Genomic DNA, 72,089 nt, shown 5'->3' with positions numbered 1-72,089 from the left:
ACTGTTAGGGTTAGGGTTATGGGGCTAGGGTTAGGGGCTAGTGTCGGGCGTCTGGCCAGACTTCCAGGGTTTGAAGGGGGCAGTTTGAAGCAGCTTATGCGCGAGAGAGAGACCCCGTCCTGGGCTAGCTGTTGGGTGTGTGTGTTCCTGGAAGTCTGGCCAGACTTCCAGGGTTTGAAGGGGGCAGTTTGAGACATAGTGCCCCTCCTGTGCCAGACTTTATCCGCTTTTCACTACATGAAATGAAACGAAACAACAGACTTTCTTCCTCAAATTTATTAGCAAAAATGTAAGAAATACACCCTTTAAAAACAAGCAACCATTGAACAATTTCGTTACTTTTATAACAAGTATAAAGCATCAGCCAGCTGTCCTCCCCTGGGTTAGTGTCATGCGTCAGGACGCAGCGCATGGCCGAGACGTAGCGCCTGCCCTGCGCTAGCTGTTAGGTGTGGCTGTGTGTTCGTGGCTCAGAGAGAGAGAGAGCTGTGGTCTCTGGCCAGACTTCCAGGGTTTGAAGGGGGCAGTTTGAAGCAGCTTATGCCCGAGAGAGAGACCCCGTCCTGGGCTAGCTGTTAGGTGTGTGTGTTCCTGGAAGTCTGGCCAGACTTCCAGGGTTTGAAGGGGGCAGTTTGAAGCAGCTTATGCGCGAGAGAGAGACCCCGTCCTGGGCTAGCTGTTGGGTGTGTGTGTTCCTGGAAGTCTGGCCAGACTTCCAGGGTTTGAAGGGGGCAGTTTGAGACATAGTGCCCCTCCTGTGCCAGACTTTATCCGCTTTTCACTACATGAAATGAAACGAAACAACAGACTTTCTTCCTCAAATTTATTAGCAAAAATGTAAGAAATACACCCTTTAAAAACAAGCAACCATTGAACAATTTCGTTACTTTTATAACAAGTATAAAGCATCAGCCAGCTGTCCTCCCCTGGGTTAGTGTCATGCGTCAGGACGCAGCGCATGGCCGAGACGTAGCGCCTGCCCTGCGCTAGCTGTTAGGTGTGGCTGTGTGTTCGTGGCTGAGAGAGAGAGAGAGCTGTGGTCTCTGGCCAGACTTCCAGGGTTTGAAGGGGGCAGTTTGAAGCAGCTTATGCCCAAGAGAGAGACCCCGTCCTGGGCTAGCTGTTACGTGTGTGTGTTCCTGGAAGTCTGGCCAGACTTCCAGGGTTTGAAGGGGGCAGTTTGAAGCAGCTTATGCCCGAGAGAGAGACCCCGTCCTGGGCTAGCTGTTAGGTGTGTGTTCCTGGAAGTCTGGCCAGACTTCCAGGGTTTGAAGGGGGCAGTTTGAGACAGAGTGCCCCTCCTGTGCCAGACTTTATCCGCTTTTCACTACATGAAATGAAACGAAACAACAGACTTTCTTCCTCAAATTTATTAGCAAAAATGTAAGAAATACACCCTTTAAAAACAAGCAACCATTGAACAATTTCGTTACTTTTATAACAAGTATAAAGCTAGGGTTAGGGTTACGGTCGCCTTTTGGCCGATTGACTCGAAATTGATCACGAATGTCTTCGATGCCGGCGGATGGAAGGAAAAGCAGTTTTTATTGGATTTTAGCGGAATTTGTATTTTTGGTGAATATTTTAAAGAAAAGTGGCCTTTTAAATGAAAAAGCTCGGCCGATTTCTTCAATAGCTTCCAGGTCGTTTTACCGATTGACTCGAAATCGCTCCTAAACGTGGTCCTGTACTGGCTGAACGAGACACAGCAGTCCCCATTGGATTCGGGTGGAATTTGTATTTTTGGTGAATATTTTAGTGAAAGGGGTGCATTTTTCATGAAAACCTCGGCCGATTTTTTCAATAGCTTCCAGGTCTTAGGACCGATTGACTCGAAATTTCTCCCACACGTGGTCCTGTGCTGGCTGAACGAGACACAGCAGGCCCCGTTGGATTCGGACGGAATTTGTATTTTTGGTGAATATTTTAGTGAAAGGGGGCCATTTGTCATGAGGCTGTCTTAAGGCTACTGTTAGGGTTAGGGTTATGGGGCTAGGGTTAGGGTTACGGTCGCCTTTTGGCCGATTGACTCGAAATTGATCACGAATGTCGTCGATGCCGGCGGAAGGAAGGAAAAGCAGTTTTTATTGGATTTTAGCGGAATTTGTATTTTTGGTGAATATTTGAAAGAAAAGTGGCCTTTTAAATGAAAAAGCTCGGACGATTTCTTCAATAGCTTCCAGGTCGTTTTACCGATTGACTCGAAATCGCTCCCAAACGTGGTCCTGTACTGGCTGAACGAGACACAGCAGTCCCCGTTGGATTCGGACGGAATTTGTATTTTTGGTGAATATTTTAGTGAAAGGGGTACATTTTTCATGAAAACCTCGGCCGATTTTTTCAATAGCTTCCAGGTCTTTGGACCGATTGACTCGAAATTTCTCCCAAACGTGGTCCTCTACTGGCTGAACGAGACACAGCAGTCCCCGTTGGATTCGGACGGAATTTGTATTTTTGGTGAATATTTTAAAGAAAAGTGGCCTTTTAAATGAAAAAGCTCGGCCGATTTCTTCAATAGCTTCCAGGTCGTTTTACCGATTGACTCGAAATCGCTCCCAAACGTGGTCCTGTACTGGCTGAACGAGACACAGCAGTCCCCATTGGATTCGGGCGGAATTTGTATTTTTGGTGAATATTTTAGTGAAGGGGGTGCATTTTTCCTGAAAACCTCGGCCGATTTTTTCAATAGCTTCCAGGTCATTGGACCGATTGACTCGAAATTTCTCCCAAACGTGGTCCTGTACTGGCTGAACGAGACACAGCAGTCCCCGTTGGATTCGGACGGAATTTGTATTTTTGGTGAATATTTTAGTGAAAGGGGGCCATTTGTCATGAGGCTGTCTGAAGGCTACTGTTAGGGTTAGGGTTATGGGGCTAGGGTTAGGGTTACGGTCGCCTTTTGGCCGATTGACTCGAAATTGATCACGAATGTCGTCGATGCCGGCGGAAGGAAGGAAAAGCAGTTTTTATTGGATTTTAGTGGAATTTGTATTTTTGGTGAATATTTTAAAGAAAAGTGGCCTTTTAAATGAAAAAGCTCGGCCGATTTCTTCAATAGCTTCCAGGTCGTTTTACCGATTGACTCGAAATCGCTCCCAAACGCGGTCCTGTACTGGCTGAACGAGACACAGCAGTCCCCATTGGATTCGGGTGGAATTTGTATTTTTGGTGAATATTTTAGTGAAGGGGGTGCATTTTTCATGAAAACCTCGGCCGATTTTTTCAATAGCTTCCAGGTCTTTGGACCAATTGACTCGAAATTTCTCCCACACGTGGTCCTGTGCTGGCTGAACGAGACACAGCAGGCCCCGTTGGATTCGGACGGAATTTGTATTTTTGGTGAATATTTTAGTGAAAGGGGGCCATTTGTCATGAGGCTGTCTTAAGGCTACTGTTAGGGTTAGGGTTATGGGGCTAGGGTTAGGGTTACGGTCGCCTTTTGGCCGATTGACTCGAAATTGATCACGAATGTCGTCGATGCCGGCGGAAGGAAGGAAAAGCAGTTTTTATTGGATTTTAGCGGAATTTGTATTTTTGGTGAATATTTGAAAGAAAAGTGGCCTTTTAAATGAAAAAGCTCGGCCGATTTCTTCAATAGCTTCCAGGTCGTTTTACCGATTGACTCGAAATCGCTCCCAAACGTGGTCCTGTACTGGCTGAACGAGACACAGCAGTCCCCGTTGGATTCGGACGGAATTTGTATTTTTGGTGAATATTTTAGTGAAAGGGGTACATTTTTCATGAAAACCTCGGCCGATTTTTTCAATAGCTTCCAGGTCTTTTGACCGATTGACTCGAAATTTCTCCCAAACGTGGTCCTCTACTGGCTGAACGAGACACAGCAGTCCCCGTTGGATTCGGACGGAATTTGTATTTTTGGTGAATATTTTAAAGAAAAGTGGCCTTTTAAATGAAAAAGCTCGGCCGATTTCTTCAATAGCTTCCAGGTCGTTTTACCGATTGACTCGAAATCGCTCCCAAACGTGGTCCTGTACTGGCTGAACGAGACACAGCAGTCCCCATTGGATTCGGGCGGAATTTGTATTTTTGGTGAATATTTTAGTGAAGGGGGTGCATTTTTCCTGAAAACCTCGGCCGATTTTTTGAATAGCTTCCAGGTCATTGGACCGATTGACTCGAAATTTCTCCCAAACGTGGTCCTGTACTGGCTGAACGAGACACAGCAGTCCCCGTTGGATTCGGACGGAATTTGTATTTTTGGTGAATATTTTAGTGAAAGGGGGCCATTTGTCATGAGGCTGTCTTAAGGCTACTGTTTGGGTTAGGGTTATGGGGCTAGGGTTAGGGTTACGGTCGCCTTTTGGCCGATTGACTCGAAATTGATCACGAATGTCGTCGATGCCGGCGGAAGGAAGGAAAAGCAGTTTTTATTGGATTTTAGCGGAATTTGTATTTTTGGTGAATATTTTAAAGAAAAGTGGCCTTTTAAATGAAAAAGCTCGGCCGATTTCTTCAATAGCTTCCAGGTCGTTTTACCGATTGACTCGAAATCGCTCCCAAACGCGGTCCTGTACTGGCTGAACGAGACACAGCAGTCCCCATTGGATTCGGGTGGAATTTGTATTTTTGGTGAATATTTTAGTGAAAGGGGTGCCTTTTTCATGAAAACCTCGGCCGATTTTTTCAATAGCTTCCAGGTCTTTGGACCGATTGACTCGAAATCTCTCCCAAACGTGGTCCTGTACTGGCTGAACGAGACACAGCAGTCCCCGTTGGATTCGGACGGAATTTGTATTTTTGGTGAATATTTTAGTGAAAGGGGGCCATTTGTCATGAGGCTGTCTTAAGGCTACTGTTAGGGTTAGGGTTATGGGGCTAGGGTTAGGGGCTAGTGTCGGGCGTCTGGCCAGACTTCCAGGGTTTGAAGGGGGCAGTTTGAAGCAGCTTATGCGCGAGAGAGAGACCCCGTCCTGGGCTAGCTGTTGGGTGTGTGTGTTCCTGGAAGTCTGGCTAGACTTCCAGGGTTTGAAGGGGGCAGTTTGAGACATAGTGCCCCTCCTGTGCCAGACTTTATCCGCTTTTCACTACATGAAATGAAACGAAACAACAGACTTTCTTCCTCAAATTTATTAGCAAAAATGTAAGAAATACACCCTTTAAAAACAAGCAACCATTGAACAATTTCGTTACTTTTATAACAAGTATAAAGCATCAGCCAGCTGTCCTCCCCTGGGTTAGTGTCATGCGTCAGGACGCAGCGCATGGCCGAGACGTAGCGCCTGCCCTGCGCTAGCTGTTAGGTGTGGCTGTGTGTTCGTGGCTCAGAGAGAGAGAGAGCTGTGGTCTCTGGCCAGACTTCCAGGGTTTGAAGGGGGCAGTTTGAAGCAGCTTATGCCCGAGAGAGAGACCCCGTCCTGGGCTAGCTGTTAGGTGTGTGTGTTCCTGGAAGTCTGGCCAGACTTCCAGGGTTTGAAGGGGGCAGTTTGAAGCAGCTTATGCGCGAGAGAGAGACCCCGTCCTGGGCTAGCTGTTGGGTGTGTGTGTTCCTGGAAGTCTGGCCAGACTTCCAGGGTTTGAAGGGGGCAGTTTGAGACATAGTGCCCCTCCTGTGCCAGACTTTATCCGCTTTTCACTACATGAAATGAAACGAAACAACAGACTTTCTTCCTCAAATTTATTAGCAAAAATGTAAGAAATACACCCTTTAAAAACAAGCAACCATTGAACAATTTCGTTACTTTTATAACAAGTATAAAGCATCAGCCAGCTGTCCTCCCCTGGGTTAGTGTCATGCGTCAGGACGCAGCGCATGGCCGAGACGTAGCGCCTGCCCTGCGCTAGCTGTTAGGTGTGGCTGTGTGTTCGTGGCTGAGAGAGAGAGAGAGCTGTGGTCTCTGGCCAGACTTCCAGGGTTTGAAGGGGGCAGTTTGAAGCAGCTTATGCCCAAGAGAGAGACCCCGTCCTGGGCTAGCTGTTACGTGTGTGTGTTCCTGGAAGTCTGGCCAGACTTCCAGGGTTTGAAGGGGGCAGTTTGAAGCAGCTTATGCCCGAGAGAGAGACCCCGTCCTGGGCTAGCTGTTAGGTGTGTGTGTTCCTGGAAGTCTGGCCAGACTTCCAGGGTTTGAAGGGGGCAGTTTGAGACAGAGTGCCCCTCCTGTGCCAGACTTTATCCGCTTTTCACTACATGAAATGAAACGAAACAACAGACTTTCTTCCTCAAATTTATTAGCAAAAATGTAAGAAATACACCCTTTAAAAACAAGCAACCATTGAACAATTTCGTTACTTTTATAACAAGTATAAAGCTAGGGTTAGGGTTACGGTCGCCTTTTGGCCGATTGACTCGAAATTGATCACGAATGTCTTCGATGCCGGCGGATGGAAGGAAAAGCAGTTTTTATTGGATTTTAGCGGAATTTGTATTTTTGGTGAATATTTTAAAGAAAAGTGGCCTTTTAAATGAAAAAGCTCGGCCGATTTCTTCAATAGCTTCCAGGTCGTTTTACCGATTGACTCGAAATCGCTCCTAAACGTGGTCCTGTACTGGCTGAACGAGACACAGCAGTCCCCATTGGATTCGGGTGGAATTTGTATTTTTGGTGAATATTTTAATGAAAGGGGTGCATTTTTCATGAAAACCTCGGCCGATTTTTTCAATAGCTTCCAGGTCTTAGGACCGATTGACTCGAAATTTCTCCCAAACGTGGTCCTGTACTGGCTGAACGAGACACAGCAGTCCCCGTTGGATTCGGACGGAATTTGTATTTTTGGTGAATATTTTAGTGAAAGGGGGCCATTTGTCATGAGGCTGTCTTAAGGCTACTGTTAGGGTTAGGGTTATGGGGCTAGGGTTAGGGTAACGGTCGCCTTTTGGCCGATTGACTCGAAATTGATCACGAATGTCGTCGATGCCGGCGGAAGGAAGGAAAAGCCGTTTTTATTGGATTTTAGCGGAATTTGTATTTTTGGTGAATATTTTAAGGAAAAGTGGCCTTTTAAATGAAAAAGCTCGGCCGATTTCTTCAATAGCTTCCAGGTCGTTTTACCGATTGACTCGAAATCGCTCCCAAACGTGGTCCTGTACTGGCTGAACGAGACACAGCAGGCCCCATTGGATTCGGGTGGAATTTGTATTTTTGGTGAATATTTTAGTGAAGGGGGTGCATTTTTCATGAAAACCTCGGCCGATTTTTTCAATAGCTTCCAGGTCTTTGGACCGATTGACTCGAAATTTCTCCCAAACGTGGTCCTCTACTGGCTGAACGAGACACAGCAGTCCCCGTTGGATTCGGACGGAATTTGTATTTTTGGTGAATATTTTAAAGAAAAGTGGCCTTTTAAATGAAAAAGCTCGGCCGATTTCTTCAATAGCTTCCAGGTCGTTTTACCGATTGACTCGAAATCGCTCCCAAACGTGGTCCTGTACTGGCTGAACGAGACACAGCAGTCCCCATTGGATTCGGGCGGAATTTGTATTTTTGGTGAATATTTTAGTGAAGGGGGTGCATTTTTCCTGAAAACCTCGGCCGATTTTTTCAATAGCTTCCAGGTCATTGGACCGATTGACTCGAAATTTCTCCCAAACGTGGTCCTGTACTGGCTGAACGAGACACAGCAGTCCCCATTGGATTCGGGTGGAATTTGTATTTTTGGTGAATATTTTAGTGAAGGGGGTGCATTTTTCATGAAAACCTCGGCCGATTTTTTCAATAGCTTCCAGGTCTTTGGACCAATTGACTCGAAATTTCTCCCACACGTGGTCCTGTGCTGGCTGAACGAGACACAGCAGGCCCCGTTGGATTCGGACGGAATTTGTATTTTTGGTGAATATTTTAGTGAAAGGGGGCCATTTGTCATGAGGCTGTCTTAAGGCTACTGTTAGGGTTAGGGTTATGGGGCTAGGGTTAGGGTTACGGTCGCCTTTTGGCCGATTGACTCGAAATTGATCACGAATGTCGTCGATGCCGGCGGAAGGAAGGAAAAGCAGTTTTTATTGGATTTTAGCGGAATTTGTATTTTTGGTGAATATTTGAAAGAAAAGTGGCCTTTTAAATGAAAAAGCTCGGCCGATTTCTTCAATAGCTTCCAGGTCGTTTTACCGATTGACTCGAAATCGCTCCCAAACGTGGTCCTGTACTGGCTGAACGAGACACAGCAGTCCCCGTTGGATTCGGACGGAATTTGTATTTTTGGTGAATATTTTAGTGAAAGGGGTACATTTTTCATGAAAACCTCGGCCGATTTTTTCAATAGCTTCCAGGTCTTTGGACCGATTGACTCGAAATTTCTCCCAAACGTGGTCCTGTACTGGCTGAACGAGACACAGCATTCCCCGTTGGATTCGGACGGAATCTGTATTTTTGGTGAATATTTTAAAGAAAAGTGGCCTTTTAAATGAAAAAGCTCGGCCGATTTCTTCAATAGCTTCCAGGTCGTTTTACCGATTGACTCGAAATCGCTCCCAAACGTGGTCCTGTACTGGCTGAACGAGACACAGCAGTCCCCATTGGATTCGGGTGGAATTTGTATTTTTGGTGAATATTTTAGTGAAAGGGGTACATTTTTCATGAAAACCTCGGCCGATTTTTTCAATAGCTTCCAGGTCTTTGGACCGATTGACTCGAAATTTCTCCCAAACGTGGTCCTGTACTGGCTGAACGAGACACAGCAGTCCCCGTTGGATTCAGACGGAATCTGTATTTTTGGTGAATATTTTAGTGAAAGGGGGCCATTTGTCATGAGGCTGTCTTAAGGCTACTGTTAGGGTTAGGGTTAGGGTTATGGGGCTAGGGTTAGGGTTACGGTCGCCTTTTGGCCGATTGACTCGAAATTGATCACGAATGTCTTCGATGCCGGCGGAAGGAAGGAAAAGCAGTTTTTATTGGATTTTAGCGGAATTTGTATTTTTGGTGAATATTTTAAAGAAAAGTGGCCTTTTAAATGAAAAAGCTCGGCCGATTTCTTCAATAGCTTCCAGGTCGTTTTACCGATTGACTCGAAATCGCTCCCAAACGTGGTCCTGTACTGGCTGAACGAGACACAGCAGTCCCCATTGGATTCGGGTGGAATTTGTATTTTTGGTGAATATTTTAGTGAAAGGGGTAAATTTTTCATGAAAACCTCGGCCGATTTTTTCAATAGCTTCCAGGTCTTTGGACCGATTGACTCGAAATTTCTCCCAAACGTGGTCCTGTACTGGCTGAACGAGACACAGCAGTCCCCGTTGGATTCGGACGGAATTTGTATTTTTGGTGAATATTTTAGTGAAAGGGGGCCATTTGTCATGAGGCTGTCTTAAGGCTACTGTTTGGGTTAGGGTTATGGGGCTAGGGTTAGGGTTACGGTCGCCTTTAGGCCGATTGACTTGAAATTGATCACGAATGTCGTCGATGCCGGCGGAAGGAAGGAAAAGCAGTTTTTATTGGATTTTTGCGGAATTTGTATTTTTGGTGAATATTTTAAAGAAAAGTGGCCTTTTAAATGAAAAAGCTCGGCCGATTTCTTCAATAGCTTCCAGGTCGTTTTACCGATTGACTCGAAATTTCTCCCAAACGTGGTCCTGTACTGGCTGAACGAGACACAGCAGTCCCCGTTGGATTCGGACGGAATTTGTATTTTTGGTGAATATTTTAGTGAAAGGGGGCCATTTGTCATGAGGCTGTCTTAAGGCTACTGTTTGGGTTAGGGTTATGGGGCTAGGGTTAGGGTTACGGTCGCCTTTTGGCCGATTGACTTGAAATTGATCACGAATGTCGTCGATGCCGGCGGAAGGAAGGAAAAGCAGTTTTTATTGGATTTTAGTGGAATTTGTATTTTTGGTGAATATTTTAAAGAAAAGTGGCCTTTTTAATGAAAAAGCTCGGCCGATTTCTTCAATAGCTTCCAGGTCGTTTTACCGATTGACTCGAAATCGCTCCCAAACGTGGTCCTGTACTGGCTGAACGAGACACAGCAGTCCCCATTGGATTCGGGTGGAATTTGTATTTTTGGTGAATATTTTAGTGAAAGGGGTACATTTTTCATGAAAACCTCGGCCGATTTTTTCAATAGCTTCCAGGTCTTTGGACCGATTGACTCGAAATTTCTCCCAAACGTGGTCCTGTACTGGCTGAACGAGACACAGCAGTCCCCGTTGGATTCGGACGGAATTTGTATTTTTGGTGAATATTTTAGTGAAAGGGGGCCATTTGTCATGAGGCTGTCTTAAGGCTACTGTTTGGGTTAGGGTTATGGGGCTAGGGTTAGGGTTACGGTCGCCTTTTGGCCAATTGACTCGAAATTGGTCACGAATGTCGTTGATGCCGGCGGAAGGAAGGAAAAGCAGTTTTTATTGGATTTTAGTGGAATTTGTATTTTTGGTGAATATTTTAAAGAAAAGTGGCCTTTTAAATGAAAAAGCTCGGCCGATTTCTTCAATAGCTTCCAGGTCGTTTTACCGATTGACTCGAAATCGCTCCCAAACGTGGTCCTGTACTGGCTGAACGAGACACAGCAGTCCCCATTGCATTCGGGTGGAATTTGTATTTTTGGTGAATATTTTAGTGAAAGGGGTACATTTTTCATGAAAACCTCGGCCGATTTTTTCAATAGCTTCCAGGTCTTTGGACCGATTGACTCGAAATTTCTCCCAAACGTGGTCCTGTACTGGCTGAACGAGACACAGCAGTCCCCGTTGGATTTGGACGGAATTTGTATTTTTGGTGAATATTTTAAAGAAAAGTGGCCTTTTAAATGAAAAAGCTCGGCCGATTTCTTCAATAGCTTCCAGGTCGTTTTACCGATTGACTCGAAATCGCTCCCAAACGTGGTCCTGTACTGGCTGAACGAGACACAGCAGTCCCCATTGGATTCGGGTGGAATTTGTATTTTTGGTGAATATTTTAGTGAAAGGGGTGCATTTTTCATGAAAACCTCGGCCGATTTTTTCAAAAGCTTCCAGGTCTTTGGACCGATTGACTCGAAATTTCTCCCAAACGTGGTCCTGTACTGGCTGAACGAGACACAGCAGTCCCCGTTGGATTCGGACGGAATTTGTATTTTTGGTGAATATTTTAGTGAAAGGGGGCCATTTGTCATGAGGCTGTCTTAAGGCTACTGTTTGGGTTAGGGTTATGGGGCTAGGGTTAGGGTTACGGTCGCCTTTTGGCCAATTGACTCGAAATTGGTCACGAATGTCGTTGATGCCGGCGGAAGGAAGGAAAAGCAGTTTTTATTGGATTTTAGTGGAATTTGTATTTTTGGTGAATATTTTAAAGAAAAGTGGCCTTTTAAATGAAAAAGCTCGGCCGATTTCTTCAATAGCTTCCAGGTCGTTTTACCGATTGACTCGAAATCGCTCCCAAACGTGGTCCTGTACTGGCTGAACGAGACACAGCAGTCCCCATTGCATTCGGGTGGAATTTGTATTTTTGGTGAATATTTTAGTGAAAGGGGTACATTTTTCATGAAAACCTCGGCCGATTTTTTCAATAGCTTCCAGGTCTTTGGACCGATTGACTCGAAATTTCTCCCAAACGTGGTCCTGTACTGGCTGAACGAGACACAGCAGTCCCCGTTGGATTTGGACGGAATTTGTATTTTTGGTGAATATTTTAAAGAAAAGTGGCCTTTTAAATGAAAAAGCTCGGCCGATTTCTTCAATAGCTTCCAGGTCGTTTTACCGATTGACTCGAAATCGCTCCCAAACGTGGTCCTGTACTGGCTGAACGAGACACAGCAGTCCCCATTGGATTCGGGTGGAATTTGTATTTTTGGTGAATATTTTAGTGAAAGGGGTGCATTTTTCATGAAAACCTCGGCCGATTTTTTCAAAAGCTTCCAGGTCTTTGGACCGATTGACTCGAAATTTCTCCCAAACGTGGTCCTGTACTGGCTGAACGAGACACAGCAGTCCCCGTTGGATTCAGACGGAATCTGTATTTTTGGTGAATATTTTAGTGAAAGGGGGCCATTTGTCATGAGGCTGTCTTAAGGCTACTGTTAGGGTTAGGGTTAGGGTTATGGGGCTAGGGTTAGGGATACGGTCGCCTTTTGGCCGATTGACTCGAAATTGATCACGAATGTCTTCGATGCCGGCGGAAGGAAGGAAAAGCAGTTTTTATTGGATTTTAGCGGAATTTGTATTTTTGGTGAATATTTTAAAGAAAAGTGGCCTTTTAAATGAAAAAGCTCGGCCGATTTCTTCAATAGCTTCCAGGTCGTTTTACCGATTGACTCGAAATCGCTCCCAAACGTGGTCCTGTACTGGCTGAACGAGACACAGCAGTCCCCATTGGATTCGGGTGGAATTTGTATTTTTGGTGAATATTTTAGTGAAAGGGGTAAATTTTTCATGAAAACCTCGGCTGATTTTTTCAATAGCTTCCAGGTCTTTGGACCGATTGACTCGAAATTTCTCCCAAACGTGGTCCTGTACTGGCTGAACGAGACACAGCAGTCCCCGTTGGATTCGGACGGAATTTGTATTTTTGGTGAATATTTTAAAGAAAAGTGGCCTTTTAAATGAAAAAGCTCGGCCGATTTCTTCAATAGCTTCCAGGTCGTTTTACCGATTGACTCGAAATCGCTCCCAAACGTGGTCCTGTACTGGCTGAACGAGACACAGCAGTCCCCATTGGATTCAGGTGGAATTTGTATTTCTGGTGAATATTTTAGTGAAAGGGGTGCATTTTTCATGAAAACCTCGGCCGATTTTTTCAAAAGCTTCCAGGTCTTTGGACCGATTGACTCGAAATTTCTCCCAAACGTGGTCCTGTACTGGCTGAACGAGACACAGCAGTCCCCGTTGGATTCAGACGGAATCTGTATTTTTGGTGAATATTTTAGTGAAAGGGGGCCATTTGTCATGAGGCTGTCTTAAGGCTACTGTTAGGGTTAGGGTTAGGGTTATGGGGCTAGGGTTAGGGTTACGGTCGCCCTTTGGCCGATTGACTCGAAATTGATCACGAATGTCTTCGATGCCGGCGGAAGGAAGGAAAAGCAGTTTTTATTGGATTTTAGCGGAATTTGTATTTTTGGTGAATATTTTAAAGAAAAGTGGCCTTTTAAATGAAAAAGCTCGGCCGATTTCTTCAATAGCTTCCAGGTCGTTTTACCGATTGACTCGAAATCGCTCCCAAACGTGGTCCTGTACTGGCTGAACGAGACACAGCAGTCTCCATTGGATTCGGGTGGAATTTGTATTTTTGGTGAATATTTTAGTGAAAGGGGTGCATTTTTCATGAAAACCTCGGCCGATTTTTTCAATAGCTTCCAGGTCTTTGGACCGATTGACTCGAAATTTCTCCCAAACGTGGTCCTGTACTGGCTGAACGAGACACAGCATTCCCTGTTGGATTCGGACGGAATCTGTATTTTTGGTGAATATTTTAAAGAAAAGTGGCCTTTTAAATGAAAAAGCTCGGCCGATTTCTTCAATAGCTTCCAGGTCGTTTTACCGATTGACTCGAAATCGCTCCCAAACGTGGTCCTGTACTGGCTGAACGAGACACAGCAGTCCCCATTGGATTCGGGTGGAATTTGTATTTTTGGTGAATATTTTAGTGAAGGGGGTGCATTTGTCATGAGGCTGTCTTAAGGCTACTGTTAGGGTTAGGGTTATGGGGCTAGGGTTAGGGTAACGGTCGCCTTTTGGCCGATTGACTCGAAATTGATCACGAATGTCGTCGATGCCGGCGGAAGGAAGGAAAAGCAGTTTTTATTGGATCTTAGCGGAATTTGTATTTTTGGTGAATATTTGAAAGAAAAGTGGCCTTTTAAATGAAAAAGCTAGGCCGATTTCTTCAATAGCTTCCAGGTCGTTTTACCGATTGACTCGAAATCGCTCCCAAACGTGGTCCTGTACTGGCTGAACGAGACACAGCAGTCCCCGTTGGATTCGGACGGAATTTGTATTTTTGGTGAATATTTTAGTGAAAGGGGGCCATTTGTCATGAGGCTGTCTTAAGGCTACTGCTAGGGTTAGGGTTATGGGGCTAGGGTTAGGGTTACGGTCGCCTTTTGGCCGATTGACTCGAAATTGATCACGAATGTCGTCGATGCCGGCGGAAGGAAGGAAAAGCAGTTTTTATTGGATTTTAGTGGAATTTGTATTTTTGGTGAATATTTGAAAGAAAAGTGGCCTTTTAAATGAAAAAGCTCGGCCGATTTCTTCAATAGCTTCCAGGTCGTTTTACCGATTGACTCGAAATCGCTCCCAAACGTGGTCCTGTACTGGCTGAACGAGACACAGCAGTCCCCATTGGATTCGGGTGGAATTTGTATTTTTGGTGAATATTTTAGTGAAGGGGGTGCATTTTTCATGAAAACCTCGGCCGATTTTTTCAATAGCTTCCAGGTCTTTGGACCGATTGACTCGAAATTTCTCCCACACGTGGTCCTGTACTGGCTGAACGAGACACAGCAGTCCCCGTTGGATTCGGGTGGAATTTGTATTTTTGGTGAATATTTTAGTGAAAGGGGGCCATTTGTCATGAGGCTGTCTTAAGGCTACTGTTAGGGTTAGGGTTATGGGGCTAGGGTTAGGGTTACGGTCGCCTTTTGGCCGATTGACTCGAAATTGATCACGAATGTCGTCAATGCCGGCGGAAGGAAGGAAAAGCAGTTTTTATTGGATTTTAGTGGAATTTGTATTTTTGGTGAATATTTTAAAGAAAAGTGGCCTTTTAAATGAAAAAGCTCGGCCGATTTCTTCAATAGCTTCCAGGTCGTTTTACCGATTGACTCGAAATCGCTCCCAAACGTGGTCCTGTACTGGCTGAACGAGACACAGCAGTCCCCATTGGATTCGGGTGGAATTTGTATTTTTGGTGAATATTTTAGTGAAGGGGGTGCATTTGTCATGAGGCTGTCTTAAGGCTACTGTTAGGGTTAGGGTTATGGGGCTAGGGTTAGGGTAACGGTCGCCTTTTGGCCGATTGACTCGAAATTGATCACGAATGTCGTCGATGCCGGCGGAAGGAAGGAAAAGCAGTTTTTATTGGATTTTAGCGGAATTTGTATTTTTGGTGAATATTTGAAAGAAAAGTGGCCTTTTAAATGAAAAACTCGGCCGATTTCTTCAATAGCTTCCAGGTCGTTTTACCGATTGACTCGAAATCGCTCCCAAACGTGGTCCTGTACTGGCTGAACGAGACACAGCAGTCCCCGTTGGATTCGGACGGAATTTGTATTTTTGGTGAATATTTTAGTGAAAGGGGGCCATTTGTCATGAGGCTGTCTTAAGGCTACTGTTAGGGTTAGGGTTATGGGGCTAGGGTTAGGGTTACGGTCGCCTTTTGGCCGATTGACTCGAAATTGATCACGAATGTCGTCGATGCCGGCGGAAGGAAGGAAAAGCAGTTTTTATTGGATTTTAGCGGAATTTGTATTTTTGGTGAATATTTTAAAGAAAAGTGGCCTTTTAAATGAAAAAGCTCGGCCGATTTCTTCAATAGCTTCCAGGTCGTTTTACCGATTGACTCGAAATCGCTCCCAAACGTGGTCCTGTACTGGCTGAACGAGACACAGCAGTCCCCGTTGGATTCAAACGGAATCTGTATTTTTGGTGAATATTTTAGTGAAAGGGGGCCATTTGTCATGAGGCTGTCTTAAGGCTACTGTTAGGGTTAGGGTTAGGGTTAGGGTTATGGGGCTAGGCTTAGGGTTACGGTCGCCTTTTGGCCGATTGACTCGAAATTGATCACGAATGTCTTCGATGCCGGCGGAAGGAAGGAAAAGCAGTTTTTATTGGATTTTAGCGGAATTTGTATTTTTGGTGAATATTTTAAAGAAAAGTGGCCTTTTAAATGAAAAAGCTAGGCCGATTTCTTCAATAGCTTCCAGGTCGTTTTACCGATTGACTCGAAATCGCTCCCAAACGTGGTCCTGTACTGGCTGAACGAGACACAGCAGTCCCCGTTGGATTCGGACGGAATTTGTATTTTTGGTGAATATTTTAGTGAAAGGGGTGCATTTTTCATGAAAACCTCGGCCGATTTTTTCAATAGCTTCCAGGTCTTTGGACCGATTGACTGGAAATTTCTCCCAAACGTGGTCCTGTACTGGCTGAACGAGACACAGCAGTCCCCGTTGGATTCGGACGGAATTTGTATTTTTGGTGAATATTTTAGTGAAAGGGGGCCATTTGTCATGAAGCTGTCTTAAGGCTACTGTTAGGGTTAGGGTTATGGGGCTAGGGTTAGGGTAACGGTCGCCTTTTGGCCGATTGACTCGAAATTGATCACGAATGTCGTCGATGCCGGCGGAAGGAAGGAAAAGCTGTTTTTATTGGATTTTAGCGGAATTTGTATTTTTGGTGAATATTTTAAGGAAAAGTGGCCTTTTAAATGAAAAAGCTCGGCCGATTTCTTCAATAGCTTCCAGGTCGTTTTACCGATTGACTCGAAATCGCTCCCAAACGTGGTCCTGTACTGGCTGAACGAGACACAGCAGTCCCCATTGGATTCGGGTGGAATTTGTATTTTTGGTGAATATTTTAGTGAAGGGGGTGCATTTTTCATGAAAACCTCGGCCGATTTTTTCAATAGCTTCCAGGTCTTTGGACCAATTGACTTGAAATTTCTCCCACACGTGGTCCTGTGCTGGCTGAACGAGACACAGCAGGCCCCGTTGGATTCGGACGGAATTTGTATTTTTGGTGAATATTTTAGTGAAAGGGGGCCATTTGTCATGAGGCTGTCTTAAGGCTACTGTTAGGGTTAGGGTTATGGGGCTAGGGTTAGGGTTACGGTCGCCTTTTGGCCGATTGACTCGAAATTGATCACGAATGTCGTCGATGCCGGCGGAAGGAAGGAAAAGCAGTTTTTATTGGATTTTAGCGGAATTTGTATTTTTGGTGAATATTTGAAAGAAAAGTGGCCTTTTAAATGAAAAAGCTCGGCCGATTTCTTCAATAGCTTCCAGGTCGTTTTACCGATTGACTTGAAATCGCTCCCAAACGTGGTCCTGTACTGGCTGAACGAGACACAGCAGTCCCCGTTGGATTTGGACGGAATTTGTATTTTTGGTGAATATTTTAGTGAAAGGGCTACATTTTTCATGAAAACCTCGGCCGATTTTTTCAATAGCTTCCAGGTCTTTTGACCGATTGACTCGAAATTTCTCCCAAACGTGGTCCTCTACTGGCTGAACGAGACACAGCAGTCCCCGTTGGATTCGGATGGAATTTGTATTTTTGGTGAATATTTTAAAGAAAAGTGGCCTTTTAAATGAAAAAGCTCGGCCGATTTCTTCAATAGCTTCCAGGTCGTTTTACCGATTGACTCGAAATCGCTCCCAAACGTGGTCCTGTACTGGCTGAACGAGACACAGCAGTCCCCATTGGATTCGGGCGGAATTTGTATTTTTGGTGAATATTTTAGTGAAGGGGGTGCATTTTTCCTGAAAACCTCGGCCGATTTTTTCAATAGCTTCCAGGTCATTGGACCGATTGACTCGAAATTTCTCCCAAACGTGGTCCTGTACTGGCTGAACGAGACACAGCAGTCCCCGTTGGATTCGGACGGAATTTGTATTTTTGGTGAATATTTTAGTGAAAGGGGGCCATTTGTCATGAGGCTGTCTGAAGGCTACTGTTAGGGTTAGGGTTATGGGGCTAGGGTTAGGGTTACGGTCGCCTTTTGGCCGATTGACTCGAAATTGATCACGAATGTCGTCGATGCCGGCGGAAGGAAGGAAAAGCAGTTTTTATTGGATTTTAGTGGAATTTGTATTTTTGGTGAATATTTTAAAGAAAAGTGGCCTTTTAAATGAAAAAGCTCGGCCGATTTCTTCAATAGCTTCCAGGTCGTTTTACCGATTGACTCGAAATCGCTCCCAAACGTGGTCCTGTACTGGCTGAACGAGACACAGCAGTCCCCATTGGATTCGGGTGGAATTTGTATTTTTGGTGAATATTTTAGTGAAAGGGGTACATTTTTCATGAAAACCTCGGCCGATTTTTTCAATAGCTTCCAGGTCTTTGGACCGATTGACTCGAAATTTCTCCCAAACGTGGTCCTGTACTGGCTGAACGAGACACAGCAGTCCCCGTTGGATTCGGACGGAATTTGTATTTTTGGTGAATATTTTAAAGAAAAGTGGCCTTTTAAATGAAAAAGCTCGGCCGATTTCTTCAATAGCTTCCAGGTCGTTTTACCGATTGACTCGAAATCGCTCCCAAACGTGGTCCTGTACTGGCTGAACGAGACACAGCAGTCCCCATTGGATTCGGGTGGAATTTGTATTTTTGGTGAATATTTTAGTGAAAGGGGTGCATTTTTCATGAAAACCTCGGCCGATTTTTTCAAAAGCTTCCAGGTCTTTGGACCGATTGACTCGAAATTTCTCCCAAACGTGGTCCTGTACTGGCTGAACGAGACACAGCAGTCCCCGTTGGATTCAGACGGAATCTGTATTTTTGGTGAATATTTTAGTGAAAGGGGGCCATTTGTCATGAGGCTGTCTTAAGGCTACTGTTAGGGTTAGGGTTAGGGTTATGGGGCTAGGGTTAGGGATACGGTCGCCTTTTGGCCGATTGACTCGAAATTGATCACGAATGTCTTCGATGCCGGCGGAAGGAAGGAAAAGCAGTTTTTATTGGATTTTAGCGGAATTTGTATTTTTGGTGAATATTTTAAAGAAAAGTGGCCTTTTAAATGAAAAAGCTCGGCCGATTTCTTCAATAGCTTCCAGGTCGTTTTACCGATTGACTCGAAATCGCTCCCAAACGTGGTCCTGTACTGGCTGAACGAGACACAGCAGTCCCCATTGGATTCGGGTGGAATTTGTATTTTTGGTGAATATTTTAGTGAAAGGGGTAAATTTTTCATGAAAACCTCGGCTGATTTTTTCAATAGCTTCCAGGTCTTTGGACCGATTGACTCGAAATTTCTCCCAAACGTGGTCCTGTACTGGCTGAACGAGACACAGCAGTCCCCGTTGGATTCGGACGGAATTTGTATTTTTGGTGAATATTTTAAAGAAAAGTGGCCTTTTAAATGAAAAAGCTCGGCCGATTTCTTCAATAGCTTCCAGGTCGTTTTACCGATTGACTCGAAATCGCTCCCAAACGTGGTCCTGTACTGGCTGAACGAGACACAGCAGTCCCCGTTGGATTCAGGTGGAATTTGTATTTCTGGTGAATATTTTAGTGAAAGGGGTGCATTTTTCATGAAAACCTCGGCCGATTTTTTCAAAAGCTTCCAGGTCTTTGGACCGATTGACTCGAAATTTCTCCCAAACGTGGTCCTGTACTGGCTGAACGAGACACAGCAGTCCCCGTTGGATTCAGACGGAATCTGTATTTTTGGTGAATATTTTAGTGAAAGGGGGCCATTTGTCATGAGGCTGTCTTAAGGCTACTGTTAGGGTTAGGGTTAGGGTTATGGGGCTAGGGTTAGGGTTACGGTCGCCCTTTGGCCGATTGACTCGAAATTGATCACGAATGTCTTCGATGCCGGCGGAAGGAAGGAAAAGCAGTTTTTATTGGATTTTAGCGGAATTTGTATTTTTGGTGAATATTTTAAAGAAAAGTGGCCTTTTAAATGAAAAAGCTCGGCCGATTTCTTCAATAGCTTCCAGGTCGTTTTACCGATTGACTCGAAATCGCTCCCAAACGTGGTCCTGTACTGGCTGAACGAGACACAGCAGTCCCCGTTGGATTCGGACGGAATTTGTATTTTTGGTGAATATTTTAGTGAAAGGGGTGCATTTTTCATGAAAACCTCGGCCGATTTTTTCAATAGCTTCCAGGTCTTTGGACCGATTGACTGGAAATTTCTCCCAAACGTGGTCCTGTACTGGCTGAACGAGACACAGCAGTCCCCGTTGGATTCGGACGGAATTTGTATTTTTGGTGAATATTTTAGTGAAAGGGGGCCATTTGTCATGAAGCTGTCTTAAGGCTACTGTTAGGGTTAGGGTTATGGGGCTAGGGTTAGGGTAACGGTCGCCTTTTGGCCGATTGACTCGAAATTGATCACGAATGTCGTCGATGCCGGCGGAAGGAAGGAAAAGCTGTTTTTATTGGATTTTAGCGGAATTTGTATTTTTGGTGAATATTTTAAGGAAAAGTGGCCTTTTAAATGAAAAAGCTCGGCCGATTTCTTCAATAGCTTCCAGGTCGTTTTACCGATTGACTCGAAATCGCTCCCAAACGTGGTCCTGTACTGGCTGAACGAGACACAGCAGTCCCCATTGGATTCGGGTGGAATTTGTATTTTTGGTGAATATTTTAGTGAAGGGGGTGCATTTTTCATGAAAACCTCGGCCGATTTTTTCAATAGCTTCCAGGTCTTTGGACCAATTGACTCGAAATTTCTCCCACACGTGGTCCTGTGCTGGCTGAACGAGACACAGCAGGCCCCGTTGGATTCGGACGGAATTTGTATTTTTGGTGAATATTTTAGTGAAAGGGGGCCATTTGTCATGAGGCTGTCTTAAGGCTACTGTTAGGGTTAGGGTTATGGGGCTAGGGTTAGGGTTACGGTCGCCTTTTGGCCGATTGACTCGAAATTGATCACGAATGTCGTCGATGCCGGCGGAAGGAAGGAAAAGCAGTTTTTATTGGATTTTAGCGGAATTTGTATTTTTGGTGAATATTTGAAAGAAAAGTGGCCTTTTAAATGAAAAAGCTCGGCCGATTTCTTCAATAGCTTCCAGGTCGTTTTACCGATTGACTTGAAATCGCTCCCAAACGTGGTCCTGTACTGGCTGAACGAGACACAGCAGTCCCCGTTGGATTTGGACGGAATTTGTATTTTTGGTGAATATTTTAGTGAAAGGGGTACATTTTTCATGAAAACCTCGGCCGATTTTTTCAATAGCTTCCAGGTCTTTTGACCGATTGACTCGAAATTTCTCCCAAACGTGGTCCTCTACTGGCTGAACGAGACACAGCAGTCCCCGTTGGATTCGGACGGAATTTGTATTTTTGGTGAATATTTTAAAGAAAAGTGGCCTTTTAAATGAAAAAGCTCGGCCGATTTCTTCAATAGCTTCCAGGTCGTTTTACCGATTGACTCGAAATCGCTCCCAAACGTGGTCCTGTACTGGCTGAACGAGACACAGCAGTCCCCATTGGATTCGGGCGGAATTTGTATTTTTGGTGAATATTTTAGTGAAGGGGGTGCATTTTTCCTGAAAACCTCGGCCGATTTTTTCAATAGCTTCCAGGTCATTGGACCGATTGACTCGAAATTTCTCCCAAACGTGGTCCTGTACTGGCTGAACGAGACACAGCAGTCCCCGTTGGATTCGGACGGAATTTGTATTTTTGGTGAATATTTTAGTGAAAGGGGGCCATTTGTCATGAGGCTGTCTGAAGGCTACTGTTAGGGTTAGGGTTATGGGGCTAGGGTTAGGGTTACGGTCGCCTTTTGGCCGATTGACTCGAAATTGATCACGAATGTCGTCGATGCCGGCGGAAGGAAGGAAAAGCAGTTTTTATTGGATTTTAGTGGAATTTGTATTTTTGGTGAATATTTTAAAGAAAAGTGGCCTTTTAAATGAAAAAGCTCGGCCGATTTCTTCAATAGCTTCCAGGTCGTTTTACCGATTGACTCGAAATCGCTCCCAAACGTGGTCCTGTACTGGCTGAACGAGACACAGCAGTCCCCATTGGATTCGGGTGGAATTTGTATTTTTGGTGAATATTTTAGTGAAAGGGGTACATTTTTCATGAAAACCTCGGCCGATTTTTTCAATAGCTTCCAGGTCTTTGGACCGATTGACTCGAAATTTCTCCCAAACGTGGTCCTGTACTGGCTGAACGAGACACAGCAGTCCCCGTTGGATTCGGACGGAATTTGTATTTTTGGTGAATATTTTAAAGAAAAGTGGCCTTTTAAATGAAAAAGCTCGGCCGATTTCTTCAATAGCTTCCAGGTCGTTTTACCGATTGACTCGAAATCGCTCCCAAACGTGGTCCTGTACTGGCTGAACGAGACACAGCAGTCCCCATTGGATTCGGGTGGAATTTGTATTTTTGGTGAATATTTTAGTGAAAGGGGTGCATTTTTCATGAAAACCTCGGCCGATTTTTTCAAAAGCTTCCAGGTCTTTGGACCGATTGACTCGAAATTTCTCCCAAACGTGGTCCTGTACTGGCTGAACGAGACACAGCAGTCCCCGTTGGATTCAGACGGAATCTGTATTTTTGGTGAATATTTTAGTGAAAGGGGGCCATTTGTCATGAGGCTGTCTTAAGGCTACTGTTAGGGTTAGGGTTAGGGTTATGGGGCTAGGGTTAGGGATACGGTCGCCTTTTGGCCGATTGACTCGAAATTGATCACGAATGTCTTCGATGCCGGCGGAAGGAAGGAAAAGCAGTTTTTATTGGATTTTAGCGGAATTTGTATTTTTGGTGAATATTTTAAAGAAAAGTGGCCTTTTAAATGAAAAAGCTCGGCCGATTTCTTCAATAGCTTCCAGGTCGTTTTACCGATTGACTCGAAATCGCTCCCAAACGTGGTCCTGTACTGGCTGAACGAGACACAGCAGTCCCCATTGGATTCGGGTGGAATTTGTATTTTTGGTGAATATTTTAGTGAAAGGGGTAAATTTTTCATGAAAACCTCGGCTGATTTTTTCAATAGCTTCCAGGTCTTTGGACCGATTGACTCGAAATTTCTCCCAAACGTGGTCCTGTACTGGCTGAACGAGACACAGCAGTCCCCGTTGGATTCGGACGGAATTTGTATTTTTGGTGAATATTTTAAAGAAAAGTGGCCTTTTAAATGAAAAAGCTCGGCCGATTTCTTCAATAGCTTCCAGGTCGTTTTACCGATTGACTCGAAATCGCTCCCAAACGTGGTCCTGTACTGGCTGAACGAGACACAGCAGTCCCCATTGGATTCAGGTGGAATTTGTATTTCTGGTGAATATTTTAGTGAAAGGGGTGCATTTTTCATGAAAACCTCGGCCGATTTTTTCAAAAGCTTCCAGGTCTTTGGACCGATTGACTCGAAATTTCTCCCAAACGTGGTCCTGTACTGGCTGAACGAGACACAGCAGTCCCCGTTGGATTCAGACGGAATCTGTATTTTTGGTGAATATTTTAGTGAAAGGGGGCCATTTGTCATGAGGCTGTCTTAAGGCTACTGTTAGGGTTAGGGTTAGGGTTATGGGGCTAGGGTTAGGGTTACGGTCGCCCTTTGGCCGATTGACTCGAAATTGATCACGAATGTCTTCGATGCCGGCGGAAGGAAGGAAAAGCAGTTTTTATTGGATTTTAGCGGAATTTGTATTTTTGGTGAATATTTTAAAGAAAAGTGGCCTTTTAAATGAAAAAGCTCGGCCGATTTCTTCAATAGCTTCCAGGTCGTTTTACCGATTGACTCGAAATCGCTCCCAAACGTGGTCCTGTACTGGCTGAACGAGACACAGCAGTCCCCATTGGATTCGGGTGGAATTTGTATTTTTGGTGAATATTTTAGTGAAAGGGGTGCATTTTTCATGAAAACCTCGGCCGATTTTTTCAATAGCTTCCAGGTCTTTGGACCGATTGACTCGAAATTTCTCCCAAACGTGGTCCTGTACTGGCTGAACGAGACACAGCATTCCCTGTTGGATTCGGACGGAATCTGTATTTTTGGTGAATATTTTAAAGAAAAGTGGCCTTTTAAATGAAAAAGCTCGGCCGATTTCTTCAATAGCTTCCAGGTCGTTTTACCGATTGACTCGAAATCGCTCCCAAACGTGGTCCTGTACTGGCTGAACGAGACACAGCAGTCCCCATTGGATTCGGGTGGAATTTGTATTTTTGGTGAATATTTTAGTGAAGGGGGTGCATTTGTCATGAGGCTGTCTTAAGGCTACTGTTAGGGTTAGGGTTATGGGGCTAGGGTTAGGGTAACGGTCGCCTTTTGGCCGATTGACTCGAAATTGATCACGAATGTCGTCGATGCCGGCGGAAGGAAGGAAAAGCAGTTTTTATTGGATCTTAGCGGAATTTGTATTTTTGGTGAATATTTGAAAGAAAAGTGGCCTTTTAAATGAAAAAGCTAGGCCGATTTCTTCAATAGCTTCCAGGTCGTTTTACCGATTGACTCGAAATCGCTCCCAAACGTGGTCCTGTACTGGCTGAACGAGACACAGCAGTCCCCGTTGGATTCGGACGGAATTTGTATTTTTGGTGAATATTTTAGTGAAAGGGGGCCATTTGTCATGAGGCTGTCTTAAGGCTACTGCTAGGGTTAGGGTTATGGGGCTAGGGTTAGGGTTACGGTCGCCTTTTGGCCGATTGACTCGAAATTGATCACGAATGTCGTCGATGCCGGCGGAAGGAAGGAAAAGCAGTTTTTATTGGATTTTAGTGGAATTTGTATTTTTGGTGAATATTTGAAAGAAAAGTGGCCTTTTAAATGAAAAAGCTCGGCCGATTTCTTCAATAGCTTCCAGGTCGTTTTACCGATTGACTCGAAATCGCTCCCAAACGTGGTCCTGTACTGGCTGAACGAGACACAGCAGTCCCCATTGGATTCGGGTGGAATTTGTATTTTTGGTGAATATTTTAGTGAAGGGGGTGCATTTTTCATGAAAACCTCGGCCGATTTTTTCAATAGCTTCCAGGTCTTTGGACCGATTGACTCGAAATTTCTCCCACACGTGGTCCTGTACTGGCTGAACGAGACACAGCAGTCCCCGTTGGATTCGGGTGGAATTTGTATTTTTGGTGAATATTTTAGTGAAAGGGGGCCATTTGTCATGAGGCTGTCTTAAGGCTACTGTTAGGGTTAGGGTTATGGGGCTAGGGTTAGGGTTACGGTCGCCTTTTGGCCGATTGACTCGAAATTGATCACGAATGTCGTCAATGCCGGCGGAAGGAAGGAAAAGCAGTTTTTATTGGATTTTAGTGGAATTTGTATTTTTGGTGAATATTTTAAAGAAAAGTGGCCTTTTAAATGAAAAAGCTCGGCCGATTTCTTCAATAGCTTCCAGGTCGTTTTACCGATTGACTCGAAATCGCTCCCAAACGTGGTCCTGTACTGGCTGAACGAGACACAGCAGTCCCCATTGGATTCGGGTGGAATTTGTATTTTTGGTGAATATTTTAGTGAAGGGGGTGCATTTGTCATGAGGCTGTCTTAAGGCTACTGTTAGGGTTAGGGTTATGGGGCTAGGGTTAGGGTAACGGTCGCCTTTTGGCCGATTGACTCGAAATTGATCACGAATGTCGTCGATGCCGGCGGAAGGAAGGAAAAGCAGTTTTTATTGGATTTTAGCGGAATTTGTATTTTTGGTGAATATTTGAAAGAAAAGTGGCCTTTTAAATGAAAAACTCGGCCGATTTCTTCAATAGCTTCCAGGTCGTTTTACCGATTGACTCGAAATCGCTCCCAAACGTGGTCCTGTACTGGCTGAACGAGACACAGCAGTCCCCGTTGGATTCGGACGGAATTTGTATTTTTGGTGAATATTTTAGTGAAAGGGGGCCATTTGTCATGAGGCTGTCTTAAGGCTACTGTTAGGGTTAGGGTTATGGGGCTAGGGTTAGGGTTACGGTCGCCTTTTGGCCGATTGACTCGAAATTGATCACGAATGTCGTCGATGCCGGCGGAAGGAAGGAAAAGCAGTTTTTATTGGATTTTAGCGGAATTTGTATTTTTGGTGAATATTTTAAAGAAAAGTGGCCTTTTAAATGAAAAAGCTCGGCCGATTTCTTCAATAGCTTCCAGGTCGTTTTACCGATTGACTCGAAATCGCTCCCAAACGTGGTCCTGTACTGGCTGAACGAGACACAGCAGTCCCCGTTGGATTCAAACGGAATCTGTATTTTTGGTGAATATTTTAGTGAAAGGGGGCCATTTGTCATGAGGCTGTCTTAAGGCTACTGTTAGGGTTAGGGTTAGGGTTAGGGTTATGGGGCTAGGCTTAGGGTTACGGTCGCCTTTTGGCCGATTGACTCGAAATTGATCACGAATGTCTTCGATGCCGGCGGAAGGAAGGAAAAGCAGTTTTTATTGGATTTTAGCGGAATTTGTATTTTTGGTGAATATTTTAAAGAAAAGTGGCCTTTTAAATGAAAAAGCTAGGCCGATTTCTTCAATAGCTTCCAGGTCGTTTTACCGATTGACTCGAAATCGCTCCCAAACGTGGTCCTGTACTGGCTGAACGAGACACAGCAGTCCCCGTTGGATTCGGACGGAATTTGTATTTTTGGTGAATATTTTAGTGAAAGGGGTGCATTTTTCATGAAAACCTCGGCCGATTTTTTCAATAGCTTCCAGGTCTTTGGACCGATTGACTGGAAATTTCTCCCAAACGTGGTCCTGTACTGGCTGAACGAGACACAGCAGTCCCCGTTGGATTCGGACGGAATTTGTATTTTTGGTGAATATTTTAGTGAAAGGGGGCCATTTGTCATGAAGCTGTCTTAAGGCTACTGTTAGGGTTAGGGTTATGGGGCTAGGGTTAGGGTAACGGTCGCCTTTTGGCCGATTGACTCGAAATTGATCACGAATGTCGTCGATGCCGGCGGAAGGAAGGAAAAGCTGTTTTTATTGGATTTTAGCGGAATTTGTATTTTTGGTGAATATTTTAAGGAAAAGTGGCCTTTTAAATGAAAAAGCTCGGCCGATTTCTTCAATAGCTTCCAGGTCGTTTTACCGATTGACTCGAAATCGCTCCCAAACGTGGTCCTGTACTGGCTGAACGAGACACAGCAGTCCCCATTGGATTCGGGTGGAATTTGTATTTTTGGTGAATATTTTAGTGAAGGGGGTGCATTTTTCATGAAAACCTCGGCCGATTTTTTCAATAGCTTCCAGGTCTTTGGACCAATTGACTCGAAATTTCTCCCACACGTGGTCCTGTGCTGGCTGAACGAGACACAGCAGGCCCCGTTGGATTCGGACGGAATTTGTATTTTTGGTGAATATTTTAGTGAAAGGGGGCCATTTGTCATGAGGCTGTCTTAAGGCTACTGTTAGGGTTAGGGTTATGGGGCTAGGGTTAGGGTTACGGTCGCCTTTTGGCCGATTGACTCGAAATTGATCACGAATGTCGTCGATGCCGGCGGAAGGAAGGAAAAGCAGTTTTTATTGGATTTTAGCGGAATTTGTATTTTTGGTGAATATTTGAAAGAAAAGTGGCCTTTTAAATGAAAAAGCTCGGCCGATTTCTTCAATAGCTTCCAGGTCGTTTTACCGATTGACTTGAAATCGCTCCCAAACGTGGTCCTGTACTGGCTGAACGAGACACAGCAGTCCCCGTTGGATTTGGACGGAATTTGTATTTTTGGTGAATATTTTAGTGAAAGGGGTACATTTTTCATGAAAACCTCGGCCGATTTTTTCAATAGCTTCCAGGTCTTTTGACCGATTGACTCGAAATTTCTCCCAAACGTGGTCCTCTACTGGCTGAACGAGACACAGCAGTCCCCGTTGGATTCGGACGGAATTTGTATTTTTGGTGAATATTTTAAAGAAAAGTGGCCTTTTAAATGAAAAAGCTCGGCCGATTTCTTCAATAGCTTCCAGGTCGTTTTACCGATTGACTCGAAATCGCTCCCAAACGTGGTCCTGTACTGGCTGAACGAGACACAGCAGTCCCCATTGGATTCGGGCGGAATTTGTATTTTTGGTGAATATTTTAGTGAAGGGGGTGCATTTTTCCTGAAAACCTCGGCCGATTTTTTCAATAGCTTCCAGGTCATTGGACCGATTGACTCGAAATTTCTCCCAAACGTGGTCCTGTACTGGCTGAACGAGACACAGCAGTCCCCGTTGGATTCGGACGGAATTTGTATTTTTGGTGAATATTTTAGTGAAAGGGGGCCATTTGTCATGAGGCTGTCTGAAGGCTACTGTTAGGGTTAGGGTTATGGGGCTAGGGTTAGGGTTACGGTCGCCTTTTGGCCGATTGACTCGAAATTGATCACGAATGTCGTCGATGCCGGCGGAAGGAAGGAAAAGCAGTTTTTATTGGATTTTAGTGGAATTTGTATTTTTGGTGAATATTTTAAAGAAAAGTGGCCTTTTAAATGAAAAAGCTCGGCCGATTTCTTCAATAGCTTCCAGGTCGTTTTACCGATTGACTCGAAATCGCTCCCAAACGTGGTCCTGTACTGGCTGAACGAGACACAGCAGTCCCCATTGGATTCGGGTGGAATTTGTATTTTTGGTGAATATTTTAGTGAAAGGGGTACATTTTTCATGAAAACCTCGGCCGATTTTTTCAATAGCTTCCAGGTCTTTGGACCGATTGACTCGAAATTTCTCCCAAACGTGGTCCTGTACTGGCTGAACGAGACACAGCAGTCCCCGTTGGATTCGGACGGAATTTGTATTTTTGGTGAATATTTTAGTGAAAGGGGGCCATTTGTCATGAGGCTGTCTTAAGGCTACTGTTTGGGTTAGGGTTATGGGGCTAGGGTTAGGGTTACGGTCGCCTTTTGGCCAATTGACTCGAAATTGGTCACGAATGTCGTTGATGCCGGCGGAAGGAAGGAAAAGCAGTTTTTATTGGATTTTAGTGGAATTTGTATTTTTGGTGAATATTTTAAAGAAAAGTGGCCTTTTAAATGAAAAAGCTCGGCCGATTTCTTCAATAGCTTCCAGGTCGTTTTACCGATTGACTCGAAATCGCTCCCAAACGTGGTCCTGTACTGGCTGAACGAGACACAGCAGTCCCCATTGCATTCGGGTGGAATTTGTATTTTTGGTGAATATTTTAGTGAAAGGGGTACATTTTTCATGAAAACCTCGGCCGATTTTTTCAATAGCTTCCAGGTCTTTGGACCGATTGACTCGAAATTTCTCCCAAACGTGGTCCTGTACTGGCTGAACGAGACACAGCAGTCCCCGTTGGATTTGGACGGAATTTGTATTTTTGGTGAATATTTTAAAGAAAAGTGGCCTTTTAAATGAAAAAGCTCGGCCGATTTCTTCAATAGCTTCCAGGTCGTTTTACCGATTGACTCGAAATCGCTCCCAAACGTGGTCCTGTACTGGCTGAACGAGACACAGCAGTCCCCATTGGATTCGGGTGGAATTTGTATTTTTGGTGAATATTTTAGTGAAAGGGGTGCATTTTTCATGAAAACCTCGGCCGATTTTTTCAAAAGCTTCCAGGTCTTTGGACCGATTGACTCGAAATTTCTCCCAAACGTGGTCCTGTACTGGCTGAACGAGACACAGCAGTCCCCGTTGGATTCGGACGGAATTTGTATTTTTGGTGAATATTTTAGTGAAAGGGGGCCATTTGTCATGAGGCTGTCTTAAGGCTACTGTTTGGGTTAGGGTTATGGGGCTAGGGTTAGGGTTACGGTCGCCTTTTGGCCAATTGACTCGAAATTGGTCACGAATGTCGTTGATGCCGGCGGAAGGAAGGAAAAGCAGTTTTTATTGGATTTTAGTGGAATTTGTATTTTTGGTGAATATTTTAAAGAAAAGTGGCCTTTTAAATGAAAAAGCTCGGCCGATTTCTTCAATAGCTTCCAGGTCGTTTTACCGATTGACTTGAAATCGCTCCCAAACGTGGTCCTGTACTGGCTGAACGAGACACAGCAGTCCCCGTTGGATTTGGACGGAATTTGTATTTTTGGTGAATATTTTAGTGAAAGGGGTACATTTTTCATGAAAACCTCGGCCGATTTTTTCAATAGCTTCCAGGTCTTTTGACCGATTGACTCGAAATTTCTCCCAAACGTGGTCCTCTACTGGCTGAACGAGACACAGCAGTCCCCGTTGGATTCGGACGGAATTTGTATTTTTGGTGAATATTTTAAAGAAAAGTGGCCTTTTAAATGAAAAAGCTCGGCCGATTTCTTCAATAGCTTCCAGGTCGTTTTACCGATTGACTCGAAATCGCTCCCAAACGTGGTCCTGTACTGGCTGAACGAGACACAGCAGTCCCCATTGGATTCGGGCGGAATTTGTATTTTTGGTGAATATTTTAGTGAAGGGGGTGCATTTTTCCTGAAAACCTCGGCCGATTTTTTCAATAGCTTCCAGGTCATTGGACCGATTGACTCGAAATTTCTCCCAAACGTGGTCCTGTACTGGCTGAACGAGACACAGCAGTCCCCGTTGGATTCGGACGGAATTTGTATTTTTGGTGAATATTTTAGTGAAAGGGGGCCATTTGTCATGAGGCTGTCTGAAGGCTACTGTTAGGGTTAGGGTTATGGGGCTAGGGTTAGGGTTACGGTCGCCTTTTGGCCGATTGACTCGAAATTGATCACGAATGTCGTCGATGCCGGCGGAAGGAAGGAAAAGCAGTTTTTATTGGATTTTAGTGGAATTTGTATTTTTGGTGAATATTTTAAAGAAAAGTGGCCTTTTAAATGAAAAAGCTCGGCCGATTTCTTCAATAGCTTCCAGGTCGTTTTACCGATTGACTCGAAATCGCTCCCAAACGTGGTCCTGTACTGGCTGAACGAGACACAGCAGTCCCCATTGGATTCGGGTGGAATTTGTATTTTTGGTGAATATTTTAGTGAAAGGGGTACATTTTTCATGAAAACCTCGGCCGATTTTTTCAATAGCTTCCAGGTCTTTGGACCGATTAACTCGAAATTTCTCCCAAACGTGGTCCTGTACTGGCTGAACGAGACACAGCAGTCCCCGTTGGATTCGGACGGAATTTGTATTTTTGGTGAATATTTTAGTGAAAGGGGGCCATTTGTCATGAGGCTGTCTTAAGGCTACTGTTTGGGTTAGGGTTATGGGGCTAGGGTTAGGGTTACGGTCGCCTTTTGGCCAATTGACTCGAAATTGGTCACGAATGTCGTTGATGCCGGCGGAAGGAAGGAAAAGCAGTTTTTATTGGATTTTAGTGGAATTTGTATTTTTGGTGAATATTTTAAAGAAAAGTGGCCTTTTAAATGAAAAAGCTCGGCCGATTTCTTCAATAGCTTCCAGGTCGTTTTACCGATTGACTCGAAATCGCTCCCAAACGTGGTCCTGTACTGGCTGAACGAGACACAGCAGTCCCCATTGCATTCGGGTGGAATTTGTATTTTTGGTGAATATTTTAGTGAAAGGGGTACATTTTTCATGAAAACCTCGGCCGATTTTTTCAATAGCTTCCAGGTCTTTGGACCGATTGACTCGAAATTTCTCCCAAACGTGGTCCTGTACTGGCTGAACGAGACACAGCAGTCCCCGTTGGATTTGGACGGAATTTGTATTTTTGGTGAATATTTTAAAGAAAAGTGGCCTTTTAAATGAAAAAGCTCGGCCGATTTCTTCAATAGCTTCCAGGTCGTTTTACCGATTGACTCGAAATCGCTCCCAAACGTGGTCCTGTACTGGCTGAACGAGACACAGCAGTCCCCATTGGATTCGGGTGGAATTTGTATTTTTGGTGAATATTTTAGTGAAAGGGGTGCATTTTTCATGAAAACCTCGGCCGATTTTTTCAAAAGCTTCCAGGTCTTTGGACCGATTGACTCGAAATTTCTCCCAAACGTGGTCCTGTACTGGCTGAACGAGACACAGCAGTCCCCGTTGGATTCGGACGGAATTTGTATTTTTGGTGAATATTTTAGTGAAAGGGGGCCATTTGTCATGAGGCTGTCTTAAGGCTACTGTTTGGGTTAGGGTTATGGGGCTAGGGTTAGGGTTACGGTCGCCTTTTGGCCAATTGACTCGAAATTGGTCACGAATGTCGTTGATGCCGGCGGAAGGAAGGAAAAGCAGTTTTTATTGGATTTTAGTGGAATTTGTATTTTTGGTGAATATTTTAAAGAAAAGTGGCCTTTTAAATGAAAAAGCTCGGCCGATTTCTTCAATAGCTTCCAGGTCGTTTTACCGATTGACTCGAAATCGCTCCCAAACGTGGTCCTGTACTGGCTGAACGAGACACAGCAGTCCCCATTGCATTCGGGTGGAATTTGTATTTTTGGTGAATATTTTAGTGAAAGGGGTACATTTTTCATGAAAACCTCGGCCGATTTTTTCAATAGCTTCCAGGTCTTTGGACCGATTGACTCGAAATTTCTCCCAAACGTGGTCCTGTACTGGCTGAACGAGACACAGCAGTCCCCGTTGGATTTGGACGGAATTTGTATTTTTGGTGAATATTTTAAAGAAAAGTGGCCTTTTAAATGAAAAAGCTCGGCCGATTTCTTCAATAGCTTCCAGGTCGTTTTACCGATTGACTCGAAATCGCTCCCAAACGTGGTCCTGTACTGGCTGAACGAGACACAGCAGTCCCCATTGGATTCGGGTGGAATTTGTATTTTTGGTGAATATTTTAGTGAAAGGGGTGCATTTTTCATGAAAACCTCGGCCGATTTTTTCAAAAGCTTCCAGGTCTTTGGACCGATTGACTCGAAATTTCTCCCAAACGTGGTCCTGTACTGGCTGAACGAGACACAGCAGTCCCCGTTGGATTCGGACGGAATTTGTATTTTTGGTGAATATTTTAGTGAAAGGGGGCCATTTGTCATGAGGCTGTCTTAAGGCTACTGTTTGGGTTAGGGTTATGGGGCTAGGGTTAGGGTTACGGTCGCCTTTTGGCCAATTGACTCGAAATTGGTCACGAATGTCGTTGATGCCGGCGGAAGGAAGGAAAAGCAGTTTTTATTGGATTTTAGTGGAATTTGTATTTTTGGTGAATATTTTAAAGAAAAGTGGCCTTTTAAATGAAAAAGCTCGGCCGATTTCTTCAATAGCTTCCAGGTCGTTTTACCGATTGACTTGAAATCGCTCCCAAACGTGGTCCTGTACTGGCTGAACGAGACACAGCAGTCCCCGTTGGATTTGGACGGAATTTGTATTTTTGGTGAATATTTTAGTGAAAGGGGTACATTTTTCATGAAAACCTCGGCCGATTTTTTCAATAGCTTCCAGGTCTTTTGACCGATTGACTCGAAATTTCTCCCAAACGTGGTCCTCTACTGGCTGAACGAGACACAGCAGTCCCCGTTGGATTCGGACGGAATTTGTATTTTTGGTGAATATTTTAAAGAAAAGTGGCCTTTTAAATGAAAAAGCTCGGCCGATTTCTTCAATAGCTTCCAGGTCGTTTTACCGATTGACTCGAAATCGCTCCCAAACGTGGTCCTGTACTGGCTGAACGAGACACAGCAGTCCCCATTGGATTCGGGCGGAATTTGTATTTTTGGTGAATATTTTAGTGAAGGGGGTGCATTTTTCCTGAAAACCTCGGCCGATTTTTTCAATAGCTTCCAGGTCATTGGACCGATTGACTCGAAATTTCTCCCAAACGTGGTCCTGTACTGGCTGAACGAGACACAGCAGTCCCCGTTGGATTCGGACGGAATTTGTATTTTTGGTGAATATTTTAGTGAAAGGGGGCCATTTGTCATGAGGCTGTCTGAAGGCTACTGTTAGGGTTAGGGTTATGGGGCTAGGGTTAGGGTTACGGTCGCCTTTTGGCCGATTGACTCGAAATTGATCACGAATGTCGTCGATGCCGGCGGAAGGAAGGAAAAGCAGTTTTTATTGGATTTTAGTGGAATTTGTATTTTTGGTGAATATTTTAAAGAAAAGTGGCCTTTTAAATGAAAAAGCTCGGCCGATTTCTTCAATAGCTTCCAGGTCGTTTTACCGATTGACTCGAAATCGCTCCCAAACGTGGTCCTGTACTGGCTGAACGAGACACAGCAGTCCCCATTGGATTCGGGTGGAATTTGTATTTTTGGTGAATATTTTAGTGAAAGGGGTACATTTTTCATGAAAACCTCGGCCGATTTTTTCAATAGCTTCCAGGTCTTTGGACCGATTAACTCGAAATTTCTCCCAAACGTGGTCCTGTACTGGCTGAACGAGACACAGCAGTCCCCGTTGGATTCGGACGGAATTTGTATTTTTGGTGAATATTTTAGTGAAAGGGGGCCATTTGTCATGAGGCTGTCTTAAGGCTACTGTTTGGGTTAGGGTTATGGGGCTAGGGTTAGGGTTACGGTCGCCTTTTGGCCAATTGACTCGAAATTGGTCACGAATGTCGTTGATGCCGGCGGAAGGAAGGAAAAGCAGTTTTTATTGGATTTTAGTGGAATTTGTATTTTTGGTGAATATTTTAAAGAAAAGTGGCCTTTTAAATGAAAAAGCTCGGCCGATTTCTTCAATAGCTTCCAGGTCGTTTTACCGATTGACTCGAAATCGCTCCCAAACGTGGTCCTGTACTGGCTGAACGAGACACAGCAGTCCCCATTGCATTCGGGTGGAATTTGTATTTTTGGTGAATATTTTAGTGAAAGGGGTACATTTTTCATGAAAACCTCGGCCGATTTTTTCAATAGCTTCCAGGTCTTTGGACCGATTGACTCGAAATTTCTCCCAAACGTGGTCCTGTACTGGCTGAACGAGACACAGCAGTCCCCGTTGGATTTGGACGGAATTTGTATTTTTGGTGAATATTTTAAAGAAAAGTGGCCTTTTAAATGAAAAAGCTCGGCCGATTTCTTCAATAGCTTCCAGGTCGTTTTACCGATTGACTCGAAATCGCTCCCAAACGTGGTCCTGTACTGGCTGAACGAGACACAGCAGTCCCCATTGGATTCGGGTGGAATTTGTATTTTTGGTGAATATTTTAGTGAAAGGGGTGCATTTTTCATGAAAACCTCGGCCGATTTTTTCAAAAGCTTCCAGGTCTTTGGACCGATTGACTCGAAATTTCTCCCAAACGTGGTCCTGTACTGGCTGAACGAGACACAGCAGTCCCCGTTGGATTCGGACGGAATTTGTATTTTTGGTGAATATTTTAGTGAAAGGGGGCCATTTGTCATGAGGCTGTCTTAAGGCTACTGTTTGGGTTAGGGTTATGGGGCTAGGGTTAGGGTTACGGTCGCCTTTTGGCCAATTGACTCGAAATTGGTCACGAATGTCGTTGATGCCGGCGGAAGGAAGGAAAAGCAGTTTTTATTGGATTTTAGTGGAATTTGTATTTTTGGTGAATATTTTAAAGAAAAGTGGCCTTTTAAATGAAAAAGCTCGGCCGATTTCTTCAATAGCTTCCAGGTCGTTTTACCGATTGACTCGAAATCGCTCCCAAACGTGGTCCTGTACTGGCTGAACGAGACACAGCAGTCCCCATTGCATTCGGGTGGAATTTGTATTTTTGGTGAATATTTTAGTGAAAGGGGTACATTTTTCATGAAAACCTCGGCCGATTTTTTCAATAGCTTCCAGGTCTTTGGACCGATTGACTCGAAATTTCTCCCAAACGTGGTCCTGTACTGGCTGAACGAGACACAGCAGTCCCCGTTGGATTTGGACGGAATTTGTATTTTTGGTGAATATTTTAAAGAAAAGTGGCCTTTTAAATGAAAAAGCTCGGCCGATTTCTTCAATAGCTTCCAGGTCGTTTTACCGATTGACTCGAAATCGCTCCCAAACGTGGTCCTGTACTGGCTGAACGAGACACAGCAGTCCCCATTGGATTCGGGTGGAATTTGTATTTTTGGTGAATATTTTAGTGAAAGGGGTGCATTTTTCATGAAAACCTCGGCCGATTTTTTCAAAAGCTTCCAGGTCTTTGGACCGATTGACTGGAAATTTCTCCCAAACGTGGTCCTGTACTGGCTGAACGAGACACAGCAGTCCCCGTTGGATTCAGACGGAATCTGTATTTTTGGTGAATATTTTAGTGAAAGGGGGCCATTTGTCATGAGGCTGTCTTAAGGCTACTGTTAGGGTTAGGGTTAGGGTTATGGGGCTAGGGTTAGGGATACGGTCGCCTTTTGGCCGATTGACTCGAAATTGATCACGAATGTCTTCGATGCCGGCGGAAGGAAGGAAAAGCAGTTTTTATTGGATTTTAGCGGAATTTGTATTTTTGGTGAATATTTTAAAGAAAAGTGGCCTTTTAAATGAAAAAGCTCGGCCGATTTCTTCAATAGCTTCCAGGTCGTTTTACCGATTGACTCGAAATCGCTCCCAAACGTGGTCCTGTACTGGCTGAACGAGACACAGCAGTCCCCATTGGATTCGGGTGGAATTTGTATTTTTGGTGAATATTTTAGTGAAAGGGGTAAATTTTTCATGAAAACCTCGGCTGATTTTTTCAATAGCTTCCAGGTCTTTGGACCGATTGACTCGAAATTTCTCCCAAACGTGGTCCTGTACTGGCTGAACGAGACACAGCAGTCCCCGTTGGATTCGGACGGAATTTGTATTTTTGGTGAATATTTTAAAGAAAAGTGGCCTTTTAAATGAAAAAGCTCGGCCGATTTCTTCAATAGCTTCCAGGTCGTTTTACCGATTGACTCGAAATCGCTCCCAAACGTGGTCCTGTACTGGCTGAACGAGACACAGCAGTCCCCATTGGATTCAGGTGGAATTTGTATTTTTGGTGAATATTTTAGTGAAAGGGGTGCATTTTTCATGAAAACCTCGGCCGATTTTTTCAAAAGCTTCCAGGTCTTTGGACCGATTGACTCGAAATTTCTCCCAAACGTGGTCCTGTACTGGCTGAACGAGACACAGCAGTCCCCGTTGGATTCAGACGGAATCTGTATTTTTGGTGAATATTTTAGTGAAAGGGGGCCATTTGTCATGAGGCTGTCTTAAGGCTACTGTTAGGGTTAGGGTTAGGGTTATGGGGCTAGGGTTAGGGTTACGGTCGCCTTTTGGCCGATTGACTCGAAATTGATCACGAATGTCTTCGATGCCGGCGGAAGGAAGGAAAAGCAGTTTTTATTGGATTTTAGCGGAATTTGTATTTTTGGTGAATATTTTAAAGAAAAGTGGCCTTTTAAATGAAAAAGCTCGGCCGATTTCTTCAATAGCTTCCAGGTCGTTTTACCGATTGACTCGAAATCACTCCCAAACGTGGTCCTGTACTGGCTGAACGAGACACAGCAGTCCCCATTGCATTCGGGTGGAATTTGTATTTTTGGTGAATATTTTAGTGAAAGGGGTACATTTTTCATGAAAACCTCGGCCGATTTTTTCAATAGCTTCCAGGTCTTTGGACCGATTGACTCGAAATTTCTCCCAAACGTGGTCCTGTACTGGCTGAACGAGACACAGCAGTCCCCGTTGGATTCGGACGGAATTTGTATTTTTGGTGAATATTTTAAAGAAAAGTGGCCTTTTAAATGAAAAAGCTCGGCCGATTTCTTCAATAGCTTCCAGGTCGTTTTACCGATTGACTCGAAATCGCTCCCAAACGTGGTCCTGTACTGGCTGAACGAGACACAGCAGTCCCCATTGGATTCGGGTGGAATTTGTATTTTTGGTGAATATTTTAGTGAAAGGGGTACATTTTTCATGAAAACCTCGGCCGATCTTTTCAATAGCTTCCAGGTCTTTGGACCGATTGACTGGAAATTTCTCCCAAACGTGGTCCTGTACTGGCTGAACGAGACACAGCAGTCCCCGTTGGATTCAGACGGAATCTGTATTTTTGGTGAATATTTTAGTGAAAGGGGGCCATTTGTCATGAGGCTGTCTTAAGGCTACTGTTAGGGTTAGGGTTAGGGTTATGGGGCTAGGGTTAGGGTTACGGTCGCCTTTTGGCCGATTCACTCGAAATTGATCACGAATGTCTTCGATGCCGGCGGAAGGAAGGAAAAGCAGTTTTTATTGGATTTCAGCGGAATTTGTATTTTTGGTGAATATTTGAAAGAAAAGTGGCCTTTTAAATGAAAAAGCTCGGCCGATTTCTTCAATAGCTTCCAGGTCGTTTTACCGATTGACTCGAAATCGCTCCCAAACGTGGTCCTGTACTGGCTGAACGAGACACAGCAGTCCCCATTGGATTCGGGTGGAATTTGTATTTTTGGTGAATATTTTAATGAAAATCTGCGATTTTTCATGAAAACCTCGGCCGATTTTTTCAATAGCTTCCAGGTCTTTGGACCGATTGACTCGAAATTTCACCCAAACGTGGTCCTATACTGGTTGAACGAGACACAGCAGTCCCGATTGGATTCGGGTGGAATTTGTATTTTTAGTGAATATTTTAGTGAAAGGGCACAATGTTTCATGAGGCTGGCTTAAATTATGTCAAAGAAGACACTTGTGTTCTCTCAAGTGAGGTGGATGACTGTTGCCCTCAGCCTCTTCACTTGCAGTGAGAAACAAAAACCTCTCCAGTGTGAAACAATATCCAGACACAATCTCCAGCGTCAGTTTGCTTAGCAACCAGAGTCAAACGAGGGCAACAGATCAGGCCCAACAGTGTTTATGTGAAGCCGTAATCATGTTACATGTCCCTGTATGAGTTACAAACATCAACTCATCCTTCTGAGCTTTCATGGAATAAGACCCTAAAAAGAAACTACTTTCACTTACAAATAAAAGACTTAACACCCACATATGTAAATGGAAGAGGTTGAAAGGTCACCACGTCAGGCACTGCTGATCTTCCTCTGGCATTATCAGAAATACGGCCCATACAGTTGTTACTACAGGATAAAAGCTGATACCAAAAGAGGAGGGGCCAGTCCTTCCGTTCATGGAGTCGAGTATAATCCTCAATGGAAGCATTAAATCTTAATGGAGCTGTTCAGTAGCCTTCACTATAGTCTGGCTTCTAGATACAATGCGTAAAGTGCAGGACAGATCTATTATGCACCACAGGAAACAGGTCAGCTGGACAGATTGAGACTAATGGTTCATTTGTTTCACTGTCAATCATGCCGTCGTTCCCTGGTTCAGTGTCGCACAGTGAGGGCTCCTTAACTCAATCTACAGCGTGGAGAGAAATCAAACCACTTGATCATGGAGAGGATTAAACACAGTTTATTCCTTCTTTTTGGTTTACAAACAAAAGGCACCCATTGATTTATTGTTTTAGGAGATTCACATTGACTGTGGCAAGAACTCATTTTCCTCCTTAAAGTGAACACAGTGACCTGTGCTCTTCACAATGCTTAAAGTATGACCGATGAAACACAACCACCACATTTAACAGTGAACATTGACACCAGTCTGAATGCAATCACAACAGCAGAAAAGAAACGTATTAGCGCTCTAGTAAAGCCCAAGCACATGGACCCACGTTGTGTTGACCATGTAAAAAGGAGCAAAAGAATTGTTGAGCCATGAAATCCATTAAAGCTGATAGTAAAAAAAATTAAAATAAACCACAACTTCCTCTTTGATGCAAGTAATTGATACACAGGCCATTGAATCTCACACACGCAGGAGAAAAAAAACAGACTGGTAACATTTCTACATGAAAACAGTGCATCACATAGTTTTAGCAGGAAAAATGATTTAAATAAAAAAAAGAGCATTTAGTCCTCCAAAAGCCGGATGGCAAAACTACAGACAGAACAGAATCATTATATACATAAACCAGTTTAAGTGCCAAATCCAAAAGCTGTGAGCCATCATTTAAAATGACTAGTTTCCTATGGCGCTGAAAACCTATTCAGCCGTTGTACTGTGAGCTGTAGCTCACCATGATCACATTTTCTGCCAAAGTTGGAAGTTTTGGTTACTTCATGTGAGAGACTTCTGTAGTTGTGTTTTTTGTTTGTGTTCTTATGGGATGCATAGTCCCGATGACACAGACTAAAGAAATAATTAAATAATTACCTTTAAAAAATCAATAGTTTGACATTTTAGGGAAATGTACTAATTTGCCTTCTTGCCAAAAAGTCAGATGAGAGGATTGATTCCACTCAGGTGTGTAACAAGCTGATTAGTTTAGCTTTGCACAAAGACAAGAGAACATGGTTAACATCACCTCTAAACCTCACTAATTAACATGTTTCATATTCTTTTTAAAGTTGTACGACACATTGCAGCGTTACAAGGCGTCTTCTTCGGAGCGCAAATGTTTCTAGGCAACCAGTGGAAACTCCAGGAAGTTGTCCTAGCTCAGAGATATCTTATTAATTTGTGTGCTTTAGAGGTGCCGATAGGCAGATTCACCATTTATACCTTTGGACAGAGCCAGGCTAGCTAAGCTAAGCTAAGCAGCTGCTAGATGCAGCTTCATATTTAAAAGATATATGTATCAGAGTTATAACAATCTTCTCATCAAACTCTCAGCAACAAAGCAAATAAAAATTTCAATCTATTCGTTTAATTTGGATGATTACGCATTTAGTCAAGAATATCTCATCTCACACGGAAATATAGATTTGAAACCACGATTTTTAGGGACCTTAATTGATTTGAAAAATAGATCAATGTGACTCTTTAGAACTTTGTTCCAAGTGGATTTAATGCTGATGATACTTGTGTACAATAACCGGTTTGATAAACAAACCATTGGTATGATTCAGTAGTTCCTGACATCGAAAATGAGAACATGATAAAGACCCGTTCGACCCCAACTTCTCAAATCAAGCTCAAGCAAGAAAACCCCGAAATTAGACCCGGTGTTGCTCCCCTCCCTCCCACAACACTAAACAAGATCATGGCAGCCATTCACCATCACAAAACTGACTTACTCACTCACACCGGCACGAGGAAATGGGAGTTACAACAACAAAAGGTTTATCGCACTGCACTCCAATAAACAAACACTTGCTTAATATTAAAATTACAGGCAATTACAGGATTGTTAATTTCTTGTTTCAGGAGTCACAGGAAGATTCTGGCTGTGCAAACAAGTCAGGCTGTGTTATTCTATTACATTCAGAGAGAGAAAAGTACATGTACATATACAGTAAAGTCAAATGACAAGCAATTATGTTTTATGTTTACTTTTTAAAGTATTATTTACAGCAGCTGAAGTCGGTTCAGTAAGCTTTTACTCAGTAAAATAGCCACGCAATGTCATTAGCATAAAAATACATCTGTTTGTTATATTTTGAAGTCTACCTAAATAGAGCTGTACACAAAATAATTAGAAAACATAGATCTGATTGCTTTTTTTCACATTGTTAGAATATTGAAAAAAGTTCAGGCACGATTCACACTTGCACACGTCTTTCCGAAACAGTGCATCTTTCCACCGAGTCACATGATCCTATGTAAAATGGCTCATGCTGTGAGTGACAATCACATTCCTTAATGAATTTAGGACATTCACGGGACTTACATGTAGGTGGTTGGAGCTTTTATCGCCTAAGCCACTCTGAGAAGGACACATGCAAGCACTACGAGAGATCAGCACACAGTCACACCCTGCTTCTTCAAACATTGTATTGTGCTCGAGGAGTAGGTAACAGACGAGACAAATATGACAAAGTGCACAGGTAAACCTCAGTTATGTTAATGAAGGCTTAATATGGCAACGAGGGACAATTCATACAAAAGTCCAGAGAAATCTCAAAGCAAAAAAATCTTAGCTGATTCGGTAAGAAGCAAATTTCTTATGTAACAAGGAAGGATGATGAAGGCAACAGAACGGTCCAAGTGTTTAAAGGGAAACTCCACAAATATTACACATCAAAGTGTGTTTACAGGACCTGGGGAGTACTGCTGTATATGTGAAAAAGTAGCATAAAGCGTGGCTTTGTGGTTCCAGAGGAAGCTGCATGTAATCTGATGAATTGCCTCCAGTGATGTCACTCAGTTACCGAGTTGCATTGTGGGTTTCAAAAAAGGAAGAAGAATTTGTGGAATGAAAAAAGGCGGTATCTCTGACTCTGCTGCATCAGTTCTGATCATTTGTTTTCAAACTGACCATAGGAGTGCAACACTAGACCAGTGGACCGCTTTTTAAAACCTGGCGTCCACATTACCCACAATGCAACTAAGCAACTGAGTGACATCACTGAAGGGAATTTATCAGATGACATGCAGCTTCCTCTGGAGCCACAAAAGGCTTTATACTACTTTTCTCACATATGTAGTAGTACTCCCCAGGGCCTGTAAACACTTTAATGTGTAAAATTGATGGAGTTACCTTTTAACAGCTGGTTATAAACAGCATTAATAGATGACAAATCCAACATACATGTATTTACAGAAGCATTTAAGATAGAAAATGAACAAGTAATATGACAAATATGACCTATAATAGTTACAAAAAGGAAAATGGCTGAAGTAAAGTAACAAAACCTTTCACAAAGATGGTGAGCTACACTTAGAGCTACCTGAAAAGTAGTGTACTAACAAAGACCAATGAATAAGAGTCACCGCCTATAGTGTATATCCATGACTCACTATCTTTAACCAGTTCTCAAAGCATTTAAATTCTCAGGCATAATGCAGAAAAAGAAGCCAAAAGTGACAATATCTCTCCTCTCAGCTCCACCTGTCTCATCCTCTACTGAGCTACGAGTCTGTTAGCTAAGAGGTATTTTGGCAAAAGTAGCTTCAAGACCGTCACAAATGACTTTCAGACATGTCAAAAAAAGGAACCTGTAGAAGAAGAAGCTTGAGTTTCGAGATCTGCTGATGCAAGAATGATCAGTTTGTAGGCACTGGATAAAGCCATCGTATTACAATCTACAATTGTGCTTGGTTGGAATTAGGAAACTAGTCACTGCAGTTCATTGGGGACTTACAGGAGAGTATGTTATTGTTGTGTCTTTGCAAAGCACGAAGAATGAAAGACAGTCAATGACAACTCTTGGTGAGACATGGATCAGTATGAGCGAGTCCCCCCGAAGCCCCTTCACTGTCAACTTTCTCTTTACACCAAGCTGTCAGTGCAACTGTCATAAACATTGGTTGAAATGGCTTTGGTCTTAGGGATGGGGTTAGGGGCAAGACACAGTTTAAACAATGATTCTTATGCTAGCCTGTCCCTGAACGAGCCTTTACTGAGTCAGCACAAACTAACCCTTCAACTGCCTCAAACCTAATGTGCAAAACCAGCTCCAATACCCCGGATGCTGAGTGTAGCTGCTGTCAGATGAAAACCTTTTTGTAACAGGTTTTTAAAACATTTCAACAGGGCAGAAAATAGACAAGGATCCCACACAACCTCATGACAGAACAAAAAAAATAAAAAGGAAAACAAAGTTTTGTTTTCAGGTGACAGCAGAGAAATATAGCTTACACAGCAGCTGGAGCGCTTATTTTTCAAAGATTACATGTACAGAGGGGAAGCCTGGACCGGCTGAAAACTAGCTGAGAATTGTTGCAGCACAGCGTCATCCAATGCATAGCTTAGTTTTGCAGGCAGCCAGGCAAGCAGACAAACGAGATGGAGCAGGTTTGGGTGCTCTGGAGCTTAAAAGACTGCAGGGGTAATTCTGACAACAAAGAGGGACCGGACTGACTGAAAATGAACAGAAGAAGGGCATGTAGTCCTTCTTCAACTTGTTGAAGTGCTGTTAGTCTGAGTGTTGTACATTGTGAGATAAATCCATGGCCTCTGTGTTTTACGAAATGCTAGATGAATCCAAGATATGCAACATTTAGACAGCTGTGGACTCCACTCTCGCCCAGCAGCTCCATCTGTGTCCATGGGTTTAATGGTTCCATTTAATCCTTAAGTGTCGGTGCAAAGACCAGAGACAGACAGCATGGTACCATCTAAAGGGCGTTATGCTTCCGGCACCTCTCATCATCCATATGCAGCGCTTCCTCATTTCTCCGCCCCTCCACCCGCCATCCTGTCCCAGCCTCATTATCTCATGGTGGAGGAGGCTCTGAAGTAGGAGAGGAATTTGAAGCAGAGGCTCACCACGAAGTACCAGATGTTTCTGGCCATCTGGGATCGGGCGATGAAGACGCGCCAGATGAGCACCACCAGGATGGTGTTGAAGGAATAGCGGATGTTCCTCAGCCTGTGAAACAACAAACATAAAAATGAGACAAATCGTCAAAATGACTCAAATTTTAGATTCGGCCAGGGTGAACATCTCACAAGTATGAGAGCTTATTCTGCAGACACACAAATCATGTCTGTCAGTCCAGGCCTGTTTTTAAACAGATGTTAGATGGGCCACCCCCTCCTTTTGATTCCTTAAAAACTTTTGCATGCCAAATTATTTGCATGATCTTTATTAAAGCGGAGAGTTTCACTGCCACTGTGATTGGACTATCTACTTGGAAAGATAATCTAAAAAACAATTTGGCTGGAAAAAAACCTGACTCATACTCCTGATCATTGTAAAACATAGTGGTTAACGGAAGGATAAACGGAAGTACTACAAAATTCAAATGCAGAGATGAACTGTATGGTGACCTAGATTAAATGAAAGCCACCTACTCGGCAGCTGCCTATAAGTGCTCATCACATACAGCGTTTCTTCCTGTGTCCTCATGTGTTGGCAGAATTGCTTCCACAGACTCTTACTTGTTGAGGTGTTTGCGTGCAGCAGGCAGGCCGGACAGCTCTTCATTCAGGACGTATTTTTTGGTGCCCATACAGTAATTTTCCATGTACTCCGCCCAGTGGAGCTGACGCACATCAAAATTGAACACCTACAGGAAATAATTAAAAAGCACAAGAAACTTTATCAGTAAGCTTTGAAACATTTTAAATGTCATATTTCCAGTGATTGATTAGAGTTGTACTTAGTTGTACGTAATTACTGATGGAGAGTTGATGGTTATTGTTGAAGATTTTGTTTGAAAACAACAAAGGTGGCTCCTTAGGAGGTGAGCACAGCTGCTGCTGGCATCAGTTCTTTCAGAACTGGAGTGTAGTTCATTGAAAGTAGAACAAAAAAAACAAAACAAAAAAGGCACTCAAGGTTCTCTTTGATGAAAAAAAAAATGTTTTCACTCTTTTCTCAACCGGCTAAGAGTTTGATTAAGCAACTGGCTCTGTTGATCTGCTAGGTTGAGGTTAGCCAGTGATAGAAAGATGGCCACAAGTGCCTGGCTTTTCCAAACAGTCTCTAATTCTGTAGTGTGTGAACTCGGCCTAAATGTTAGCAGAGCCCCAGCAGGCTACAATTCTGGCCTGCAGAGGCAGAGCTGAGCTCCTGCTGGCTTTGGCCTATTTTAACCACCCCCCCGCCGTGCCTTCCACTGGCAAGGGGAGGACAAAACTTGATCATTGGATGAGAGATGAGAAGGGCATTGTGGCACATAGCTGGTGGTTGGATCTGTGAACAGTGAGGCGGAGCTACAGTTGGCAGCCTTGGAGGGAGCGGCTGCCTTTCAGTCAGCACCCAGGGAATTAAGGTTCTGAATCCCCACGCAGCCTGTAGCCATTTTTGGTTGGAAAGAGGCTCTAGAGAATTAAAACTCATTACGAGAGAAGTTTGAACATTATTCTAGACTCACTAATGTGATATTAAGTGTAATTTGACCTCAGAAATGCTTCTGTCAGAGAGAGAGAGAGAGCAAAGACTAAATGCCAATGCCTCATAGCACAGGCACAATACGTCTGATGTGTAAACTGTCTTCACATTCAGTCCACCAACATGCCCTTCACAAATGCCTGACAGTTAGCCAGAACAACGCCTCTGTTCACTACAAATTGACGTCAGCAGGGAATGAATGACTTACTCTATTGTAGCCAGCCTACCATCAGACATTAACGCACTGAGTGGTAAATCTGTCTGCCATCTCCACAGTGTGGATACTTCGGTTTGTGTCGTGTGGTGGGGGCGTATATGGGCAACAGAGGGATGAAGAATGAATGATATAGAGTAAACTTTTCATTTTCCTGCTTTTTCCCTACCTTCTTGTCCTCAGGGCTCATCTGGGCCATCAGCATGGTTACATTGTCAGTGTTCCACACCCAGGAGTGACTGGTGAAATACTCCAGGACCATCATGGCTTTGTGGAGGCGAGTGATTGTCTTCATCATCCTATGATTAATGAACGGTGAAGCCAAGATGAAAAAGGAAGGGAGGAAGCAATAAGGTGGAGGGAGATGAGGAAAGAAGAACATTGGAATTGATAAAAGGTGATGGCAGTGAAGAGCCAGAGAGATGATGGTTGGCAAATCATAAGAGAGGGATGATGCAGGAGGAGTAGAAGAAGGAGGAGTGTGACAAAGTAAAGAAGCAGAGCAGAGAGGTGGTGGGATAAAGAAAAGTCGGTTGGACAGAAAGGGAAGGGTGGGCAGGAAATATGGGAGGAAATGAGTAGCAGGACAGGGTTTCATGGTGTTGGGGGAGGGGAGAGCAGAGGCACAAGTTTGACAGAAGAAAATACTTTAACTAAAAACTACAAACAAATGGCTTTGTAGCAGAAGTTTTATACAACGTGAGTTCTTTACAGTCTAATTTAGTCATTGAATCACTTATTTATTTTTTTTAGCACTGTAAATCAAATGTCCTTGGATCAAGTGTTCAATTGTTTCACATGGGCATGACTTCACCAGATTAGAGAGATTGGATGAAGCAGATTTGGATTCGACTCATTGTAACATATGCAGGTTGTGATTTTAGTTGTACAGTGCTGAATGTTTGTACACCTCTTGACCTTGGATGATTGAAACTTCAGCTTGAATCACTGCCATGTGAAAACCACACATCTCCAGAATGTCAAATTTTCAGGAGCTAACAAAAACAGCTAAGCTTTGTGACAACAATACAACAAAAACTGAAGCAAAATCAACATCTCACTATTTTACAGGGAGTAATGTGCCAGACATGTTTGCCAGGGGCTTTTGAAAACGTAGGTTGCTGTAAGGACTAAACAAATGAGATATAACGTGTTCATTAGCAAGATTTAGAGTGGATTGTGTTAACTTTGGACAGAGCCAGGCAAGCTTTTTGCCAACAATCCCAGTCTTATGCTTAGCTAAGCAGAGCTAAGTTAAGTGACTGCTGGCTGTACCTTCATGTTTACTGTAGAGATACGAGAGCAATATTCCTAAAATGCCAGACCATTCTTATAAAAAAGGAATGGTTCATCCAAAAATGAAAATTCAGTCATTATCTACTTACCCCAATGCCAATGGAAAGTCAGGTGAAGTTTCTTAGGCCATAAAACATTTCTGGAGCTTCACAGCAAAACAGCGTGGCAGCATTCTCCTAAAATTCGATGCAATTTTAAATTGATTTGAATTTTTTTGTTTTTAAAAAAGGGTGTAAATAACATCTTTTCAAATCAATTTGGAATCTCTGGGCTTCTGGAGACTACTATTACTCCAGACTCTTTTTATTCAGTTGGCTGGTTTTACTTTTTTAAAACAAGTCCCCATCTACTTCAGATGTTAGGAGAATGCTGCAACACTGTTTTGCTGTGAAGCCCAGAAAATGTTTTGTGGACTACAAAACTTCACTTGTCTTTCCATCGGCATGGGGGTGAATAGATAATGACAGAATTTTCATTTTAAGGTGAACCGTTCCTTCAATCCTTCAAATTATCTGAAAATTAAAAATCACCAAATCAGGAAATGCATGGTTTACATTGGACAGCAATAATGTGTAACTTCAGTTAAATGAGATTAAATTTTTTTTTGTCATATAATATAACAGTCGTTTACACCAACAATGTTCTATAGTTTGGGTTCAGAAATGTTCTAATTATATAATGATTCACTTCACTAATTTTCCAAATAGTCAAGAGGGTAGTCCAAACTTTGTCTTAGCACTGTCAGTAGTCAGGTCTCCCCTGGGGACAGTGAGGACTAACTGGATTTAATCAGTGTGCAGGTCAGGGGGACAGGCAATAAACCGTTTAATGGATCCTTGAATCAAATTTAGGTCTAATGGATTTATTATTTTACCCCAAATAATTCAAACTCAATACAATATGAATTAAATCTTCTTTGCAGCCAAAGCAGTCCCAGGGACTTTGAAGTCGTAAGAGTATCCTCCTGTTTACACAATTGAATCCAGTTAATATACTTAATGTCTGTGTTAGTTCTGATTCAGGGGACCATAATTTAAGTCATGATTCTATAAACCCAGTTAAAGTGCTGGGGCAATTAGTGTGAGAATTGGTGGTGGAAATACAAAAACAGCAGTGCCCATTATTGTGAGAACTAAAAGAAGGTCTCCGAGTCTTCAAGCTGCTTATTATGTCTAATTCAGTGATCAGAGTAAACATGTAATAATATTCGAATTGCATTGATGCAATTATTCCAATTTGTATTGAATAAAAAGGGCCTTAATCCAATGAGAGGCCTGTTGTATTCTAGATGAATGTTGTGATTTGAAACATTTACAATAATCAAGGCAGATTGATGTGACTCAGATTCCCCTTGTGAAGGCGGATGATTCAGACAAACATGCATGGCTGATCAGCACATAGAGGCAGAGATAACCATTACTTACAGCAGGTGACATACCCAACCAGGATCAAATTACACCACTAGAATGTGAGGTAGCTACAAAGCCACACTCATTTCAGACAGCCAAACTCCTCGTCCATGAAAGCTAATGCATTGCGGACGAATGCTTAGCACTGCATAACATTTAATGTCTGAAATACTGTGGCTTGTAGTAAACACAAAACACTTAAAGGGTAATCTGATAAAGAAGCAGAAGCAAACATAACCCCTTTTTTATTCTGCCCACAATGCAACTTAGCCACTGATAGACATCACTGGAGGCAATTTGTCAGATTGCAGCTTCCTCTGGAGTTACCCTTTAAATGTGTATATCGATCAATTGACAAGCATAGAGGTTGTATTCAGTGGGACATGATCCGTCTCTGACTGGACACAACTTTTTTTTTTTTTTTTTAAACGAACAAGAAGTCCCATGGTGCCGCAGGATTTTCCATGATTGGGTGAGAAGTGGAGGATGCTAATAACAGATGTCATGTTCACAGCATGGTTCATAAAAAGTTTTCTTTGACTTCAAGAAAAAAAAAAGAAAAAGAAAAAAACACATTCCAAAAAAGGGAGCAAAGCTAAAAACGTGCTCTGATAGAAGTCATATCATGTTTTCATGACATTCTGTGCTAACAAAGTCCAGCTGATGCCATGAGGTCAAGTAAAGACACAGCAAACATTTTGTTTCTTCTGCCCCAGGCCCTGACTTGTTCCCACCATCCCACATAACCAGTCAGCAGAAAAAATAAAACAAACAAACAAACAAATAAATAAACAAAAAGCATACAGTAGGGGGGGTGGGGGTGGGTTTGTGGTGGGGAAGGTGGGGGCTGACTGGCAGGGGAGGGGAGTGCAGGTGGAAGGAGGGGCAGATGCAACCTTACCGGGGCTTGCGGCCTGTCAGCATGAGATAGCCATCATAGAGCAGGGCTGGCAGCGTGTGGCTGACAGTGGTCCAGTACTGATTAGTAAAGGGGTTGGAGCGCAGATTGACATTTGGCCTTCTGAAGGCCTGCTCTAAGGGATTGGTCTTGAAGGTCATGTTTATACAGTACTCTGTAGGAGAGAGATACACATATGACAGGACAAGGACGACACAGAGAGGACGAGATGAGGAAGAATGTGCATTTCCTCCTACTACTAATACTAAGCAAGATGCAGGCCCTGTATAATGGCTTGACCACTGCTAGACTGTCTTTAGGTATGCAGATGGTAAAGACAGACAGATCCAGTACACTTGACACTGTTCTGACAATTCAGCAGCTAGCAGAAGTTTCTCTTAAGGGCCAACACCTGGGTTGGGTTCCCAAAGGCATCGTCAGACTGAAGTCGGTCTTAGTCCATTTATCAGCTGGACTGAGATGACCTTAGTGCTGACATTTTGGGAACCCAACTGAGAATAAAAACATTGCAAGTAGCAAAATGTAAAGAGTGCAGAACCCATCAGCAATCCCCTGTTTGTGCAGGGGCGCCGCTGGGTTTCACATTCTTCAACTCCCAACAAAACGGCCACAAGCATTATGTAACATATTAGCATTGCAGCTACAACGTTAGGCCACTACACTAAAAGAAAAGTGACAGGACTGAAGCAGCAGAGATGTGTTTGAGTGTGTGTGAGGGGGTTTTGGTGTTAAAAACAGCAGAGGTGTGGCACGTCCGAGTCGGCGATGATGAGGTTACCTGGGCTCTCGTCCAATCAGCCTTAAGTACAGATCATAGAGGAAGGCCGGAGCCTTGTGGCTCACGGCGATCCAGTACTGATTGATTAGGTGATTGGATGTGAGATTAACATTGGGCCGACGGAAGGCCTGCTCAAGGGGGTTCCTCTTGAATGTGGATATTACATGGTACTCTAAGAAACAAAAGGTTGTTCAACACAAGTCATCAATCAGCAGTTCAAAACATTTTTTGTTTTACTTAACCTGACTGAAAGCTGTGGTCCTGTTGGCAAAATATATCCTTCAATATACCCTTCCTCCCCCAAATGCTAGTATATTTCACTTTACCGTTTCCACAAAACACTTGATAGGCAGCAGTAATTTGGCAAAACAATTTCAGCATCATGGTCCATAAATAAGTGTTGTGGAGCTTTTAATATCGTGTCACATGGTCTTCCTCAACAGATGGAGTTATGATTGGGCTTAAAGCAACATTATATAGAAATTGGTATTTCGTGCAGGTTTGGCGCCCCCTACCGTTTCGTCATACATACAAATCCCAGGTCTGCAACAATTTGTGACGTAATGTAGGTGCTCACTACAAACAAAACGCATTACGTCATAACAATGTTTTGACTTGAAAACTTGTATCTTGAAATAAACATTATGCAACGCTGTGATCCTACCCTCTCACTGAAGTAACAGTGCAGAAACAAGTGGTAGGGGGGCGGAGTGGCTGAGACGGAGACACCATTCACCCTATTACAAGACACTGTACCATCAACATGATTTTGATGCTGTTATTTAAAAAAAAAGGTAAAAAAGTTACATAATGTTGCTTTAACCCTAACAGATGTCATGGTCAGTGGTAGATTCATGTTTGTTTCTATTTTCCTGATGTTTTGTTTACATCTGTTGCCATGGCCTAGAATGAATTTGAACCTCTTCCTTTTAGCCAACATCGACAAGAACTCCTTAAAAAGGGTACTCCACCCAGTGTTGCCAACTCTTTTCCAATGAAAGTAGCAAGCAATAACAATAAAAGTAGCTAAATGATGCCATAAGCTAATTTGCATATTGATGATTTCATCACACATTCATTTATATAAGTGGTTTTGACAGTTGGAGCGAGGGAGGAATCAATTTTTAGTCATAAAAAAAGGTAAATAGCGAAACTTTTAGCCTAATGATCACAAACAATATCAAAGATCATACAAACTATTTAAATATTTACAAGCTATAGGAACACCTTTTATTCACGGAGTATTTCTATATAGTTTCAGAGTGAGAGTGTCAACATAACAATAGATACTCACTACTACTACTACTACAACTGAACTCCTACTTCTGGGGAGTTCAGGTGTATGATAGTAGTGCAGCTAATGAAGCCTAGAGCCGCTTCATTCAAGCATAGATAAGCAGCAGGATACAGAGGACTGGTTTTTCAAGTTCATTCAAACTTGTAGTCTTCAACTCCAACTGATGCTGACTGAAGTGACATCACTTGAGGCTATTTATCAAATTTCTGAGCTCCCTCTGGAACCACAAAAGACTTCACTCAACTTATTTCAAATATGCAGTTATGACCTGTAAACATGAAAACAGGGTCAACACCTTCTGCTGAAGAAGATGCGATACAATCGAAAGCTCCAGATCAGCTATTAATATGGACCACGATCAAGTTAGGCTATATTGTATTGGATAGCTTTAGATTGTAAGGTGTTCCTACTATTCTGTCCACCCCCTGAAGTAAATAATAAAAAATGGAGCTGCACAGTTTTGTGAATGGAAGAGGAAAACATCAGTTCAACTTTATATTGATGGGACTGTTCAGGCAGTATCGATTATTTTTTCTGTATTTTATGTGCTGGTGGTTAAGATAGATGATGTTAAGCCCACCTGTGACTCAATAATTGTATCCATAGTTTACAAGTTGTAACATGATGATTCATGACTGCACCAGTGCTTCCACACTCCAATTTGAGGAGACACGGTCGAGTTTGTGAAATCATTACACTTCAAGTTTTACTTCAAACCATTAAGTTTGAAAACAAATCATAAGGTCAGTATTTATAATATTATAGTTCAGTAGTGAATATGAATCATCTCTATGTAATATTGCCAAAGGACCAGAAGTGTGATCGCTAACGCCTCTCGGAAATGTCCCAAATCACCATCAAACAATGTGTGACATCTGTTTAAAAGGTGAGATTCCCTGAGAAAAACTCCATAATGATCCAGCTACAAACCAGGATCCATAAGGAACAGCTGAACAAAAGCTCCGAGTTTAGGCGTGGCAGGCAGTGGATCAGATTACAATCAGGGCATGTCATTAGACGCCACGTTTAAACATATGTATGTATGCTTCCATTGTCAGGGGCATTTACAGAGGCTGTGTTTAGGTAAGATAAAAAAAACAAAAACACATCATACCGACTTCCCCCCAGTGAAACGGGTTGATTCCACCAGTTGTGCAGTTGTAAACCAGGATGTTTCTAGGTCTGTAATAAGAACGGAAATATTCACAGTAAGTACACTCACTTTACTTTAAAAATACAATCATCATGTGAGAAAACATATGATCAAGTGTTTATGTGTCTCTCCAACCTGCTGAGCGACTGTGATCCAGAGTACCAAGCTGCAGCCAGTGTGGCGTTGATGACCACGTCCACAGGCACCAGGTCAGCCACTGCATCATTAGACGCCCTCATCGTACGCAGGATGCCCTTACCAGCCTGGAAAAGGTGAAAAAGAATTAAAATGCAACTGATCAAATTTACAAGCCTTTGAATTAAAGTGGCCTTATTATGCTTTGGGGGTTTTTCCCTTTCCTTCTGTGCGTTATGAAGCTTTTTGTGCATGTAAAACTTAAAAAAAGTTACAAAGCCCAGAGTCCATGACAAGGGTAATTGTCTTCTACAAAAAGCACTGCTCCTGAACTGCCTGAAACACACTGACAATAGTCCAGGCTTTTCTTCCATTTATTATCTCCTTCATCAACTCCCAACCGAGGATGTCAAGACTCAGTGGACTGACTTAATTTTTTTTTTATGGAAATGTCCCCACAGCAACTGGAAATCTATTTAATTTGGTGTACTTTACTCATCGTGGACTGCTCTGGTAACTTCACAAGCTCACTAAAGTGTTTATTTTACTGCAGACTGCAATTTCAATTTCAATAAAACTCAAGAATGGATCGATACCGGCTGGCTGTGACCCAACTTCAAACTAATTTTATGATGTTTAACTGTTTATTTTTTAGTTCAGCCTGTTGATATAACCGGTAGCATGTTTCTCGGCTACTGTGGCTACTCCCAATCTAAGCCTATGTTGGACTAATGAGTATGACAAAAATAATGTGTTTTTACTGCATTTACTGCATATATTACTATTCTAGTAGACACCTAAAATAAAAATATGAACCTGAAAATGAGCATAATGTTTGTCCTTTAAGATCCAAAACTGGCCAGTGCAAACTGCAACATGACAAGATTACTAATACGTATACATCACAGTGATGTTGATAGGCACGCATCCTGTGTCTGACACATTAAAATCTGAAAGGACGCAGTGAACTCATGATCCATGCGTCCATCCATGGATATCTATAGATAGAAATAAACCACTATTTTGAACTATTTTTTTTTATTTTGTAGGCAAATGTATTAGGATGATGCAATCCAATTTAGGGTTTTATCAGTCGAATCGGATTTTGCTGTTCAATAAAAAGATTACACAATTTTTCTTTTTTTCAGTTCAGCACCAAACTTAACTTCTTTATCAGCCTACATCAGCATGTTTTACCTGCAGCCTCAGACTTCAGTCATCTGTGATGTGATCAGTGTGATGTGTGATCAGACTTTCAGTCAGAGAAAGTCAAACGACACAATGCGAGCAGCAGATGAGGACGGATGCTGACGAAATGTTTGAAGAAAAACTGTATAATTTGCAACTTACAAGACTTAACTCTTGTTAGTCATGTTAATGTTTGCAAGCCTCCCCACACCATTTCCCATCCTTCCTGCTTTTTAAACACACTATTTTTTCATGTAGATGTAGAGTTTCATAAATGGATGACAACAAGAAAAAAGGTATTGGTGAAGAAAATAAAACTAGAGAATAGACAGGCTTTCATAACTGTACGGACCACTTCAACAGTTTTTATTTCAGTACTTACTGCAATGAATATTCCACTAGGTCCATTGAAGTTATCAATCCAACCCTGAAAGAACAGCAGAAATATATTAGTCAATTCTAAAAAAAAAAAAATCAAACATTTGTTATAATAATGTTATAATTTTTGATTTTTATAAGTGATTAATTCATACAAGGGCTCCTATTGTTACATGGACAGGAGTGATTCAGAGTCTAAAAACTGTAAATTGTCCCATTGAGAAATGCAGACTGTCAGCCATCTGCATCACCCAATTTCTTGAAAATCCCTAAACCAGAACTGAAACGGTCCTTCTTTCCACAGTGATCGGCCAGGAACGAAGGTGTGCAGAGCTTCTTTACTCCACATTCCTCACATTCCTACTCCCAACACTGTGTTCACTGCTTAACTGTGTTGGCTGCAGCACAGTGCTCTGCGAGAGGAGACAGAAGGGGTGTGACTGATATCTGGACTGTGTCCAGAGGAACAGCCGGGACAGATCTGTGCTGATGGACGGACTTTCTCCACTCTTCAGTTTTAAAATCAGTGACACAAGTAGTATTCAGCAGAAAACACCAGAAAAAAACCTCTTAAGTGGAGGAGGTCATTGTTCATTCCAGAATCTGGGCTACAGTAATTCTTAATTTCAACAGTCAGTACCAACAGTAACTGAAAGTTAAACAAGAAAACATGAAAAAGCAATGTAACATTACTAGCTTGAATGACTCACTGGGAAGGGCTCTTTCCAGCTTGCTCCTACTATGGATGGTCTAATGATGGCTACATTGAGGTTTCCAGCCTCCTGTTGCACCAGATACTCAGCCAAGGCTTTGGTGAAGGTGTAGGTGTTGGGACGCTCCTTGATCAGCTTAGGAGTCATGACAGACACCAGCTCGTCATCCATCCAGCTGGAGGGGGGAAAAATGACAAGATAAGTCTTATATTTACAACATAATCTACAACAAAAATAGGCATTAAAAGGATTGTCGACACTTATTTCTTCTGCAAAATATAAAACTAGTTTTCGAAAATAAAGATATAAAAAAATAGTCAGCACACATTTACACAAACCATTATGGCTCATATTTGTAACAAATTGTTCAGGTACAGAGAAGTGCATCTAGTGCTGCAACGATTAATTAATTACTTGATTTTTATTTAAATTTTTGATAATTGTTTTATTGAGTTATTTGTTAAAATAACTGCTCTCAGTTTTTCCCCAATAAACTGATCGATTAATCAGGAAGATAATCATCAGATTAATAAACAATGAAAGCCCTAAGTGCATGTAGTGCACTAATACAGAACAATTAAAATGTGTTTTCAATCCGGTTAAATAACTTAACAACACTGAGATTCTACAACCGTGCTCAGGCCTCTGAGGATGCAAGCACAGTGGAACATTTAGCTAAAATGCTACTCAGCAAGCTGACATACCCACAATGGCAATGCTAACATGCTGATGCAGGTATAATGTTTACCATGTTCTCAATCATATTAACATTGATCATTCAATTAATAATTAACAAATCGCAGTTAAGGGTTAGGGAAAGAGTAAAAGTGACTTGCAGCTTCTCCAAACTACCTAGTAGATATACTGTAAACTTCTATTTAACGAGCTGAACATGGCCTTTTTCTGACTCAGAATTATTTTGATGGACAGTTTAGAAGAAATTATCGACAATGTTTCAAAAAGAGCTGCCATGTTCTTACAGACCAATGACAGTCGATCAAGTGCCGTGTTTGACGTTTCAGTCCAGGAGGTACTAGTTTCTATCACAACCAAGTAAATGTCAATCAGCTAGGTCTGTAGCTCCCTCCACAAGGTATAATTTCTTGTCAAACCCAGCATGTGGTCTCTCTGCACACATCCATCCAAGTTCCCTCAAAAGCTCAATGCTACTGTACGTACAATCCCTGAGAATCCTCCCACTAATCTCTACTCACTCTGCAGGCTTCTAATGCTTTACTAATCTAGTTCAGCAGCTGAGACTGGCAGCCTCTACAACATTAGTGCTGCTAAGAAGCCATTTACTCTACGGACATTGCTAAGCTGGCACGCTTAACTGACATTAATCTTGATAATACCTTCCAACTTGCTTTTTATGCATCGAGCAACAGAAAGAAATAAAGAATCCTTTTAAAACCCTCATCCATCATCCCATAGTACTGCATGCTAATGACAAAAAGAGACCATCCTCACAGTTGAATACATACACAAGGCCATCGAAAAACAAAACCACCACCACCAGTTTAACTATGCAGCAGCAAATCTTTCTTTCACTTCAACTTACTCCAGAGAGTCGATGAGTCTGCGGTAGTCAACTGGGGGAGGGTAGACGATTTCCTCAATGAGCTCTCGGTCACAGTTGGCGTAGGCTGTAGAGATGTGAATAAAGATCTGCAGGTGCTTCATCTTGTGGGCCAGTGCCAGCATCTTCTGGGTGGCCAGGACATTCAGCTGCATTGCATCTCTGACAGAGAGAAGAGGATTAGACAGTAAATTTTAACATGTGTTCAGTAGATGAAATTAACTGACCAAATAAAGTATGTACAGTACATGTGATGAACAGTGTGCAGGACATGTTGTCACAGTTATTTCTTATTTGCAATGGGGGCTTTAGACAAAATGTTTTGGCATTTGGGCTCAAAACGTGAGATGTGAAAAATGATACCAATCTCATTTTTGGAGCTGAATGTTCACCTCCAGAGCTGACTAACAAGTTACATCTCGTTTGTTATATCTCGATGAAAACCAACGAGAAAAAAGTTACACCGTGGAACTTATTCATGGCGAACAAGAGCGGGGGGCACTGACTGTGTGCAGCATCCCCAAGTCTTGCGGTCACAGTGAGGTTGCCGGATCTGGTACTACCATACCCGTCTCTGCAAAAACCTGTGGTTATTCAATGAATCTGGCAACCCATGCTTTAGCCGGAGATGCTGAACAGAAGGTCTAGGTAAACAGTGTTTATGATTGTAGGGAGAGTTGCATACTGGAGCTATTTCTTGACAAACTGTTTTACATTTTTGTTTGTATAAAGCTGAAAAAAAATATATTATATAGATATATTTTACCAGAAAAAGGTAATTTGCCTCTATGGCCCAACCGATATGTTGCCAGTTTCATAAATACATATCAATATCTGCATGCGTGTTGAGAAAACCTTTTTTTAATACAAAACATAATGCAGAAAAAGATGCTTAGTTTATAATTATTGAAATCCCAGTCCATTTAAAACATTTTGTGCATAGATAAACAACAATGAAGTTTTTATTGTTAACCTGTAAAATATCCTTCTCCATTACATATCTTTGCCGCAGTGTTTGAGGGTCTTGAAAAGAAAAATTTAGGAAAATCTTGCTGTGAGTTTATCGGCCGATATATCAATATCAGAATTTGTAACTCCCTAACATTGGTATCAGCCCCAAATATCCAGTATCAGTCAGGTTCTAGTTGCCTCTACTGCATCTCGTCTAAATGCTAAGCTAGGCTAATCACATCCTGACTCCAGCTCCATACTTAATGCAAAGACATGAGACTGATATTGATGTTGATGTTCTAATCCCACTTCAAAAGGGAAGCCAGTATACTTATTTTCCCAAAATGTTGAATTATTCCTTTAAGAACCATTTACTACAGGGACACAAAATGACCACAGATGAAAGGAGGGGAATAAAGAACTGCCCAAAAACACAAAGGAAAATGAATGAATTTGTTTCTTACTCTACTCTTGATGTCATAAATATAGTTAAATAAGCAGTACTTTGTCAAAGCAGTGTCTTTAGTTCAGCAGAAGAAAAAATGTGATTGGCTGAGGGAGTGTCTCAGATTTCAAGCAACCCTGTGTACTGCAAACAGTGGGCAATGTTCTGTCATTTAGTGTAGCAAATACCAATAATAATAACAACAACAATAATACACACTATCCTACTCGATATGCAATCATTGACTGGTTAAACACACAGACTATAAACTATTACTTATGGTGTAAATCTGTTTGAACCTTTTCTGTAAACATGGTTAACTTACAAAAGACTTCAGCGAGAACCAGGCAGGGAAAGAATGTACTGTACATAGTGACAAGAAACTGAGCAAAACAAGCAGACTACTCACTTGAGCGGCTCATTAAAGCGAATGGTGGCGGCACAGTGGAAGACGATGTTAATGTTTTCAGCCAGGATGCTCTGATCCTCTTTACTCAGATCCAACTCCGGCAGTGTGAGGTCACTGTTCACGGCTATGATCTTCTCCGCAAAGCCCGGCTGCTCTACTTGCAATCTTTCAAACAACTGAGAGGAGAAAATAAGTCAAAATGATGCACAAGTTACAGTACATAGCAAGCTGTAAGCACAGTTAGAAAATGAATGAAAAAGTATAATCATTAGACAGTTCATCATGCACTTGAATATCTTTTCATCAAAGTAATGCTTCTGATCCTTTGCTTTTACAGTTGATGGTGTCAGTGGTGCATGTGATGGCAGAGTGCCCTACTTTTAATCCATTCCTCCTGCAAAAGATCCCAGATCTCTATATCCCTCCTTTCAGATACTTCCTCTTATCTACAAACTGATTACGTAAGCATTGGCAACCTACAGTGTCTTTAAATCAGCAGCCTTTTGCACTAGCTGAATGAAAGCTTGATCGCAAGTTTCAAATGGACAGTCAGCACTGCTACTGTTGTTTCAACCTCTACTTGCCAAAAGTAAGCTCACTGTAATCAAAGCAGCATGTGAACAAGCCAAGGTGTAATTCAGCTGGTTATGAGCGTCTACCATTAACTCAAAAATAGTTCAACATTCATTTAAAGATCCAGTGCGTTGGATTTATGGGAATCTATTGGCAGAAATGGAATATCGTATTCATAATTGTGTTTTCATTGGTGTATAGTCAGCTGTTGAATCGCTGTGTTTTCATTATTTCATAATGAGCAATTTATATCTACAGAGGGAGCAGAGCCTCTTCCAAAGAGATCGCCCTGTTGCTCTGGCATGTTTCTACAGTAGCCCATAACAGACAAACTGGCTCTAGAGAGGGTCTACAGGACCGTTAATGGCTTTTGTTGTGGTGAGAATGGCAGTGTCATACAAAAACATGGTCATAAATAATAAAAACATCAATTCCCATCAGCAAATGTAGCATAAAATCACAGTTGTGTCTGCAACTTTACAGAACAACAGTGAGAGTGCATGTCAATGTTATCATAAATGCAGTCTCGCATAGCCAGACCCATCCCACAGTGCTCAGTTAGCGCTAAAGAAGAATTTGCTGCACTTGTCCAGCTGCACCAATTCTCATTCTGGTATAGTGGAAAAAATTATCTGGCTTCTTTGTAGTTCTTTAAACCAATCGAAATTCTCTCAGGTGTTGCTAAACACATGATGCAGTAAAGATGCACGCAGGGTGGGTAGACTTGGCATTAAAATGGCTAAATCCCAGCAAAAGAAAATGTGCTAGCCCACTAACATGTAGGTTACTAGTTGGGGTTTGCTGCTGGTGTTTCATGTAGCCACAGGGAGTTTGAAAACAGTATCAGAAAGATAGCAGAAGGGAGGAGAATGCAACCTGAAATCGACGCCCAATAACAGGCTTATACCAACAGTCCACATCTGCTGAGTCACGATCATTTGTGTAAAGGGACGTAGTCTGCCAAAGAAAATGCACTCTGGGTGAAAATAGGGAAGACATTTTTTTTATTGCTCTGCAATGACAAGGAACAGACACCTGCTTGGGTGGCAACTCCATGTTGGAAACAGCTTGTGTGGGAAAATGTGTCTGCATACTGAAGTTATAGCATAACCCTTGCATTCTACTCAAACTGAAGAAATGGCTGGTACAGATCAAACCATCCTTATCTTTTAGCCCACTTCTCACCTTGCAGTTGATCATGTCAGCAATGCGGGCCTGCGGGCTCTGACCAGCTTTTGACCTGACCATCACATAGACAGTTTTGACTCCTGGACAGGACCTAAGCAGCTTCTCCAGCAGCACCTTTAATAACGAGTAGGAAAGAGTTGCAAAAGGTTCAGTTGAGGCACCGCTTATATTTGTAACCTCCTCCTTTTGTTCTTTTGCAGAAGTGTAAACTAATGTATTGCATCATGCTTCTTCCTCCACTACATCGGAACAGACAAACTGACATACATGAAAATAAAACAATGTACAAAGGACAGCCATGTGAATTATTTGTGACATTTATCGATCATTCAACAAAATCTGGATTCATGTGTCTGCTGTTGAAGTAAGAATTAGGATTGGGAGACGTCTTCTGAATTGCATATACTGTAATGCTGTCTACGGTGAAACATGAAAATGGACGATGGTGGTTGTTTTGTTTTATCTTATACTTATTGCATATATGTATGTTAAACTCACCCAGGCTTTTCTTACTTTTCCACCCTATAGCCAACACTTACGACACTTCATTTAAGGTTGACGGTCATGTATTGTCATCATATAACTCAGGGTGGCATAACAAAATGAAAATTTGTAGTTCCTTCATGCTACAGAAAACATCGAACTTACTGTATACAGTTATTTATATACAAATATACATAAACATCTGTACACCAAGGAAATAATTCTGTAGTGAAGTTTTTTTAGGCAGATCATCTGAATATGAAAATATTGTAAATACCAGTCATGGTGATGTAACTGCAGAATATAACAGTGAATTAAATCAAGAGTTATCAGCCAGGATGTGACAATGAATCAGGAAGAGTTTCCTTTAGTCATTATAATATTAATCATTCGATTGTATTTTTTCCAATAATTATGTGTTTTAGCACTTTGCTTCATGTTTGGTAGGCGCAGTAATCTGACTAGTGCCTTTTTGTTCTAGGGGAGAACGGGATTGTTTGCTCTGTAGCCAAGTTATAAACCTCAGTTTAAATGGCTCCTTTTACAAAGAACAACTCTCCCCCTGATTCATAAGGCAGGTAGATTTAAATATATTCTTTATGTTTGCACCAAAAATCAAGCGATGCTTTCACTGGGTGTCGAATGGTGTGATTAAATATGCTGTAAGTGCAAGGAGCGATTTTAAGAATTAGAATAACCCTCTTGCTGACACTCCTTAAAATACATTTTAAATCAGTTTAAGGTGCTAAATGTTTTGACAAAAAGCTCTTACAGGCTTTTAACTCATGAAGCTTTAATTGCATTCAGTGACAGATTTTACTCACCAAATGGAAAATCTACCATTTGACATGTGTGGGGTGTTAATTTCGAACCTGTCATGTGTGCACCCCGGTGTTGGTGTGGACCAGTGTGGTTTGTGAAGTGAAACTGATGTTATGATGTTTGAGGGCTCAGTGGTTGATGACTGTCGGTTATAGGCAATAGGTGGGGGTTTCGGCTCAACCTTACTAAGAACGTTCTTACCGATGCCTTCACAGCATTAACATGAACAAAAATACAGCATTAAACTCTTGCTGTCAGCCTACACATGTGAAATTGAATAGATTTCCTCTCATCCGTCATGGAAATTTGAGTTACTTGTGAGATATCTGAAATAAACTTGTAAGAAATATCAGTTGTCTTTTAAGGATTTTAGTCTTTATAAAGAAGGTTCAACAATCAACAGAGTGGCATGCAGTCTGCAGAAAGAAGAGCCATGAGAGACAGTTGAGATCCCTTTTTGATAGGGAGAAAAGCCCTGTGGCCTTCTCACGCCAGTGACAGGCCTTCTTGTTGTCCAGCCACAGACAACGGAACCTGAGACGAGAGTCTTCAGTGGGCAACCTTCTAGCAATCCGTACATAGTCTCTCATTATGCAGATAGTACAAATACAACGTTCAAGGATCAGGATTCAGGGAACATATGAAGGGTAATGATCTAAGAGTCTAATCATTTCTCATATAAGAGTCTAGTGATATAATTTTCCATTACACATCTCATTAGGTAGCTCTCATGTTTGGGTCGAGTCGTGTCCCGTTAGCTACTTGTCTATTCAACTACTACTGTACCTTGCCCATGAAGCCCGTCGCTCCAGTGATCAGCACAGTTTTTCCTGCATAGTATTCTGGGATGTTCACCATGATGCCTGCAGTCCTGATCAGTGTGCTCCTCAACACCACTCCACCTGCACAGACAGGACAGAAATAAAAGAAAAGACAAAAGGGTGAATTAAATTATATAAGACCGACTTCAAGCTTGAACTTGCTGCATGAGGCGTTTCCCACATGAGTACTGAGGATGTGAATCTAAAATGAACTTGAGAAATGAAGATCCACTGTAAAGGGAAGTCAACATTGTATCTTGGAGGGAAGTTGTGCAGACTCCGCTCTTGGAGGGCTTGCTCAAGGTTTACAGACCTGCCTTATGTGAAGCAAGGCTATAATTAGCAATTGTCAGCTACACTCTGTCAGGAGTGCACAGAACAGAGTGACAACTGACACATACCCTTTTAGGCCTTTATTAAAAAGGTCTTTATTTTGTTTTACATTTTTTTCCTAAAAGCAGATTTTTGATTCGTTGACAATAAACTAAATATAGACAACTGTCAAATGCCACTGACACTTTTGATTAACCACTTCAAACCGTTAATTTACAAAATTTGGAGACAATAATCCAAAGCCAAAAAGTGATATCTTCAAAATCATCATATTAAAATTCAAGAAGGTATAACCAATGAGCAGTTTGGTATTTTTGTTTAGAAAGTGATAAATAAATGAATTAACTAATGACACATTTACAATCTGCAGTCCCAAACCTTTGGCAAACATCACAGTAGACAAAAAAAACATCACATGATGTGTTGACTCTATGCACTGTAGTATGTGGCCTTATCAGTCAGGCTATGTTGTTATTTCAGAAGAATGACACCTTAGAGCTGATAACAGGCCATTCAGGAGATAAAGTCATCTAATCATTAACTTTTCTCCAATGAGCTTCTGTGTGACTGAAACGCATTACAACTCTTATCTAAACAAAGTGAACTCAAATCTGCCAGATGACTATGCTGATTGGACATATTACTTCACGCAGCTCCTCCTTGGGTGAAGATTTGGAAACAATGCAGGTAAGTTAAAATGATCAGCATGGTGCTAAAAACAAGAACTCAAGGTCAGTGTTACAGGAGAGGTTTGACTTTTTCTATTTGAGATGCGAGTACTTGAAAACTGTTATTTTATGATTGTGTTATCTTTTGGCTTGACAACTTCACCTTAAAAAACTTCATTTTAAAACCCATGTAGGAGGGAGGGGTTAGAAAATTCTTATCTTCAACCATTAATAATTGATTCACTAACATCCAAAATCAATTCTCTACATGACAAGTTGATACCGTGAGGCTGGCAGAGTGAAGAAGATGGACCTCAATTGCGTGGGCAGGGCAGCAACCTGATAATCTAATTTGCATATGCTACAGTTATCTATAAATAATCTTCTAAAATGTAGCTGTTAAAGGGATTTGTTTTATTTAATGACTAAATAATTACCTTCGCAGGATGACTGCAAAGTATATTTTGAATTCTTTCTATGCCATCACAGACATCTGTTAATGGATTGGAACAACTATCAGTAGTAACAAACAATCCCAGCTGACCAACACACACTGCAGCAACAAACAAAATAACTCTGAGGTGGAGAAAAAAAAAAGTGTAGTTATTTTTTGGCCTGATTTTGTCAGAACACTCAGCAGTAATTTGACACCAGATAACACGGCGAGTAAAATAAAATGTAGTTAGCAAATTATTGCCTATGATCGGCTGAATGACAAAACATGCAACACAATGTTTTCATCATCAATGTCTGACTTCTGTAAGCAGGTGCACATAAATTATGAATAACAGGACAGCATGCTGCTAACTCTACAAATTATTATTTGGGATCATGAATCATGTAATTTTATCAGCAACTATAGACTTATTTCTCTACATGACAGACAGACTGCTCTTGAGAGAAAGTTGGCGTCAACAGTTCACACGATTTCAAAAGACTTCTTTGTATTCCAAAATACTTGAGTCAATGCAAAACCAACAGTACAATTAATCATGTGTGATTATCTACGTGACACTATAAATAGGGTTTTAAACTGGTAGCTAAGCCAAAGCCATGTTTCATATTCATTTGGAAACCATGACAATAATCCAATACAAACTGCCTGCAGACCTCACAGTGCTAACCCATGTTAAACGGAGATTCTTTTGTTGTCTCTGCTTGAGCTTTACTAGCATCACTTCTCCTGTCGCTACCGTTAAACAGGTTATTCTGCTTTGCATGCTGCCCGACTTGACAGTACAGCACAGTACTGCAGTGTTAACTGGGTGTCCAAGCAGAACTGCAGTTTAGAAGTCAGGGGTTAAGTTCTTATCTAGTCTCAATAGAAGCTTGAAAAAAGTGAGGATTTCTCATTTCCCATTTTTGACCAGCTTGTCTGCTTACATGAGGTATTTGGCTGACAGAATATTGAAAGGAAGCCTCGCATCATTACTACTACTAGTTATGACTAGTGATGCTGTCAGTGAATTCTACAGTCACACAAAGCTTTAGTCCTATGCAGCAGTACATAAAACACCAAATAACACTGCAACATCAATTCTAAGTGACAGAGAGGACAATAACAGATAGTTGTGAATCTTCACTGGCCTCATGATTCAATTACGATTCAGCTGTCAACGATTCAAAGGCAAAATGATTCTTAAATGCATGTCAGTGTACGGCATCCTCAATGATCTATATTACTGCACATGGCTAATTTTTCATCATCTAAATTCCCCTGATATTCAGAAAGTCCTTCCAATAATCAGACTACAGCAGTCTACAAAATAAAAGCTGCATCTTTTCAATAGATAAACATTACAAAAACAAAACATTTATCCATCTGCAGTGCCTCACATGTTTGTTATCTACAATAATAATGCTTTCACACAGGATAAGGCATGTATTGACTCTGTTGCACACACACCTCTTTCAGAGGCAAAGTTGACAGCGCCTCCTCAGATCGTGGCTGATTAACTGGGCTGGCTGTAACAGTTATTATTTATGGCTGCAGACGTTGGCTTCAGGTGAAAATGGCTGACGTGATTAGAAATTGTTGTGGAGGCAGAAGTCACGCTCAGCGTGGGTCTTGTCCAGTTCATGCTTCCAAGCAAGTTCATAAAATCCAACATGAGCCCCGAGATGTCTGTTTAAAAATAAACTAGATGAGTGTTTATTTTTATTTTTTAAAATCACTCGCAGGTGATCTCTGCCTCCTTCCAACATACCTCCTACATAAGTAACATTAGCCTAATGTCTGCCCACAATTCAAAGCATGGGAGAAATGCTGCGACCTAAATTTACAGTCAAGCTGAGGCTGGACAATTAAAAATCAATATAAGCTGCAGACTCTTGATTAAGCACCGTCTCTGCATCGACGCAGAATCTTCAACGTCTGCATCGCAATGCATCTTATAATCGAGAACTTTCCACACCTCTAGTAGCAGATTACAGTGTACTACTATGCACTACACTCTGAATATCTGCTCAGGCTCTGGCCAATGCTGCAGTTGTACCATTTGCTGCATCACATCCTGTGCCAAGTGGCCAGCTCCAGCTGTATGCCCGCCAGACCCTGACGGAGACTACAACCACGCTGCACTGACTGAAGGTAGTTTGAGAATGATATAAGAGAACTGAACATATTATAAAAGGCACAATAGTAACACTACATTCTGCACTAGTGTCAGCATTTAAAATGGGGTCCACTGAAAGCAATTTAGTGACAACACTGTGCAGGGACTGTCTCTGTCATTCAAAGCTACAGGTCAAAAGTTAAAATGTCCACAATACAACTGCAATGACTGCTAACCATTTTTTTTTTTCCAGTTACTCCATTAACCTGTTGCCAGACTTAACAGTTATTCTCCTCATTGTTAACTGCCACCATTTGCCAACCATGACAACAGTAACCTGAACTACTGAAAGCTTACCGACTGTGTTGACCGCATTTACAGACAGTAAGATAAATTGGTGATAAGCCAGAAACCAAAGGAAAGAAAACTTCCAGTAAATGTAGTTTTTCCAAATGGAGCATTGCATATGAATGAAGTGAAAAATTCAAATGGGGATGGTTGTGCGATACTCATTAACCGGTAAATGACAGTTATTTATTGAGAAAAAAATAGTAAAATGACAAGAAATTCAAGAGGAGCTTTCCTTTTAGTCAGCGTTTCACTGACTCATTGAGCTCCGGTGCATCGTATCCGCTTCTTGTCAAGGTTGTCTGACATGTTCCAGATGGAGAGAGTTTGACCCATTTCCACACTTGGCTTTATTGCTGCGTCAGCACTGGAGAAAGGGGCACACTGGACTGCCTCTCCAAGATAGCACTGATCAAGTTACAGGTAGTTGTGAAGTTAGCTTGTCTGCCCTGGCTAGCTGGACTTGATACTTCTTATTCTCAAAGTGCTTTTCCATATGTTTAGTCACAGGAGCTCTCTATGGCACAATGTACTCTGGCTAAAGTTAACGAAATAGCTCTTTAGCTCTCTGTCAGCATATCTTCTCAGACCAGCGCATCACGCCTTCTTCCCCCAGCAAACAGCAACTAGACATTTGGCTGTGAGCCATCCTCAGACATGGCAGCAGGGTGTGGTACAGCATAGTGTTGATACTACTACACAGTTGAAGAGTAGCATCACACATCTAACTTACAACTGACTTTGTTACCTTTCTGGGAGCAATGTTCCCACACTGGGCTTCATTTAGCATGCTTCACTTTTTTACCTCAGACTGCTGTTAGCAGACATATGTCCAAAGTAGCGATGTCAATTTGCATGCGGACATTCTGTCAACATTTGGTTTACACAAATTTCCACTTGAAAGTGCATTTGACTTACAAAATGTACTGTAATAATGAATTTTAAAGAAAGCACACAAAGGTCAGTCAGGGTTTGGGCTTTTCAGCTTAGTTCAGATCTTCATTGCCAAGGTGAAATTCTTCATGGAACCTACCAGCTTATGTTTGAGCTTTTTAAACAATGATTGACAGGAAAAGGATATACTGCATAAAATTAAGTACAGAATCTACTTGGGCTACAATTAATGTTTTCATTGTCGATGAATCTGTTTTTTCTGTTATTTTCTCGATAAATCTATTAGTTGTTTGGTCAGAAAATAATCAACAATGTGTCATTATGCCCACAACCAAAAGATATTCAGTTTACCGTCATTGAGGAGTAAAAAACTAAAAGTTACTCAAACCAACTGAATTGATTATCAAAATAGCTGGCGATTAATTGATTAGATGACACCTAATTAATTGTTGCAGCTCTAGAATCTACTGTGCAAGAGAAAGTAAAATAAGTACGATATAAGGTTATCAGGGAATTGTAGATCTACCAATTTCTTTGATCCATGCTTTTTGGTATTGTTACAATTTCATCAAAATAAAACAAGACATAAAATAACTGAGTAAATATTAATCTCTCAGTCCATACTATTAGGGGTGCACTGCTCAATCCTTTAAGTGGATGAGTATGGGTCATAATGTGACTGATTCAGTGATGCCTCTATCCATTTTATTCATTCAGCCACATCCGGTCGATGACTTTGTAGTGCCAAAGCAATCAGTGGCCTCATGTTACTTTATTTAAAATAATCGAAAGGATTCTTATTAAGGTGAGAAATACACATTTTAAATTTGAAATTTGAACGCACAGGTATGGGATTGGTACTCACTATCTAGAAAAACCAGGTTGAGGTATCAGAATCAGAATCAGGAGAGGAAAATGTCACATCAGCTCATCCCTAATTTAGGTCACACATGTGGCAGCACTTACAGCCTTGAAGCTACAGTATGTTCACAGGTCTGCATTAGCTCTGCATGTCTGGCAGCTGTTCCTTATTCTTAAATGTACTCGAGCTCAGTCAAGTCAAATGATGAATGAAAACCAATTTTCAAAGTCCTCCCATAAATTCTACCCTCTACATGCACAAGGTCTGGAGCAGAAAATTGTCCCCACAATATGCTGCTGCCTCCAGGCTTCATGGTAAAGATTATGTGGTTCTGCTGAGGCGCAATGTTTAGCTTACACCAAACATGGCGTGAAGCATGATTATCAAAAAGATCATTATGATGTACCAGACCACTGAACCTTCTTCTGTTTGTTTCAGTCTTTCATTTGCCTTCTAGCAAACACAACCCCATTTGTTTTGTGTGCAGCTCGTTCAGCGACGCTACAACGACAGTGTATAAGAATGCTGCCTCAGCCTGCAGTCTGCAGTGTATTCTGTCATCAGTCTTCCATAACTCAGACTCCTGCTTTTATTCATTACGCTTGGCTGATTGTTAATGTTTACAGTAAATTCTTGAAAACTTTGTATTATACAAAGAGTATAGGTATTGCTGTCAATATTACGGTAATTGTCATGACTTCTGTATGAATTTATTTGGTCATTTATGTACTTTAATGATCCGTACTCTCACTGCGCTGGACTGAAAATGAGCTCTTAATATGCACATGTGTGCTGTGGGCCGAGAGGAGTTGGCCGCTATCAGTATTGAAGCATATTGTCCAATAATTAACAATTATTGAAGTTTATGTGCATTGTTAAGTGTAAAACATTCTGCCTCAGATACATATTTTTGTCACAAGTAATTAAAAAAAATATACGTGTATATCGGCCTATATATTAAGGGATATTTTTCGATATAACTTTCAATTCTAAAAAAGGTCAGATTCAATTCAATTTAAACTTTTTCTTTTATGTCAGCCCTAATGGCTATGCTGCTGTTAGACTCTCAATACTTTTGTAAAGAACAACAGATCATTGGTGTCATGCCCAGATAAGTGTGTGATGTGCACTTTACATTTTCATATTACTGACAAAGAGAGGCTACAGTGTCAAATCTGATATAACCGCCAGTTTTGGGGGGAATATACCACACCAAGGCTGTATGGTCAAATTTAAATAATTTCTATAAAATGTAATTATATTTCACCAGTCAGTTGGGAACAACTTAATAAACCCAAAAACAAAAAAGAAGAGCCTCGTGATGGCAGAAGGGCTTTTTTTCCCCGACATGTGCCGGATGCATCCAAGTAGGTGAGGGTGGAGAGGAAAAAAAAAAGAAATCACGGAATCCTGCATTTGATTTTGATAATTGAAAGCTCATTTCGATTGATTTTCGTTTAATAAAAAATAAATAAATAAATTGTGGCACCTCTACACTAATAATAAACTCTCTATATAAAAAGTGTATAGAAACAAAACAAACAAACAAAAAAGCAGTCACCAGGTTCATGTTTGACCAGTACTGCAATCTCAACTCCATGGTCTGGTCCATCAAAAAGTACCAGCTCAAGAGCAGGGACTTTTGGGGGGGTAGTATAATATAAATATTATAAAGTTCTCAGGTGTCTAAAATGGTTCCTGTGTCCTTGTTTAACATCAACAACAAAAGGTTGAATGTTGTATCAACTGGTGCAATCATGCGAGTATTGTACTTGTTACAGAAAGTCGGGGTGTGCACAGCCCAACATTGGCACACGGTTCAGCAACACTGCGGTGCTCAATTATAGAGTATGCCAACAATACCTCAGGCAGAAAGGGACCACAGATATTAGACATATTAGAGTAGACTCTGGTGTGTTTCAACATCGATTTGTTTAATTATAGGATTAAGCATTGGGCTCATGTTTACTCATTTCACAATGATAACAGGGACAATGAGTAATCACCATATAGGATTTTGGTCTAGACGTGAGGTTTAATCCACCTGCGTGGCTACAAACTCTGCAGTATTTTATGTCTAGGTATGAGACTGAGACTAGAGTTATATCAAAGCTGCTGATCTGAACCCCAAACAAGCAGAGGAGTGACATCATCATCAGCTGGGATCAAGAATTACTGCAAGCCATCGAGGTAATACTGCATTCACTGGCAGGACTATACCAAGGCTTGCGTAACCTCCTACTTCTTTGACTACAAATCGTGTGTCTATATGTGGAAACAAACAAGATGTGGTCATGATGAACCATAGAAAGGGGGAAACTTCTGGGTCCTGTACTAAAGAAGCTCTGGGAGAGATCTTGATACACCGAGCTGGTGTCCTGTTTAAGTCACTGCATTTGAGTGCATATCAGAGTGAACAATGCAGAACTGGGACAAACGACAACAGCTTAAAAAAAAAGAAGCAGCCTCGTCTCTGCAGTATTACCTGAACAGAGAACCTGGCCCTCTCCTATATGGATGCCTTAAAAGCTGATCAGCCAAGACTGAAAATCTAAAACCTTGTTTTTGTCCATATGCTAACAAACCTCGAAGACCTGCTGTGGCCTTTGATCGAGTGTCTGTGAGAGAGCTACTGTAGCCTACAGTCACACAGCCGGCAAGTTGATCCTTGATGCCACATCTTCACTCTGAATAATTGATCAGACACATTATAATGCTTAAGTTGGCCACCTGTGGCTGAGCTTAAACAGTTTACACACGGGTGAAACTTCAAGCTTTGACAACAAAAAGTCTCAGATGATCAATGGATCCATGTCTGACTAATCCCACTGCCAAGCAAAGGAAAACCTTTTAACAGTTTATAGATTTTCAGACTTTGCCACAATGGCATTCAATTACTTCCATATCAAACTAAACATGATAGAAGTAGTCTTCATCTCTTCTAGGAAAGACATTTACCTAGTAGATAAAATGTGTCGAATCAAAGGAAACGCTGTCAGATGACATCAGTGGACGATTGTTCCAGCAACACCGAGATCGAGTCACATCCGTCTGCAACAACCTGCATCTTCCATTAAGAAATGCCAACTTCCTGCTCCTTCCTGTGATGTCACGACTCAGCATGTGGCTTGTATGGACTTGTATTAGCCTACGGGTCAAATTACCCACAGGAGTTAGACAAGACATGAGGAATGTCATGAGACCACGAGTAGTAGGATGAGCTGGTCATTTCAGAAAGTGTGCCTGCGTGACTCATGTTAACATGTGAGGAAATTATCTGGATTGAAGCATTTGCTGTAACGGTTTAACAAATTCTGTGCGATCACACAAACTGCCTACAAAAATTCGACAATGCAAGTCTGGAAAACCTTAAATAAATGGCAAACATTTCAACTCGGTATCTTAAAAACCTGATGAGGGCACCATTTCCCCATTAACCCCTAAACTGCCAGCACATTACTGCTATTAGAGCCATTACTGCATCCCAACAGTGATAATCTGATGCAGTTTGGGCAAAGCAGACGTGTGTTACAGTAGACAGCACATTAGAGCAGGCACAGACAGACTGGACCCACACTCACAACAGGCCACACGAAGGCGACGGATCCCGTGATTGTCATTACACACAGTTGCCTCGCATCATTAGCGGCCACCACTCACCGTCCATTTGCACAGCGGGCGACGCTTAAAACCACACCGACTGTTTGGCTTTGGCAGCCTTTAATGTGATTACAGCAGAAGCCTGGGAGGAAATTAAAAGTGAGGCCGCTCAGCTGACACTCGCCTTATTAAAAGTGCCTCCCATTATCCTGCCAAAAGGGGGCAACCCTCCACGTTGAAGTGCTTACACTAAACTGCCAGCGGTGAGGCGGAGAAAAGAAGACTTTGTGTCAGGAGCTCCATGGTGGCTGGAGGGGCAGCGGCGACTAACTGACGTGTCTCTGTGGCGGCGAGAGTGGGAACATGTTAGTAGGCTACACGGTAAATGCCCGCACACAAAGTCTAACTTCCATCTGCGTTTATCTTCGACCAGCAGCGCGGTCGTGTGGAGCCACCCCTCCCTCCTCCTGGTGCATCTCCTCCGACACCGTGTCACACGTTGAGCCGCCTGTCACACCACCAGTTGGCGCTTTAAAAAAAACAACAACCCTGAAATGAGCGCCACGGTTCAATGGGAGCAGGGCACACGCGGCTCGTGGACGTGACTCGAGTGGTGTACTTACCCGAAATGTCGATGTTTCGCCGGCTCTTGAAGTTGGGGAGTCAGCCGTGTTGCGGAGCAGAAGCGTGTGCCTCAACGAGCGGCAGAGTGAGACTCAGCAGGAAGCCAGCAGCAGCAGCCTGGGCGGATAAATGAACCGCCGTGACGTCAGCGAGACAGCGGGCTCCGGCACAGATAGGGTGAAAAGAGAGCTCTCACTCCTCCCTGTTTCACTTGGTTTTAACAAAAGCCTGCTTCAGGTGAAGCAACAGTCACCCTCTGTTGGTCCACAGCTGTGGTGAAAGAATATTACTTAGCATGAAGTACATACTACTTACCAGAAGTAAAAGTAGCCTACTCATGTATAGGTCTAGTATAATTTTGGATTCTAATCAGTACTTACACTATGTAGTTTTGGGGAAGAGAAAGATTTCATCGACTGATTTTTTAAAACTCTCTTTGTCTTCACGACTGAATAAACAAACTGACCTTAAAGGACAACCCAATTT

General features: G+C 42.4%; 1 protein-coding gene across 2 annotated transcripts; it reads right to left on the bottom strand.

Annotated features, from left to right (window-relative positions):
* Positions 1 to 38,584: 38,584 nt before the first annotated feature.
* Positions 38,585 to 71,732, bottom strand: far1 (fatty acyl CoA reductase 1). 2 transcript variants are annotated; one of them, XM_084363862.1, is made up of 13 exons: positions 71,603 to 71,732; positions 61,685 to 61,800; positions 59,591 to 59,707; positions 57,833 to 58,008; positions 56,010 to 56,189; positions 54,446 to 54,623; positions 53,740 to 53,784; positions 52,170 to 52,297; positions 51,996 to 52,063; positions 49,585 to 49,756; positions 45,352 to 45,481; positions 44,014 to 44,141; positions 38,585 to 43,501 (listed from the first exon to the last, which is right to left on the bottom strand). In XM_084363862.1, exons 2-13 carry the CDS (start codon positions 61,754 to 61,756, stop codon positions 43,342 to 43,344), a joined length of 1,554 nt encoding a protein of 517 aa, XP_084219988.1. In that variant the 5' UTR covers positions 61,757 to 61,800; positions 71,603 to 71,732; the 3' UTR covers positions 38,585 to 43,341. The 2 variants fall into 2 exon arrangements, with proteins under 2 accessions (XP_084219988.1, XP_084219989.1); XM_084363863.1 differs by lacking the exon at positions 49,585 to 49,756 and adding an exon at positions 48,789 to 48,960.
* Between the last annotated feature and the right edge of the window lie 357 nt (positions 71,733 to 72,089).

Source organism: Pagrus pagrus (genome assembly GCF_965226575.1).
Source record: "Pagrus pagrus genome assembly, chromosome: 10".
Taxonomy (NCBI): domain Eukaryota; kingdom Metazoa; phylum Chordata; class Actinopteri; order Spariformes; family Sparidae; genus Pagrus; species Pagrus pagrus.
The sequence above is the reverse complement of the archived record's forward strand: the minus strand, read 5'-3'. Positions and strand labels throughout refer to the sequence as shown.

Bases quoted from the DNA above. Each gene is read 5' to 3' on its own strand.
- far1 (XM_084363862.1), bottom strand. From the start codon at position 61,756: ATGGTGAACATCCCAGAATACTATGCAGGAAAAACTGTGCTGATCACT. The intron at 59,708-61,684 runs GTACAGTAGTAG...TCGTTATTAAAG, and splicing joins CGACGGGCTTCATGGGCAAG to GTGCTGCTGGAGAAGCTGCT. The intron at 58,009-59,590 runs GTGAGAAGTGGG...TTCTCCTCTCAG, and splicing joins CTGACATGATCAACTGCAAG to TTGTTTGAAAGATTGCAAGT.